This window comes from Protopterus annectens, chromosome 6.part0 (genome assembly GCF_019279795.1).
Source record: "Protopterus annectens isolate FY-2018-M chromosome 6.part0, PAN1.0, whole genome shotgun sequence".
Classification (NCBI taxonomy): Eukaryota; Metazoa; Chordata; order Ceratodontiformes; family Protopteridae; genus Protopterus; species Protopterus annectens.
In genome coordinates this window covers 1,796,442,776-1,796,514,864 of record NC_056737.1, presented here as the reverse complement: position 1 = coordinate 1,796,514,864, position 72,089 = coordinate 1,796,442,776, and positions in this window count along the sequence as shown.

Sequence of the window (72,089 nt, the reverse complement as noted above, 5' to 3'; positions counted from 1 at the left end):
AAGAATCGTATCAGGGAACACTTATATGAAATAAGCAGATGTGACAGTAGGAATGCTTTATATAAGCATATTTGTAACACTGGTATTGAACACTCTTTTAAGTTTTTAGTTTTGGCATTATTGAATGTAGGAGCCAGAGGAAGTGATATTAAAACAAAAACAGAATCCTTAGAGGTTAAATGGATGTTAATTTTACAATCTGACAAAGGGAAAGGATTAAATGAGCATATACCTTTAAAACCCTTGCTGAGGTCACGTGGCTTGACCAGGTGACTTTGAAATTTCCTGACGGTATTTAAGCACTGTTTGTTAGTTTGTTTTTAGATCTGATGATGCACCATTGGTGTGAAAGCACTCATCTGTTATGTACTTTTTACTGTTTGTATTTTTTGGATTAAATAAATGTTTTATACAGTTCTGTGTTAGCTGGTTCTTTTGTTTTACTTGCTGATTTTGAATTTGTTATTGAACCAGCTTTTCCCTCCTCAGTTTGATTCTGTTTCCTGAAATTGAAAATTTACCCCTGCTCTGGTGCTTGTGTTTCTGACTGACAGAGGCAGTAAGTAAATCATGTCATAACCAACAATTACTCCATTTATAAATGTCTAAAATATATAACTGTAGGACACATTTGGGTTGCATGGGTAAGCTTATAAAGGCCCTAGTGCTCATTAGTCTAGTAGACAAATATGAACCTATGAACCTTTGAAAGGTGATTTTAAACGGCATATTTAGGCTTGGGCATGGGTGGTAAAGCATTTGCAGACTGCTTCTGTCTAACAGAGGCATAATTGCCAGAGCAGGATTACATTTTTGATTCTCCATCCACTGGACCAAGTTATACTTATATTGGGTTAGGGAAGAACTCTGCTTCATGTCAATGGGAAGCCTGTTCAAGAGAAAGAGTAGTCTCTGAAATGCATACTTGTCCCTCCAACATGTCCTATTTATGTTGCGGATGAGGCTTAGGTTACCAGATCTGTTAATTCTGGTGCTATTCTTTTTTGCATATGTGCAACAGGTCTATCAGGGTGAGATTAGAGGATGCTTTGTAGACCAGGCATACATTGGCACTCAACAGTTGTAAGGTATTAAGTACAGGGTTGGGACTTTGAGGCAGTCCATGTCGGACTTGTTTATAAACTGTATTCTTTTTGTGAGGAACCTCTGTGGACACTCAAGTTGTTGCAAATATCTTGTTAGGTGAATACTGAACAGGGTGTTGTACTCAAACAGTGGTCTGATGATGGCTGAATACAGCAGAACAATGACATCCTTAGCCCTGGATGCCATACCCTTGCTCATAAGTTCCACAGCATAGAATGATTTCCTTACTACACTCATATGTGTGTTATCATTGCGGTAGTTTCCACAGATAGTTGTCTTCCCAAAGGATATTATTATGCATTTCTTGGCATTCAACTTTAGACTATAGTTCTGGCAACAGTTATTGCTCTGTGACAGGCCTTTTTGGTTGAATTTTGTGTCTTTGAAGATTCTGCGACTGCACCTAATTTCCAGTCATCTGCAGACAAGATCACCAAAGGCCTAGATGTTGGCCTTGACTTCAGAGAACTAGATGTCAAAAAAGAGTGGCCCCAGCAACAAGCCATGAGAAACTTTGCCAGTGTCTGGTCTTCTTGGAGATGTAGATGTAGACTTCCCTATCCTAATTTCTTAGGTCCTATCTTTGAGCCAACTGGCTATCTGATGGGTGACATAGGGTTTATCCTTAATTTAGTGAGCTTGTCTACAATGCCTGAGTGGGAATATTGTGTTGAATGGTTCGACCAGGTCAACGTAGGCAATATGCACCATTTGGTTTTCTTGTTTTGTTTTGTTTTTACTGGGTTTCCTTCTCCTAGCCCTCAACCTTCTATCTCCATGAAATGGAACATTAACTTTCTTAATGTGGAACAAACAGGCAAAATGTGGCACACTTTCTAGCAGTTTGTTTTACAGATTCAAGTAGGAAATATACAGGATATTTAAAATGTGTTAGTTTATATTTATGAGAAATTCTTTTGATGAGCTAATACATTTCAAAATATACTATACAAAAACTCTTAACAGTGAATGTCTGAAAGAGCCTTTCAGTGTAGAGCTGTGAGGAACATAGGTTTTTAAGAGTCAAAATGAGAAACATTCCTCGTTGCAAGGTACACATGAGTGGTTTGTTCTTACTCTTTTTACAGCAGTTTTCCTATGTCATTAACAAAAACATATGAATTACTGTTGTGTAACTCTCCATACATGTGTATATCCATATAAACATATATATAATATATATATATATATATATATAATCTCTGCTCTCTTTCGGCTTTTCCCGGTTAGGAGTTGCCACAGCGGAACTCCGGTCTGCTAATGATTGGCAGTAGATTTTTACGTGCCGAGTTGCCAGCTCTGACGCACAACCTTCAACAAAGGTACGCCCATTCACGCATGTCTCCACACAGAAAACGCTTTAGTTGAGAATCGAACAGGACAACGTCTTACTGTGAGGTGACAACACTACTGCAGCAAGACCACCGCAGTCTTATATATATATATATATATATATATATATATATATATATATATATATATATATATATATGTACACACACACACACACACACACGCACACACACACAAACACACACATAAATATATATATATATATATATATATATATATATATATATATATATATATATATATATATATATATATATGGATTCCCTTTATAATCTTGAAATATTGAAATATCGAATTTAAGTATTTCGAGACTATAAAATCGAAACACCACAAAAATTAAAACAAAAACCACGAAGCCCAAGACCATGACCGTTAAAGCACACACACAAACACAACTACACCTACCTTCGCACAACAACACAAACACACACATACACACACACTTACTATATTCAGGGGAGCGAGCCCCCCTGCACCCCTCACACCCCACTTCTTATATATACTAACTCCGAGGTCACACTAAACACCAACACACACAAAACCCACCAACATTCATTCCACACCCCCTCACACAAACACACATTACACAGATACAAACACTACCACTCTCAACACTGACACACTCACACTCTCACCTACATACCCTAACCCACACCTAACACTCCCCGACACACTCAAAAACACACAAACCCTCCCCAAAACCCTTAAAAACACCACATTTACCTAACACGCCGTCAGCACCGTGGGTTCGACATTTCCGGGTTCGATATTCTGCAGTTTCGTGCATCTGCAGATTCGACCCTTTGGTCTCGAGATACTGAAATTTGACATTTCAGTATTTTGAGATTCCAAAATGTTTCTATAGATATATATATATATATATATATATATATATATATATATATATATATATATATATATATATATATGCATGTATATATATATATATATATATATATATATATATATATATATATATATATATATATATATATATATATATATATATATATATATATATATATATATATATACATACATATATATATATATATATATATATATATATATATGCATATGGGTCTATATGCCTTCATCGAGTATTCTGGAACTCAAATTCATATGGTTGAGACTATATGATCAAGTTTACAAAAACTTAATCAAAATGAGCAACACAAACCTGAAATAATGAACAAACAAATCTAATTTTTGCTGGGGGGTTGTCTCCCTGCACATGCCACACTCTCTGCAAATTAAATATACCAACTCTGAAATCACTGCAGTGGGGAAAAGGGTAAATTCCCTTATCCCCACTATACCGTGATCTACATACAGCTACTTCAAAGGGAGATATACTCTTTTCCCTACTGTAGTGTGATCTTGGAGTTAGTATATATAATTTGCAGGGGTGTGGGGGGTGCAGGGGGGCTTAGCCCCTTGCAAAAACGTACAACATAGAATTCTTTTTTTTAGTTTCTGAAAGCTCATATAGTCTCAACCATATGAATTTCGAGTTTTCAAAAACTCAATGAAGTCATATACACACACACACACACACACACACACACACACACACACACACACACACACACATATATATATATATATATATATATATATATATATATATATATAGTTATATGGGTCTACATGACTTTATCAAAATCACACCATCAAATCTCAGTTCATTGACATTTAAAATATCGAAATCGCACTTAATTGAAGCAACATAACAAGGAACATTTTCCCATAGTAAGTAACCTGTGCAAGACAGTGAACTTTGCTCTTTCCTAACTGTAGTGCAATCTCGGAGTTGGTATTTTTAGTTAGAGGGGTGGGGTGGTGCAGTGGGTTAAGGATGGTATGGTTTAGGTTTTGTTTCATTTTGGGTAACTGGTTACTCACAAAGGTGAGGTAGATTCATATATATATATATATATATATATATATATATATATATCGATAGATAGATATATGTGCACACACTCACACACACATCTCTCTCTCTCTCTCTATATATATATATATATATATATATATATATAGATATATATATAAATATATATATACACACACACACACACACACACACACACACACACACACACACACACACACACAAATACACACCAAAGCAACTCAATCCATGACCAATAAAGCAACAAACAGTGTGAGCGTATAAACTACGAAGATACTGAAAGGATACAGCACCCAAACTGCAATAAACTGTAATATACAAACACAAACCAGGTTTTCCTTTTCAAAACAGGAGCTTTGATATATATATATATATATATATATATATATATATATATATATATATGAATGTGTGTATAGTGGATGAAATGTGTGTGCTGCTGGTTGTTGCTAAAGTAGTAATGTTCAAATCTTGCAAAAGAGTAAAACTCCTATAAGTTAATGATGAACTTACATATTGGAAACAACTTGATGCTGGTAACTGTAATTACTGTGTAAATGCTGAGTTCATGTCTAATTCAGTTCTTGTACATTTGACCATAAAAAAGTTCCTCTGTCATGAGTTGAAAATTAAAGTGTTTCATTTGTAAAGAAAAAATGTGATTAAATGTAAAAAGAAATGTATTAACATCATTGTTTAGTCCTTCCTTTTCCTAGTTTAGTGTTGGCTGGGCCCACACATTTTTGCTTAATTCAGAAGAATGTGTTCCTTTTTTATCTCATTATCTGTTTAAGATATAAGCACTGCTCCTTCCATTTTTTAGATTAGTTTATTAAAGTATATGCAAATATGAAGACCTTTGATTGAATTATATATGCAGATTTTCAGTGCAGTACTCGATAAACATATTACGCTATGCTAATCAACCTCACCTTGGGCTATTAATAAACAACAGCTATTTAATTATTTCTCTTCTCAGATTTTATAACTTTAAAGTGTTTATTACTGAATAAATGCCTCAGGGATTGCTTGATTTATAACTTAGCATTACAAATGTTCCTTTTGTTTCTACTTGCAATCAAAGTATTTGTCAGTGAAGTATTGTAAGATTTTTTTTTTTTTACTATAGGGAGTGTTTTAGTCTTTTCTTGAAACAGAAACAATGATAATTTCTTACTTCTAACCTAGCACACTCAGCTGTAGTTTTGTATTACTATGTTACATTATGTAAAAAATTACTGTAGCATCATTTTAATGACTGTACTTAATCTCTGTTAGCTGGCAATGAGAAGATATTTGTAAAAGGTATAAAGTCCAGAAACCTTATTTTTTTATGGTAACAATGTTTATTTACATTTGGATAGCATATCCATTATGAGGGTCACTTATTAATAGTGAAGATTATTTTGAATGGGATGTTTTTGTTAGTGTGTATGATATATAAGAATGTTGCTGCACATCTAATATCACTGCAGATACCTTACATTGTGTTATTTAAGCAATAACCCACACCTGGGCATGGGTAATGCTGGATTTACCCACGGTTGGTGTGGTTTGGTCATGAGGGTGAAGCCCAAGTGGCCAAACAAAGGCAATTGTGGGTAAATCCAGTATTCCCCACACCCAGAAGAGGGTTATTGCTATTATACAATGACATTATTTAATAAAAAAAATACTTACTTTTCTTAAATAATGGCATTGTATAATGCCTCCGTGCTGCCCTTCAGCAGCTGTCTGGTATTCTGCGGCAGTTCTGATGTACTGCGCATGTGTATGCTTACGCAGTACATCAGAGCTGTGGTAGGAAGCAGCAGAGAAAGCAAGATCTCCATTGCTTTTTACAAAGTGTTTTGTTATGTTAAAGGAGTTTAACATAGCGAGTCAGCTTTAAAAAAAGCAACGGAGAATCTCCATTGCTTTTCTTAAAACTGTCTCGCTATGTTAAACCCATTTAACATAGTGAGACAGCTTTAAAAAAACAACAGAGAAAGGAAGATCTCTGTTACTTTTTTTAAGGCTGTCTTGTTATGTTAAACTCCTTTAACATAGCAAGACAGTTTCTAAAAAGCAATGGAGATCTTGTGTTCTCCGTTGCTGTAAAAAAAAAAAGACTTATACTAATAGAAAAAGTCTGGGCGACTGGACCTTTTTCCATTAGTATAAGTCTGATTTACAACGTGCATGCTGACCAATCAGAATGCATGTTTTGGAATATTAATGGGGGGTCATTGTATAATCTAATATATTCAGTTACTGCAAACCATAGAATGAAATGAATAAATACTGTAATAACATTCTAGTTTAACTCAAGAGAAACACATTTCATATCTGAAATATAGGAGTCTTAAAGGCTGCGAGAAAACAATAACAAAAGATTACTGCACTCCTGAGTGTCATCCTTTGTATGAGATATTAAACCATGGCTTCATCTGCCTGGGTTGATGGTACCTCCAGTGGATCTAAAACATCCCACGACATCTATTGAAGTATAGAGGGGAAGTTCCCCGATGCCTTGGCCAAATTTCCCCTAATAGTATAAATGTTAAATTAGGTATCCTCTGGAAAGAGGCTACTAGCCTAGTTGGAGTAACCTGGTCAACAAAAGATAAGTAAAATAAGTAATAGCTATCAGTGGCCACCACAGATGTATGACAGAAAGCTGTTAAACACTGAACTTGAATTTTTTTTCTTTTTGTGACATAAAGCTTTTAAAGCAGTTGTTGTCTAGGTAGGTAATTGTGTTACCACCTTCAAACTGATAAAGCACTTAGGACTCCTATATTTTGTTCTTAATTTCCTAGTATGTAGGAGCAGGTTAGGCTCCATGCACTACAAAGAATTATGATCAGATCAACCCAGTCATAGCCCTGCTTGTTGTGTGTTCACTCTCAAGATGGATTTCTTGATATCCATGTCTTGAACAGATAACACAGAGGATTATGATTGGATTTTCAATCATAACTGCCTAATTATGTGTTCAAGTCAAGGATGACAATAAATTCACCTTGAGAATGAATCTAGAAAGTTGAATCTAGGCATCGATGTCAAGAACACATAATAAAAGGTTATGTTTGGCAAATCAAGCATAATTCCTTATACATAATGGAGTTTTATCTCCTCTGTGTACTATCCAAGACAGGCAGAATATGCGGTAACATGAAAAGTTTTACTGGCTTTGAAATCTGAAAAAGTACTTAGCGGTATCAAACAGGTAGCAGCTCACCTCCCAACTTCTTTCCCTTAAGAATACAGAACAAATTTAGAAATAATGGTAGGTGAAATTATCAAAATCAAGGACAGTTTTAAACAGTGTTCTTATTCACTTAAGAAGTCAATAGACCAACAGATTATGCTTCAATATGCATTATGTGAATAATAAGATACATGAAAGCTTAATGCCTGTCATTACTGAATGACTGTAATCCTTAGTGATTTCCCAGAAAACAAATAAAAGTATGATAGACAGAACAACAATATGACAGAAATGCAGGGACAATTGAGAGGTATGGACAGCAGGAAGAAACAAAGCTTTTACTTTTTGCCACTACTCCTTGCCAGTTATCACTGTCCATTGTTAGTTCCTAGTACAATACCTTATCATAACAGTACATGGTGAGTGTTTAGCAATTATGAAGCACCCTCTAAGCAATGTTAGGATTTGGCCTTGTGCTAGGGAAGCTGTTAACAAGTTTATTGTTTTCAATATTTCAGAGTGTAATTTCAGCTCTTTGTGCACTTCAAACTTGTTATTTTCAGAGACTTGAACATAATCATGTATATTGTTTGCTAGATGGACTGGTTCATGTACTGTTTTGAACAAGGACCTGAGCTACAGACAAAAAAGAAGAAACACACAGGAATTACTAAGATCTTGAAAGCAGTAAACCAGTATATCACATACATTATCTTAAATGAAGTAGCAATGTTTCCAAAATAACATTAGATTCAGATGCATATAACATAAACTTTAGTGAAACAGCTTTCCTTGATGAGTCTTGGGCCTAAATGCTGAAAAATATCAACGGGGAGTCAACTATGAGGAACCACAGAAAGTTTAAGGCTAGTGAGTCTTGTAACCATTACAGTTTGCCAGTTTTCAGCCTAAGCTGTATTTTCCCTATGAAGGATCGCTGGGATAGTCAAGATACAGATGGATTTATGAATAACTAATCAATTATACAAGTGCTGTTTGAAGGAAAATAATGTATCACATCTTTTTTCTACAAAGGGAGTCTATTCCAGACATGACAGAGACACTGAGTAATGAATCTGTCTCTGTCTTGTTTTATTGATATCCTGAAGCAATTTTAGTCTCTTGTTCTTATATTTTTAGGACTGCTTGCTATGTAAAGGTACACATGACTGTGGAATAATGGGCCCCTGATTGCTCATAATGCAAGGCATAGGTGTCCTCTTGAGCCTATGGTAGCTTTGTGATTTTAACCCTGACATCCTCATTATTAGGAACCCCTGTTTTTTTTTTCTCTTTGACATGTCTAATGAGGGACATTCCAAAAGGATCATTGCATTTAATAATTGGCTTCATCAGTACTGAATACAAAGGGGTCAGTAATGTTTTTAGATCTAGATGACATTCCCTTGGTGGTCAGCTGTGTCAAGTAGGATTTTCTGACATATATTATTATACAGTGAACAAAGGAGAAGAAATTATCAACTCAAGTTCCCAGGCCCATAATAACATTCTTATTTTGAAGTGGTATATTGTCAATACTAGTTGTTAGTTAGGTGATTTATCTGATCAGTCAGTCTGCAGTCATTAACAAACTTGGTTAGCCATGGGTTTGACTTTTAGTATGTAAGTCAGCTAAGTAAATGCCAGAAACAGCAGTCTCAGCAGACTTTTGGAGTGTTAAACAACATGCTGAATTCTTAGCCCTAGCCCTTGACCATACCACCTAACTGTTCAGATTTTTGCAGAATAGAAATTTGTGGTTTTCTGGCAAATCAGTGAGGATTGAACTCGTTAAATAATGACATACAGTTGTCTTTCAGACTTCATTTCCTTCATAAAATGAAAACTAAAACAAATCCTGTCATTCTAGCAAATCTCTAAGTTTAAACTTTGTAAGAGAAATATTTAATACCTGTCATTTGACCCCATTCATTTAGGCTTTGTCCAGATTTCGTGCACTAAGAGGTTGAGAGATATGCTTCCCTGACACTGCTTTAGTGAGAGACAAAGACTTACGTTACTTTTTTCAATGACCTAGAATATACTAGTAATATAAATTTTGAGGGTGTGGGAAGCTTACCTCTACATTAGGGATGAAGGGAAGGCTGGTGCCTGCTCCCTTTGCAGAAAATTCATTTCAGTAAATCTGATCCTTAGGGGTTTAATATTTGGTGAGTAATAGTGGAATGATTTACTATATCCTTATTTTAAGAAATCAAGAATATACATGAAAATTATGCTTGGCTTTGCTGCATTGCTGCCTGCCAAGCAATGTAGCTGCATTGCTTGTTTACTTTCTCTAAATGTCCTCTTCTATAGTTAGTCCATGTATGCACCAGCATTTCACTGACATCAAAATGAAACATTTCTCTCAATGATTCCTACAGTAATTTGCCTGTGACTGCACAAGCACTAAAATCAAACATTTCCCCAGTGATTCCTTCAGTAGTTTGCCCATGTATGCATAAACAACAAAATAAAACATTTCCCCCATGACCCATTGAGCAGTTTGTCCATGAATGCACAAGCACTGAAATGATACCAAAATGAAACATTTCCCCCAATAACCCATTCGGCAGTTTGTCTATTTATGCAGAAGCACTCAAATGACACTAAAATGAATAATTCTCCCCAAAGATCCCTACAGCAGATTTCCCATGGATGTAGAAGTACCAAAATGAATAATTCCTCTCAAATATCCCTACAGCAGATTACCAATTTATGCACAAGCATCAAAATTAATAATTTCTCCTCTAAATATCCTTTTGGCAGTTTTTTCATGTATGTATAAGCACGGGAATGAAACATTTCACTCCAAAGATCCCTTCGGTAGTCATCTTCACGCACATGCATAACAATGGAATGAAACATTTCCCACAATGGCCCCTTCAGCAGTCATTACCAAGTATGCACAGGCACTAGAATGAATGATTTCCCCCAAAGACCCTTTCAGCAGTCCATCCATGTATGCACAACTACCAAAATGAATCATTTACCACAGCAACCCATTCAGTACTCTGTCCATGTATGCACAAGCAAGAAATGACATTAAAAGGAAACATTTCACAAAATGACCTCTTTGGTGCTTTTTTTCTACTTACTTCTGAGACTAGTTTTTTAGTTCTACCATTCATTCTCTCTCTATCACAGCACACTCCAGCACCACCCCTTGTACTTCTGCACCAATCACAAGCCTTTTTAAGGTAGTGTCCAAACAAGAAGACATAGGCAGGAATGGAGGCATGTAGGATGTCCCTGACATCCATTTAAGATGGGTGTTACCATTTCCCTTAAAGGGGAGGAATATTTGATTTAAAGTATTTTTTTTAATTTTATGCCCCCTTACTGTTTGCACCTGGGGCAGACCATACCCTTCACTCCCCATTAATATGCCTCTTGCTCCACAAAGGCATGTTAAGTTCTATTTAAAAAACAGCCTGGTATGACATATGGTTTCATGCAGACTACATACCTGTTATTGCAAGAAATCTGGACAAAACCCAACCAAATGGGGGACAAAGGCCCAAAAATAGGGACATGTTCTAAATATTACTCTTATAAATTTAGAAAGTTGCTAGAGTAACAGGGTTTATTTTAACATACATTTTCTGAAGGATATGAAGTCTGAAACTCAGCTGTATGTCATTATTTAGTGACTTCAGTCCTCAGATCATCCCAGTGATTTGCCAGAAAAACACAAATTTTATGAGGAACAGACCAAAAATATGAGCAAAAAATCTGGACATTCTGTGTAAATCTGGACAGTTGAGAGGTATGTGTAGAAAGTATTCATGGAGAGCATTTTCAGTGCATTTACTTTAGTAATAAAGGAGGGTTTGAGAGACACAGGATCACAAGACTTTGTATAGTCATCTCAAAGATGAAATGTGTACTAAGTTTATTTGCTAGTATTTTGGCTATGTACTCTGGGTCCTGGTAGGTTTTGCTATTTAGTGTGAGTACTGTTCATTTTTGAGTGTTGTTTTTTTAGTTTTTTAATATAACTAAAGAAGGACTTGTAATTATCTTTAGTTTAGATTCCATCATGAGCTCATGGGCTGCCTTAGTTGATAATCTTTTTTTCAGACATTTAGTAAAATGTCTAATATTTTCCTTTACTTTGGATCTCTAGATATGCTGCATACTGTACTTTTTCTTCTTTATTGTAGATTTTATTTATACTGGTAAATCACAAGGGTGGCTTACTTTTAGATTTCCCATTTTATTTTTATCTAGATGGACTTCCAGTTCTGTACACTTACTTATATGGATTTAAAACTTCTTTGCAGACCTATGTGCTTAGGTAATGTCGAAGGTGATGCTGCTATAAGTGAAATTTAAGATTTTATCATAGACTTTACGGAGATGTGTACACTTGAAGTTTTTGAGTTCTGATATATTTGATTCAAGGGGTTCAGATAGTTTGATGGGAAAAGTTACACAGTGGAGTTGTGCTTGATGATGCTATATTCATTAAGCACTAGATCAAAAATATTTTTTCCTCTAATTGCGCTACTAGCAATCTGGTATGCTGAGTTTTTTTTTTTCAAATCAGATCTAACAATTTCTGAGCATATCCTACATTGTAGGTGATGATACTCCAGTACTCCAGTTAAGCAAAGGGTAGTTAAAATTACCCAGAATGTTGGAGTTTGTATTTATGGAGAATTCATCCACAGTGTTTAAGAACCTGCTGTAACTTTCCAGTGTCATGGAAAGTATCCTGTAGCAGGCATAAGCTGAGAGCTAATTTTATTTTGTGTGATTAGAAGTTAAGTTCAACAAGTTCCATTTGTAAGTCTCTGGGAATTTGTCTTCGGAGGATATGGTCTTTGACAAATGTGGGCACACAACTACAGTTGGCATTGTATCTGAAGATTTGGTGGGCACTGAACCCAGGTATGGAGGGAATGGTTTCTACATATTTAAGCTATGCTTCATTGATTACACATATATGGATGCCTTCTAAATGTTGGAGTGTATCAAGGTCAAGTAGAAAGCTTATTAACAGATAAAGCTTAATTATGACTAATCTCAAAAGGGAATTGCACTCGGCTTTCACAACAAAAGAGAACAAATGTACTGATATTACTTTCATAAAAAATGTATAAACATAAAGTGCAAGCATGAGAGAAACAATGACTGGCTCTATTAGCTATTGTGTTTATTCAGTGGCAGACATTGGTGGAAGGTGTATTTTCAACCATTTGTGACAGTAAAAAGACACATAAAAGTCAAAAGAAAGGCTTTGGAAAAGCTGGTTTCCCTTATGGGCTGACAAAATAAAAGCTTTCTAAGGGTTACAAAACCCAGGTCCTATACATCTAGACAGTAATTGTACATATACAGTGAGCTTACTAGCTCAAGTGGAGCAGCAATTTAGATGCAAAGTCTATTTTGGATGAAAATAATAGAGTTGCATTTGCTATAACAGGGAGTCTGTCTGTCTTTTGTAAAAAAATATGAATGTTTCCTTTCATATAAAGGAGAAATTAAATACCAGATTTATGTTGACTGTGGCTTTAATAAGATGGCATTATATAGAGAGCTAATGACCATAAAGTGGAGTGTGTGCTCAAGTTCTGGCATTAGGAATATCCCAGCAATATAGTTTAGGAGTTTAAGGATATTCAAAACAAATGAAGAAAAAGTGCCACAGAACAAACAACTAAAACCAAAACATAACCACAGCACATGCAGGCACTGCTAATGTCTTCAGGAAACAAGTACAGCAAGCCCCAGACATTGGAAGCAAAACTTTAATAAACACAAGTTGAACCCTTTTGTCCATTTATGAAAGTTGCTTTTAATATATGGGGCTTGCTGAGTGTGTTTCCTGAAGACATCAGCAGTGCCTGCAGTTTTGTTTTAGTTGATTATCATACTGTACTTTTTCTCCAGTTGTTTTGGTTCTAGTGTTTTATCTGGAGCATTTTGCTATGTCCTCTCAGGATGTACTTGCCCCTGCTCAGATGGGAACAGGAGAGAACCATGTTTCATTCCTGAATTCTGACTTGGCTGAACTTAATGCACATGCTAGCTCACACAGCTTCTACAACTTTGATACCTGTTCTTAACTTGTGTGGGTTTACAAATGGATCTAACCATTGGTCGACTACTTCTTTAATATATCCTGGTTTGGATAGTTGCCATGGTGGCATACTTCATGAAGTCAACATGTTTCTTGCCCAAACTACTGAGGATTTTCAGTGAGATGCCTCTACTCATGAGCATTTGCCATGAGTTAACCAAACATCTGTTACAGTAGATTTACTGGTGAAACAGTTACTGCCAGAAAATAATTTAATTTCACCACTTGACTCAAGCATTTGCCATTTGAGCAAGGGCTACAGGGAATCTCCATACAGTAAGTGGCACTTTAAATACACAACTCACATTATTTAAAAAAATGTTAAAATTTAAGTCCCTGCAACTGGACAATTGCTACCTGAAATAATGCATTGAACATAACAGGGCCCTGAAATGTCTCAGAGTATGAAAGGTTCCAAACAGCATCTCTGAGACAAGGGAAGTTGTTGATGAACTGACAAGCATTTCTGGTGATTGTGGTTGTAAAGATTTAAGGGTTATTATTTGGGATAATGAGAACAAGATGGACAGATTACTTGAAGAAATTAAAATTACTGACTCTTCCCTCAAAAGTAATCTTTTGTTTGAATTGAAGAGTAACAATTATTTCCAAATATTTCACAGAATTGATCAGTCTATTGACAATATTAAATCTAGGAAATATCATAAACTACTAAGAGATGAGCAGGATTATCTTCAGGGTTTAGCCTATCCTTTCCTTAAAAAGAATAACCCTTATGGTACATCTTCAAGTAATACTGAGCTACTTCCCTTACCTCAGTTTCCACTGTCCAACAATATTTACCATGTTGCTGGCCCAGTGACCTTGCTTGAACAACTGGGTTTGGATTTTTTAGACCACAATCAGTTTCCACCTCTCTGCAGGTTGGAGAGGTTGGCACAAAAAGGAGAGAGAAACATGTCAACAAGTCACAGGAGGGGGAACTACAACTATGGGGAAATTTTACAAGAATTGATCCAGGTGCTACTGAATGGAAATTACAGCTTGTACAGACCATTTAGGGCCATGTTGCTTTTATCATGCATCCCTGTAGTAGTTATTTTGATTATGACCCAACAGGAGGTCAGGTCTCCAATGATTCTGGAGATTCTGGTGTGCATGTTCATAAAGGCTTCCATATATTTAATTTTAGCAATGTTGTGATTGACTCTAGGTTCCTTGAACTTTTTAGTAGAAGTTTTTAGTAGAGGTTTTATTTTTGTTTCATCTGCGAGAATGGATTTGTCAGAGGTTATCATTGAACTTAAGTTGCTTGTAAGAAAATTGTATTTCAAGGTTCTTTTTCAAGACACACCTAATACTACTGAGCTTGTCAGAAAAAGCACATTTACCCCCCCTTGCACCCTACTTTGCTGCTTTTTGAAAAATTGTGCGAAAATGATGTGAGAAAACTTTACAGCAAAGGAAACACTTTATGAGTCCCAACATGACCACCGACAAAAGGCAATTTCTGGGTGAACTTGTCAGTAATTGGCAACTAAGAATCATGAAACCAGAGAAGGGGGTGGGATAGTACTTATGAATTATATTGATTATTCTACCAAAATGCTTACTTTGTTATTTAATGAATCTTATTGCCTACCATAACATTGACATTTTTTTGAAAGATCTATTGGATCAAGGGTTAATTGACTACAAATCTTACAAATTTTTCAAGGCTGACCATGTTATGGTGCCAACTTTCTTTGGTATCCCTGAAATCCATAAAAATTGTTTAGATCCACCATTTCATCCTATTATTGCTGCAGAAGGTTCCAAGACTCACACCTTGACTTTGTTTGTGAACAACAAGCTCTAACAATTTATCAAGAATTGTGATTACATCCTTAAAGTTTCCTGGGACTTTTTCATGAACATTTACAATGAATTGCTCAACCCTGAATGGCTATTGGTTAATGTGGATGTCATTGATTTATTTTCCTGTATTTCCTATACTTTGGGTATGGAGTGGCTTACAGAAGTGTTATTAGCATGTGAATTTTTGACATACAATGAGATTAATCTTATACATGATTTTATGGAAGTTGTTTTATCTAATAATTATGTTTACTTTGAGGAAGAATATTTTAAATAGGTAACGAGCATAGCTATGGGTGCAGCCTGCTCACCCTTGTATGCAAACATTATTTTATGGTTTTGGGAGCAGCATTATGTATTTGATTCTGAGCACATGAAACATATAGCCATATTTTTAAGTTACCTGGATGATATTTTTGTTATTTGAAAAGGAAGTTACAACAAGCTGGACAAATGTATAATTTTCTTAAACTCTGCCACTGATTTTTTAAGGTTTACTTTCTCCCAATCCAAGGAATGTATACATTATCTGGATGTTTCCATTATTAAGAACTTTGTTTACCAAAGATTTGAGTCAAAATTGTACAGAAAAACTAACTTTTTCTAAAAGCTTGCTACACTTTGACAGTAACCACCCATTTAGTCAAAAATTGGGGGTTAGTTAGGGAACAAATGATTAGGGTATCTTGCATTATCTCTGACAATGATGAATTCAACAAAGAATTATTTAGGTTAATAGAGATCTTTAAAATTAGGGGATACCAAGACAAAATGCTACTTGACACTAAGGAAGAATTGTTGAAAAAAGACCAGACTGTTTTCCCCCACTGTTGAGTAGAGAAAGCCAATTTGCCTTAAAAACACAGAAAGACAACTGTATTGATAGGTAGTGAGACCCTGGGGGTAAGGCAACTTATCAAAAACAACTGAAAACTATTTGAGGTGGATCCAAAGCTTTTTCGGTGTCTTGGTCCTAAGCCATGTTTTGTGTACAAAAGACATCAAAACTTAAAATAAAAGTTTGAGGCAACAAGTTCCGTTACCCCACTAGTCGCAAACCACACTAAGGTGAAGGGTTTAAAAAATGTGACATGTGTAAACAATGTAAATATTTACATGAAGGGAAGGAACTAAAACTTAGTACTGTCCCTTATGAGTTCAGATTAAATTATTCCTGTGACTGTAATTCTAAAATAGTGCAACTCTAAAATATCCTTGTAGATAAATGTGTAGAGTTATGCCTTCCTGTGCAGTAGGTCCAGGGTATGAATACATGGAAGGGAAAATATATATTTACAGGCATATCCAACAACTGGAACTTCCACAGAAGTTCCTCACTAAAAGAATGCAGGGCATAAGTAAATGTCCTATGCAGACCGCCTCAAGGACCTATCCCTGTATTCTGTCTCCTACAAGCTTTTGAGGGGAGATCTATGCTTGGCATACAGGGCATTATCAGACCCCACTCTGATGGACCTCCTGCATATCCACAAAACAAACAGTATCAGAGTTACCTGTTCTAAAGACTTAAACCTTGCCTGTGATATAAATAGGACCTGCTGGAGAGATAGGTATGAATCCCAGAGACTACCCCATCTATGGAACAGGCTCGCCATCCATGTGAAGCAGAGTTCCTCCCTAATCCAATTCAAGTGCAGCTTGGACAATTGGATGGGAAACCGGAAATTCATCCCTGGTCTGGCACCTATGTCTCTGATGCAAACAGGTAACCTGTAAATGGTTCATCTCCCAGGCCCATGCTTACACTTATCAAGGGTGTCAGAATTCATCAGAGATTTGGGATGCATGGCTAGGCTTAAAAAGGCCTTTGTGGTCATTAGCCTAGTAAACACCTATGAGCCTATAAAGGGGTGACATAGATAGCATATTGTGGTTTTTGATTTTTGTCCTGCATTCTATGTTGGGAAAATGGAGCGCACTCTCTGTAAACGGATTTATGAACATTAGTATGATATTAAGATGAGGAACATCAACAATGCATTATTTAAACACAAAATGATGTGTACAAAAATCAGTAAGGTTTGTTTCTTTATTTTGGACCAGGTTCCATACAATCCCAGGGCTTGTCAGTGGGAATTTAGAATGGAGCATAAAGAGCTGCTATGGCAGATTAGACGGAGTGCATGGACACCTCCAGGTTTCCTGTTGTTTTGTATTTTTTATTACAATGCTGACATTGATTCAGTTTTATTTCTCTTAACTGTATTTAAACACTACGGTTATGAAACTTGCTTTTAACTGTCTTTACAAAATGTCGTTCTTAACTAGGTTTTAAGATATAACAAAGTTTATTTGTTTTTATTGCTTAATTAACCCTTACTGTGATCGTTTTATTGTATTTTGTATTTCATTGGTCCTATCTGACCACATGTTTTTTGATTGTGTAATTAAACTTGCTTTAATTAACTAACACTAGTTTTTATGAAGTCCTGTTGAATTGGACAAAAGCACTCAATTTGTGTTTACTAAAGTTTTGCTTCTAAAGTATGGGGCTTGCTGTCTGTGTTTCCTGAAGGCATCAGCTGTGCCTGCAGTTTTGTTTTGTTTAGTTTAGGTAGATTATGTCTAAGCCTTAGATTTCTGAGTACACATACCTGCCTAAGATAACTAAAACAGAGGTTTGGATTGCTTCTTACTTCTCAGTGATTCTGTTATTGGGTCTAGGTAATAACAGTATTGTTATGGTGATAATTATAGGCATGGCATTGTTCAACATTCAGGGTGTCCTAACTGTTACAATGACTGTTTTATAGATTGTATAATGTTTATTTCCATAAATACTTAAAATCGATTCCAAAATCCATGTGGACTGTTTGTGAATTTCTGTTTCTTGAAAATGTGATTGGTGTACACTAGGAACCACATTTGTGGGTGATTAAAGGTAAGACTGTTATTCGATAAACTGAATATATGAAGATAAGAATGTTACTGTGTTGAGGGAGAACATAAATGAACCTAAGACATACTCTTGAGACAAACCTATTCTGAAGTGGTTTGTGTTATACTAAATAACTAATAGTAACTATCAATGTAATTCAGTGAACATATTGTTATCCCCATGTTGTGCTGTCTATACCACAGTGACTGGTTATTGGTAATTTTGCTCTGCGGTTGGTGTAATTTATTTTCAGGAATACATAGAGGAAATGTTGCAGACTCTTAAAGGTTATAGGCTATAGATAATGCAGTTTTTAGATTGAATGGTAATTCTGTAAAATAGAACTATGGCATTGTTACTGCTAGATTAAATGGCATCGCTCAGTCTTCATGAGGCAGCAGGCAGGCTGTAGTTCAGTATCTCATGGATTTAGTAATAAACAAGTGATTTATACATTCTCTAATTGATATTATTCATTGCCATAAATTTTCACCCTCTGAAGAATGCCAGGCTAGTAATCACATTTACAAGATGTTTTGGGCAAGTACATAATTTCAGACACATTTCTATAAATTTACATTTTTTTGCAAAGGATAAATACCATTTGGGACATTTAACAAATATAGCATTTACACAATGTGCAACAAAAATAAATAATGATTTTTACAAGAATGTGTAAGGGATCTTCCGCTGATTTAAACTGTGCGAGGAAGTTTGTTATCTTATATTTCCATTCTTGGAGTCTCACAAATAAATTCAATGAACTACTATGCTCTACATATTTTCAACTGTGTGTTTTAATTGTTATTAATGAAGGTATAACTCATTCTTCACAGCCCATCCATTATATTCCTGATAATCAGGGTTTCCATAGTTTTTGAAATCAGCAAGTTTGGGGGGGGGGAGTGCAATTTGCATCACTTTAAAACTTTAGTCATAATTGTTTTTTAAAAGTGAACACATTATGATTGGTGAAGTTACTTTACATCTGGGCAGAAACACATTTATGATAGCAGGTTTTACAGAAGTTTTAATCTAAATCATGATGAGCCCCCCGTATTTACTAATCTTCCTTGCAGGACTAGCTTAGTCCTGCATGGAAGCATCTGTTTAGGAGCAGGACAACAGCATGCCATGCATATTAATGAGGCACGCTGCCAGAGCTCCTAATCTTACATGGAGTGTGTAAGAGTGCAGGGGGCGTGTCTGAGAGCAGAGCACTCAGAATATACATGCCCCCGCAATGCAGAACAGCAGAAAGGCCTAAGAAATGAGCAAGGCTGCTCATAGGTGCCCGTATATCCTCACCAACATGCCCCCTCGAGTACAACAGCAAGTAAATACAAATAAAATGAACAAACACCCTTTTTTATTATTAAAGCACCGATTAAAGCTAACCATAGGGGCATGGGTGTGCCCATCACTTAGCTATGGTTAATGCAGCTTAAATAGCTGAAGAGGATAAGAAGGAAGATATATGCAAATGAAGCTATATAGCAATAGTGTAGTGGGCAGACCACTGGCATTCTCGGTCCGAGTCTCACTGCAGCACATTCCATTTTCCATGTGAAATCAGTTTATGAACATTTTTTTGCTGTATAACCTACAAAATAACATCTAAATATGAACTGGAGTACTGCATTAAATGCACATGTGAGGTGTCAGTGTCATAATGTTGCAAAGTCCCTAGATAAGCACATGTGCCCCATACAGTATATGTACACAGGAATCATGGATACAAATGGAAGGTAAAATGTGTAATGAATGACAACTTCACACAGCTTCCAAATCCCCTACCTTCCCAAGAACCATTAGATATTACTGTCTAAATCAGTGCAATTGTAAGCAGAAGTAAGCACTAGTAAGCAAGTGTAAGACCCAATAAGCAGTAAGTTTATTTAAACACTAGTAAGTGTGTGGGTAAGCAATGTGCACACAGGTTAAGCAATATTGAAGCTAACTCTCTGTAAGCATATTTAACCAGAGGTTAGCATTGCTTACCCTGTGCAACCTGCGCAAACCTGCTTACAACTGTTCAAAAGTGCCTTAATCACTCTGTATCCAAAGGCCCTTGTTCTGCCCAGCAAAGTGCCTTAATCACTCTGTATCCCATGGCCCTTGTTCTGCCCAGCAACAACATAAGCAGCCTTGCAGGTCTTGAACCCAGGACCCTATACACTATAGTCACAGTAGTAAACCACCAAGCCATCACAACAGTACAAAAGAATGAGGTATCACCAAACAAGTCCTCACTATAGTAAAAATCAAACTAAACCTGTGAAAGGAATCAGTATATAGTCATATGTTCCATAACCGACTACATAACATAAATATGTGAACTGGAGTTCAGCAGTAAGCCCAGAAGTGAGGTGTAATTGTAATAGAGCTTTGAAGTCCCCAATAAAACACAAAGACCCAATACAGTTTACGTACTCATGAATCATGGATACCAGGCATACATATAAGATGTAATGAATAAGAATTCAATGCCAAAAGAAAAATATAATGCAAAGTGTAATGTAAGCAATGCTAAGCATTGCACAGGCCAGTTTAGGAGGTATAAGCAATATGTAGACCAGCTAACTCAGTGTGCCCAGTGATATACCCCTTTAAACAATGCCAACCTTAGGTAAGCAGGTTTGCCCACAGCTTAGCCTTTTCAAAACCGGCCAATCACGGAAAAGTGCATGAAATCGGCCCTACTTAAACCCAACAGGTGGGAATACATCTCATAACTGGTTGTAGCTTCCCCTTGCAGGCACCATGTCAGGAAGGGGAGAATGTGTGTGCTTTTGGGTGCAGCGCTGGTGCATCCAGGAGTCCAAAGTCATGGCAGGACTCCTTGTCAAAGACCATGATTGCAGACTTCTGCAGGGCCAGTACCAGGGCGCCCAATATAAGGCAGAGCATGGGACCGTCTCACCCGTGACCTCACTACTGCCACTGGCATAACCCGAACTGGTGACCAGGTCAGGCATCACTATGCCGACCTGAAGCAGTGTAAGAGGGACTGCTTGGAGCAGTGGATCCAAGAGGCTAGAGCGGCAGGGGATGTCTCAGTTGTGTGTATCACACCACTATGTGTGTAATAATTGCTAGCTCATGTATATCATGGATAGGTATGGCTAAATATTCCTCTTATGTCCCCCACAGCTGCAGTGGAGCGGGCCATCAACCAGGAGGCCCACATCAGTCACCTGGCAAGGTTGCGACATGAGGCAGGTCAGTAATATTCATGCATTTACTGTCATAGGAAATAAAAGTAAAAGTATTAGTAAATTAATTAACAGAAAACAGGGAAAAGGCAGACAACAAAACCCAAATAGCACATGCAACTGAGATGTGACCTGTTATACTTTTAGCACACACAGTCTTGGTTTGAATCCTGGTAGTGGGAGTAGTCTGCATACAGAATCATACCTGACAACTGTACTGATATGTCCTGAATGTCTAGTAAAGTGGCCCATATCTGGTGCCTGTCAACCTGTCCCACTGTAAAATCAGTGGGATGATCCCAGACATATAGGCAGCAAACAGGAAATACAACTGATTGACACACATCTATGAGAACAAAACTGGCACACTAGCAACTCTCCAAAATTTTATGAGAGTAAGAAGCCACGTATTCCCCATTTACACCCCCATGTTGTCAAGCTGTGGCCAGTGTGTGAGCATTAACAGAGTGAGATGTATTGCATAATAGTAATGTGTAATCTGGTACTGTGTGTGGCAACATTCAGGTAGTGCTAACAAACATTTCTTCCACAGGTCTGCTGGATACCAACACTCTGCCCAGAAATACAAGAATGTTACCCAGTACTGGTACTGTTTACATTGGTATTGTATGGCACTGTGACTGATGCAGTTGCTCTGAATAACGAGGTATTAGTCATCACTGTTGCCCACTCTGTCCTACAAAATATAACTGTCTAGGAAATCTGTATAAGAGTGTTGAAATATAAGGTCAGAATGCCAAAGCACAGGAGAATTATAAGACAGAATGCAGATAGGAGATATACAGCAATATCTATATAGCACACACAACTCTGATGGACAGTCTTTAAGTTGTAGCAGACACAGCCATGGTCTGAATCCTGGGAAGGGAAGTAGGTTGCATACAGAATCATACCCCACAACTGTACAGATCAGACCAGGATGTCCAGTATATGGGCCCATATCTGCTGTCTGTCCCCCTGTCCCCCTGGAAAGTCTGTGGGATCCCAGATGTTTAGCCAGCAAACAAGAAATACAAGTGATTGTCAAACATCTATGAGAACAAACCTGTCACTGTAGCAACTTCTGAAACTGTAAGGAGAGTAATAAGCCAAGTATATCCTACCTACACCCCCATGTTGTCAAACTGTGACCAGTGTGTGTATAGCAAAAGAGTGAGATATATGTGCATAATACTAATGTGTAATCTGGAACTTTGTGTGGCAACAATCAGGTAGTGCTAACAGTCATTACCCCCACAGGTACGTCAGATACGAACACTGTGCTGACAAATAAAAACCTTTATACCCTGTACTGGTACTGTTTACTCTTGTATTGTAGGGAATACTGAGTGTTGCAGCTTCTCTGAATAAGAAAGTATCACTGATCACCATCACCCACACTGTGCTACATAATATAACTGTGTAGGAAAGCATGCATATGTGTGTGTGTCAAGTCAATAAAAGTTGAAGACGGCAATAGTCTAGAAATGTCCCGGTACACCTGTATGTGGTCAAGACATGGCCAGAGTCTATGCAGAAAGAGTTGGATAGCTATGTGTACATCAACCTGGAATTTGGGAGTATGTGTAGAATCAGTTAGTGTTAACAAACATTTCCTCCACAGGTATAGCAGGTAAGATGTGTACACTGCAGGTAAAACCAGTTCATGTGTAACGATGACAACAGCCATATCACTGTCCAGACTAAGGCTATACGGTAGTATAGTAATACTTTAAGGTACAGATAACAACACTGACTCAGAAAGTAATGTGGACTACAGGAATATACTAGTTGTTAATTGACATCTTTCTCTCCCCCCACCATATCTCCATCAATAAACTACATACCCACCCCAACCGATATGTAATGTCTCCAATGTTCTGATTATGCCATATTGGTTAATATATATATTTACATTTGATTCCATGCATGTGCTATTTTGAATTATTCCAACATTGGTGGCATGGTGCCATCAATGTACCTGTATGCTGTTATTACCACTGTGATCCCATATATGCATGTGTTCTATTTGCTATTGACCTGTTCCATATCTGGTGTCTGGGTTAATGGGAATATCTATGCATGCTGTTATACCTAACCCTGGAATGTGTTGACTATTACTAACCCACATATGATAAAATCTAAACACTATAGCACATTTGGGAAGGCCGGTCCCAGTGGACCCACCTGTCCCACCTCAGCTGGCTGTGGCACTGGGCACCAGCATGTCTGGGACTCAACCCGGGACTTCCTTGTCCATTGGTCCTGTACCACCTTCAGGTGGAACTGCCTCAAGGGATGGGGCTCGACCCCCTGGGAGTGAGTGTGGACAGGTACCTGTCACCCATCGTCAGGTCCAGATCGTGGTGCACCGAGAGCTCGACCAGCAGCTTGGTGATCCTCAATGCCAGTTTGAGGGCCGCATGTTGTAACTAGAGCGTCAGTCTGGCTCTGCAACTCAGCACCCAGCACAGCCACCATCGTGGCTGTGAAGGTGCAGTGGTGAATGCTCATGGGTGGGGACCTCAGTCCCACTGTGTCCACTAGGAGGCTCATGGGCTTCCGATTTCCCAAAACCCTCCCCATCAAGGTGTTTACCCCCCACGTGTCATATACTGCCCCTGTATGTGTCTTGTTTCTCTTGTCTGTTAACCTACTCAACCTACCTTCCCAAATATACCTACTACCCCTCCCCAACATCCCACTCTCACCTTAAAAAAAAAAAAGGGCAATCTGTTCCCAAAAAAAAATCACGCCCCATACATAGCTGTCCATTTCACACGTGTCCACTGGACACATGTAATCAGGTCTAATTGGCATCACAACATATTGTTTTCCTCATCCCTCTCTCTGGGGTTTGAGTGTCCAAATCTACCTCCAAATTCAGTGTCTATGCACAGCTATTACTGTAGAAGAATTGGGCAGCTATGGACCTTCCCTATACCCTTCCTGCACATCCCTAGCTATTTTCCCTACTGTCTTTCCCTCTTTGTGCCCCCTTTTCACAACTTTCTTATCAACTCTTTTTTTTTTCTTTTAAAGACATTAGCGCGGGGTAAGTGGGAGTAAGCACTTCTAAGCAGCAGTAAGCGGGTTTAAGCCTGTTTGCAGGGGGGGGGATAAGCAATGCCTACACAGGCTAAGCATTTTGAAAGCTGAGTATAAGAAACTGTAACTGGAAGTTAGCAGTTCCTACCTCTGCGCAAACCCCCTTATAACTGCTCAAAAGTGCCTTAATCACTCTGTATCCAACTGCCCTTGTTCTGTCCAGCAACAAAATAAACAGCCCTTGCAAGGCTCAAACCCAGGACACTGCACACCATAGACAAAGTGATTTACCACTAAGCCATGTCAGATATACATAACCCTGATGTTTTCACAAACATATCCTCCAGCCCAGTCATACAACAGTACAGGGAATTATTCCAACATGTAGATGTATGTGTGTGTGTGTGTGTGTGTGTGTGTGTGTGTGTGTGTGTGTGTGTGTGTGTGTGTGTGTGTGTGTGTGTGTGTATTAATATCTACATAGATATAACATATCTATATATGTAGATATGGATATAATATAGAAATATCTACTATATATATATATATATATAAATATAAACATATGGACATACAAATGCATACATCTATAGATATATATGTCTACATCTATATGTATATATATATATATATATATATATATATATATATATATATATATATATATATATATGTGTATATACAGCAAGTTATATATATGTAAGTAGATATATATATATATATATATATATATATATATATATATATATATATATATTTGTATAGGTATATATGGAACTACATCTGTAGATAATGGGAACATAACAAACATATATGCCCACATGCACCATTACTGGGGTTGAGAGGCCCTAAACAACATACGTCTTGTACGATTAGGTATGCCCCCCACAGTCAAACACGTCTGCCCTGCAATACATTACCAACTGTTGCAGCCCCGATACCCAGGACCTGACATGACATGGGCAAAAGATGTCAACAGTACTCCATCCCACCTGTATGATGTCAGGCTGGTATCAGCAACATATCATGCAGTACAGTCTGGCTCCCATAGGGAATGTACAATGTGGAAGCAATCAATATCCCTAGGATACATATACACAGACACATATATGCAGATACAGATATATATATATATATATATATATATATATATATATATATATATATATATATATATATATGTGTGTGTGTGTGTGTGTGTGTGTGTGTGTGTGTGTGTGTGTGTGTATACACACGCAGAGATATGTATAGTAAGATACATATGTAGAAGGTACACACATTATGAAACAGCCACTATTCCTACAGTTACCACCTTACCAACTGGAGACTGTATGAGCCACCCATACAAATGGCAATCATTGCCTGCAACATATACCCACAGAGAGGTCAAAGGATATAACACCACACACAGGTTTGCACAGATGGGAAAGCTTTATTTGTGTACTATTACAGTTGTATATGCCATGTCATATAGCTGTTTATATATGATCATCCATATAAACTGAGTAATGCAGCTGTGAAACAGTTATACTAATACAGTAGTCTGGAACAGTTTACAAATGTTGCTGTCCAGGCCAAGGCCATCAAGTAGTACAATAGTAAAGACAGACTGGGCCACAAGATACCAAACAATCAACAGTAAATAATGCAGATGTATAGTTCAGCAGCCTCTATCTACACTCTGTAGACAACCCCTAGAGAGTAAAGACCTCAGTTGACACAATGGGATGTAACTGTTACATAACAAGGCATAACTGACACCATCACAAGCACACTGACAAACAGAACAGTCTGTATGGCAGGTGGCAGTAGGCCTGCTTTTACCCAAGGTGGATTGTTTGGTAATGTACATCTAGATACCTTAGGGCAGCTCACCCCTGATACCCCCACATGTTGTAACAGCCTAGGTTAGTTATGGTGCATCCCCATCCCCAAGACTCAATAATACAGGGCCATATACCACTGTTACATACACTGGCCTCTGGAATGCATAAGAGCACACCTGTATTGTGTAGGGGAAGCCCACACATATATGGCCCAACCCCACTGTATGTGTGGGGGACACAACAACAGTGGACTGATGGCAGGAATGGCAGCATGACATACTCACAGCCCACTACAGAACATCCCCTGACAGCATGTCATATGTGCAAAGCCTGGTATGTAGGTGGAGGACAGAGGCTGGAACACAGGCCCAGATGTGGAAAACTATTGTCATACACTAAGCAAGATGCTGGTGTTACAGGATAGTCTGCAACATACCCTTAGTCAGGAATTTAAAGTTAGAAACAGAAATGGATGTAGCCATGAACTGATAGCACTCAACACACACACTGCCAGTGAAATATCTGACGCAAGACCTGTGTAGTGGACAGACAAAAATATAATAGGCACACCTCTGACCATCAAGAAGATAGGCCCACAGTTGAGAGCTATGCAGACAGACTGCATTCCAAGGTAAACTAGTATGTACACACAAACCTTGTAACACCAGTACTATACAATGCATACAACAACTCTACTCAGACTCTGTCTGTAGTTCTGGAACCTCCTACAAATATCTAGCTGGCCTGAGTGTGCAGGTTCTCCTGTAAGAGGTACTGATACCTGCTGTCTGTAAAACTGATGCCCACACACAGGAAGGATGTCCATCACACAGGAAAGGTAAAGGGACCATGCCCACAATATGTAGGGATTTATAGTAGGTGGTTGCCAAGACAGTGGTAATTGGAAGTACTACACAGCAAGCTGCATGCAGTTAGCAAGTGGAGGACACTGATTGGTGCAGAGGCCATCACCTGATCATGTGCATCAACAACAAAACCATGCTGCAATCTATTCAAAGCTGCTCAATCCATTTACTGGAGAGAGACCGAGAGAGAGATAGAGAGAGAGAGAGAGAAAAAAAAAACATGCCTAAGGCAAAGGCAAAGCAAAAGCCAAAGGAAAAGAACTATAAGTACATCCAGCAAACTATCCAGAACAGACATCATTCCCACAACAGGTATGTAAAGTATATATGCATGTAATTGAATGTAGTACCTGGTCCATAATAATGGGATAGATGATGTGGAATGATTTATATGTGCCATCAGGTATTGTAATGATGTTCAACTGAACAACTGCTATAGACAATAGTGTCTGTCCCTGTGGGTAGTGGGCCATAGCCGTCAGCTGTGCAGATCAGCACTGACTGACAAGATGTAAACCATCATAGTGTTTCTTGTGTAATGGTAAGTATGTATATTATGTAGCCAATAGCTGGTGGTGAACGTAATGCCATTATGATGGACAAGTGGGACCCACAGCCCACCCCTTGCAGGATACTCAGGTTAAGCTGTAATGTAGTATGCCAGAATGCCATAGGTGTGTAATAGGGTTACCTGCAATCAGGTCCTGCATATACCCCCTAATGTCAGGCTGTGTCCATATGTGGCACCTGTCTGCATTGTAGCAAGGCAGAACAGTGCAGCTGTGCAGGACAGTGTTGTGAGATTGTGGACCTGATGTCTGAATGTACCCCACATATAGGTATGCATATGTGTGTATATGTACACATATATAATATATAAAGACACACATATATATATATATATATATATATATATATATATATATATATATATATATATATATATATATCAGCATGTATGTCCACAAATATACAGATACCCATGTGTAGACATATATATGAGCACATATATATACATCACATATATCTACACATACATAGATATAAACCTATATGCACATATCTACATATATACAAACACAAACATATATGTATGTAAATACTTGTCCCCTATATTACTACCAAATTGATGCATGCTATGTGCGAGACAACAGCACGCATAGCAATACACATAGATATCTACAGCTGGCAGTGTCTGCAATATGGACGGGTATGTCACATGTTACTCCCTTGTTGGGACCACATTGCCCTCGTCTGTGAAGTATGCAATGGGAATATGGGGAAGTATGGCAGGTATAGTTGCGGAAGTGGTCAGGGTTGGTTGATATAGAGGACAGTCTACAGGGGTGGTAGGTGACACATGTGTGGGTAAACACCCTGGATGGTGTGTGTGTGGTCTGTGATGTGGATGCCCCATGGGCCCCAATATGGGCACAATAGGAATAAGCCTCCCACCCACTACTACTCACAACAGCAGTCCACGTCCTGAAGGTGCCTGGTCTGGAGGCTGAGCAGGAGGAGCATGTCAGCCCTGTGAATGTGTATTGGGTGCCTCAGAGTGATCTAGCACATCCCATATGTGTCTGTGAAGCCCAGTAAGGAACAGACCCAGGACCTGACCTCAGGGGACAGCAACATGTCAGTGTATGCCCCTTGGGGGGGACAACATCCCCTGGGTTGGTTCCACCTCATGGTATTGCTGGACCAGTACATGAGGAGGCCCCAGGTTAGGACACACATGTGATGTGGCCAGGTAGCATGGGAAGATGGGTTTGGAGAGGTGGTTCTGCTGGCCAATAGTACATATATATGTTATTGTGTCACTACTATAGAACATATGTTGGTAGTAATAGTCTACACATTCCCGGAACATGTCCAACAGCATGCATAGATATCCCCAATAACACAGAATGTCAAATGTGCAGCAATCACAAAGCAGCCTTACCACAGGCATATATGGAACCATAGTGGCCCTGACAATGGCATGCAGGTGAATAGTCTGTAACAGGCCAGCAATGATAGTGTCCACACAGGGAACATGGCTACAGTCACATAGCAGAAAGTGGGGTACAGTACAATATCTGTCCCACTGGTAGGTAAGCTGTAGCCATACCTAATGAGTTCTGTGTACAGTTTGTTGAAGCTGATATGGGGGGGTGACAGAGATATGTATTACAAACTGTGGTAACCTTGCTGTACGAGATGCTCAGACCTGTTTCCATCTTTATGTCTTTCAGCCAAGATGACATATGCACGCTTGCCTACCTATTCAACAGCTGAGAATGAAGTGCTTATCACACACCTGATCCAGCACTACCCAGTGCTGTTTGGCAGGGCTGCCCGTGAACAGCAGGAGTGGACCGCCCTGTGGAATGACCTAGTTCACAGGGTCAATGATGTCGGACTGCACAACCCCAGTTATGAGCACGTCCAGCATCACTGTACTGACCTGCTTTGCAATGCCCATCAGCGTGCAGCTGCAGTATGGGGGATCACCTCACCACAGGGGGGGCATGCCATCCTTCCCCCCTTGACACATGTGGAGGAGCTCTTGGCAAGCCTCGTGGTACCTGCCATCTGGCCAGCCACCAACCGCTGGACACATTTGTGGAGGTGGGTGGCACTCACACACCAGCCGAGGAGAGTGCAGGTAAGGACACAGGGCACATCAGTAGACCACTGTTGCATATACATCCACATTGGTACAGGTAAATCATGCCTATCTAACATGTCATAGACATAATGTGTTGCTGCATAGAATTGATAAACAGATGTCCAGATGTGGTATTATTGTGGAAGTGTACCGTTGATGTATTGTAATACTGCACCCACCCTGTAGCACTGCCACAGGTGTGGCCACTGACACTGCATCTCTCACCCTCTTATGTAGGTCCCTCTGGGATACCACCAAGGCAGCAGCCTGTAGCTGATAAGTATGGTTTATGTAGATGCTTGCCAACACATGGGGCATGTAATGGCGACGGTATATTCCATGCACACATCTAACATACTTACCCTAAATGCATACTGTACATGAGCACGTATTGTTGCTGTGGAAATGCACGGTGTCATAGGGGTTCCCATGTTGGGGTATTGGAAGGGTATGTCAGATACCTGCATGATAACTAACATCTTGGCATTGCAGAATGTGTCCACCGGGAGTAACATAATGCTGGAAGACATGGCCTACCGTAGGGACATGTTCAGAACAGCACCTATATACAGTGCAACACCAGTGTATATACCTGTAGGACAATGGCAACTGTTGCAGAGATACACTATGGCATAAGGCATTACAGTAGTCCACATGATCAACTGGGACTAGGCTGTAACATGTGGTGTTCAGTGCATGGGACACCGCAAATTGACACACATGTGTAGGGCTTACTTGTCATGCATCTGCAAAAAGGCGGAAGGAGGGGGGTATCAGCATGACACACCAGTGCACTGCAGCAGGGAGCCTAAGGATGCTAGGAATGGCTCTATCTGCACATAGTCAGGTTCAGGACCTGTGGCAGCTGTAACCCAAGCCCCACATCAATAGTGACGGCAGTGTGTGAACACCATGGGAACTGCACATGAGTAGACCTTGCAATCATGCAGAATAGGGGGATATGTGTAGGGCAGACTGAACATAGCCAGGGCTAACAGAGGAGAGGGAGGGGGGTGCTCAAACCCAACACTGGATATGAGTAATGTTTTGATGTGTCATGAACATGATTCTAATGCATGTAAAATTATTAAAAATGTGCAAGGTGATTTTAGTATTCACAATCGTAGTCACCTGGTGAATGATGGGGAGTGGGCCGAACTTTTTTCTAAAGGGATTGAATTTTGTACCAGCAAAAAGGTCCATCCTGGTTGAAACTATTGTACAGTTGAAACTGGTTACCAGGAAATTGAATTTGGCCCTTCATTTTTCAGGCAGTGAAAACTCAGCAGTAATGAATTCTCGTTTTATTAGACTTAGTACCTTTATATCCCCTTCCCATCCACTGGTTCACCTATTTGAAACCCTTTGTGAGAAAGAAATCAGGGAACTGAGGTTTGAAGGTATTACTGAAGCCTCTAATTTGGACATCAGGGAGAAAAAACTGCTCAATGGCATATTGGGAAAGAGGGATGTGCGTATCATGAAACCGGGCAAGGGTGGTGGGTTGGTGGTGATGGATGTTTCTGAATACAATAGTAACATTTTTGAATTGTTGTTTAGTGACACTTACACTGAAGTCTCATGAAATGAGATGAACATAGCTTACAGGAATATTGATCTCACCCTGTATGAATTCCTATTGAATGGTCAGCTGGAACTAAGTGAACATGATTTTTTAGATACCAAGGAAACAAGGATCCCAACTATTTTTGGGATCCTGAAGATTCATACGTCAATTAGCAACCCACCCCTGCATCCAATAGTAGATGCCAAAGACTCCAAGACATTTGCCCTAGCAAAATTTTTTGACTGCAAGGTGAAGGGGGTACTTGATGGAAGAGGCACTATTATTAGGGACTCCTGGGATTTTCTCTCCAAAATAAAACCTGAGATATATGACAATGGTCTCATTATGGTGACCATCAACATTAAAGATTTATTCTCAATCATACCACACCATGATGGCTTGGAGTGGTTTTATGAATATTTGTGTTTCACCTCCAGTCTAGCGCATAACACCATCTTGACCATACGTACATGTATGGAGCTTGTGCTCGAAAACAGTTTCATTTGTTTAGAGGCCCAGCTTTTTAAACAAAAGCAAGGAGTAGCGATGTGCACCTGTTGTTCCCCAGTTTTGCCAACATTGTGCTGGCACACTAGGAGGATTTATTTATTTTAAATTTAACTTACAAAGACACTTGGGCACTATACGGGCAGTACCTTGATGACCTGGTCATTTTCTGGAAGGGAAGTGAAGAGGAACTAGATAAGTTCTTCATTTACATTAACCAAACCACCTCCTTCCTTAAATTCACCATGGCCAGAGATAACGACCAACTGAATTTTCTGGATGTAACAGAAATAAAAGATTATGTAAACAAGGCTTTCACTTCTCATTTGAATAGGAAGCCAACATACTCAAACTCATTGTTGCATTTTGACAACTGGTACCCAGTGCACCAAAAAAAGAGCCCTAGTCAAGGACCAGTATGTTAGGTTAGCTAGAATGGTGTCAGGACTGGATGATTTTTTTTAGTGAGTGTGCCAAGTTAAAAAACATGCTGACCAGAAGGGGTTACTCTGGCAATTTTGTTCAGGACATTGCCAATGAGGTGATTAGAAAAAGGGAAATTGGGACATTGTTTTGTCTATTGTCCAATGAGAATGGTCCCACTGGAGGTGATGTATATATGTTTGTCATGATCATGTAATTTTATTCTGATGAAGTCTGAAACTTGACGAAAAGCGCTTAAATAAATTTGGATTTTGTTGGTGGTCTGTTCTGCATGCTTCTTTCATCTATTTGCTGCTTTTGAGATTTCCAGATGTGGTAGTAATCTGGAAGTGTACCGTTGATGTATTGTAATACTGCACCTACCCTGTAGCACTACCACAGGTGTGGCCACTGACATTGCATCTCTCACCCTCTTATGTAGAAAGGCAGCAGCCCATAGCTGGTAAGTATGGTTTATGTAGATTCTTGCCAACACACCGGGTATGTAATGGGGATGGTATATTCCATGCACACATCTAACACACTTACCCTGAATGTATGCTGTACATGTGCACGTATTGTTGCTGTGAAATGCATGGTGTCACAGGGGTGACCATGTTGGGGTATTGGAAGGGTATTGTCAGACACCTGCATGATAACTAACATCTTGTCATTGCGGAATGTGTCCACAGGGAGTAACATAATGCTGGGAGACATGGCCTACAGTAGGGACATGTTCAAAACAGCACCCTTATACAGTGCAACACCAGTGTATATACCTGTAAGACAATGGCAACTGCTGCAGAGATACACTATGGCATAAGGCATTACAGTAGTCCACATGATCAACTGGGACTGGGCTGTAACATATGGTGTTCAGTGCATGGAACACCGCAAAGTGACACACATATGTAGGGCTTACTTTTCATGCATCTGCAAAAAGGCAGAAGGAGGGGGTGTAAGCATGACACACCAGTGGACTGCAGCAGGGATCCTAAGTATGCTAGGAATGGCTCTATCTGCACATAGTCAGATTCAGGACCTGTGGCAGCCATAAACCTACCCCCACAGCAATAGTGATGGCAGTGTGTGAACACCATGGGATCTGCCCATGAGTAGAACTTGCAATCATGCAGAATGGGGGGACATGTGTAGGGCAGACTGAACATACACTGGCAAATGCAGATGGTCCACGCTGGTATACCCCTGCCAGGAGTAGTGACTGCTGTAGTACACACAAAAAGAGGTGCGATAAACCATCATGATAAGGGTGTGCATACATATGCCCACATGGTGTGTATGCATCGTGGTCAGCAGCCGCACACCTAACACAATCTGTAGACACTGCATGTCAAAGTACAGGACATATGTCACATAGCGGGCTCATGTACTGCTAAGATATGTGGTGATGTGGTCCCAAGGCAGATCAAGGATGGGTGCATCAAATCAATAAAGGTGTGTATACCCCCCATAGCCATGGTATGCTCTGATGGTTGTCAGTGTAAGAGTATTGGCATGGTCATACATCGTCCGCTGATGTTGAGAGCTGTGCATCAGACATCAGGCATTTACAAATTACTTCTGTCCACATATCACACCAGGTATGTGTTGCTGGAAAACATAGGGGCTGTGAGCATAAAGCTGACATAACTGACACACTAGTACACATTCAGCAATGGGCCGTACACCATTGAGGTGTGGTGCACAGTACATAGCAGGGTGCAGAACATGTCCACAGAAATATCGTGTTCATGGACACAGTGGTATACAGGGGAAGGGGCTTCACCTAGTGACACAGCACATGCATCACACACATGTATACTGTTGCCAGCATGGATTGACTATAGCTGCACTGCATGCTGTCGGATACCATATATTATGCATCTTGACAGAGGGGTAATCGGAGGAGTGTGTGTACTTTCATTGTGCAACCTCACTTGTATGTATGTGTGGGTCCTGTGGGTAGTCAGTTTGTCTGTAAGTCACTCTGGTGAAGTGGAGGGAGTTTGATGCATGTAGGATGCTTGTGTGCATGTGTGTGTGTGTGTGTGTGTGTGTGTGTGTGTGTGTGTGTGTGTGTGTGTGTGTGTGTGTTTGTGTGGCTGGCCATGTATGCACATGCGTGATTGTGGGGTGTTCATACAGCAGTACCTCCCTCTGGGATCATGCAGTACATGTACATGGACAGCCACATTACACACCAGGAATACCTGTCATGTGTGTAATCACAGGACAGCTGATAGTATAATATGGTCTGAAGCATGGAACAGGCATCCAGAGGGAAGGTAGACACCAGGTACACCCTTAATATTGCATTCAGCAGAGAGGTCACCCACAACCCATGTATGCAGCACTACAGATGCATTGGGAAAGTACTAGTCAAAACCGGGGAGTGTATCCAAATATTACATTTGTCACATGATAGGCTGAAGGAGCAGCATAACTGGCATGTACTGAGCATTACCTACACATGACACACCAGTGTGTGATATTATGGATAGAACATAGTAGCCCACACATATAGGGGCCATGGTCATGATGCCCAGACACACAGAGGGTGCATACCGAATGACAGCAGTGAGGCCATATAAAACCACTACACACAGGTCAGGCAGGTAAAGTAGCAACAAGCCTTGTGCTGTGACCGCCTGTGTAGGCATTTAGAGGACTGATATGTTAATGAGTGGTATCAATGTGTATATGTTAACAAGTGGGATGCAGGATGGGGTACCATATGGACATATGTATGGGACTGTCTGTAAAGCCATGGACAGGTAGGTATTACGGAGGTGTGTTTGTGTGTGTGTACTGTTAAGCAATGCTGTACAGGTTTTAAAGTGTGTTTATTGTTTTCCCCCACAGGTGGGGAGGTCGGTCAGGTTCCCTCCTGCATGCAATCTGATGTCGATGTCCATACAGACACCAAAGATGATGATAGCACTGTTGAGGCACAGGTGGGGTTGTCAGGGGCTGACACTGCACCAACATTTAACATCCCCCTTTTAGCCACCCCAACCCCGCACACAGTTTCAGTGCCTATACACACCCCATCACCAGTGGCCATAGCAGAGGGACAGCTGGCGTTCAGTGGCAATGCACAGGAAAGTGTGGTAACCAGGCCTACTGTGTCCGGTCCCAGCAGGCATAGCCGGATGTCTGGCAAGAGACCACATAAGCAGTTGTCCAAGGGTGCTCATGGTAGGGCCGCTGGACATCATGCCCCCATGAATTACCATATAGGTGGCAGTACACTAAACACAGAAAGTGTGATAAGAGACTTAGGGACACAGGTGGACAGTGGTCTCACCTCTAATATAACCACATCACAACAGTTAGGAGGAAATCCTTCTATGGCACACCTCATCACGGGCTTTTCATCCAGAAAAAAAAAAAAGGAGGTCATTGTCCCACCTCACTCCCCATTATAGACATTATATAATAGAATACGCCCCATTTTGTGTACCTCTCTCTCAAGACATCTGCAACAACTGGAAAGGCCCAGAAATAACTCACTAAAGAATCACATAGCTAAAGCAGATGCCCCTCGCTGACCGCCTTAACAAACTTTAGCTTAACTTGTTTGCAATATGTCTCACTCAGAGGCGATCTCTGCTTAACATACAAGGCCATGTCAAACCCAGAGCTGGACACATGCTACAATAAAAAATCCAATCCCTCAGAGCTACACACCCAGGGATCTAAACCTTGTCATCACAATAAACAAACATGCTGGAGGGATAGGGTTCTGACCTGAGGACTCCCGGACTCTGATAGATTTGCTTATACATGTCAAGCAGAGTGCCTCTTTTTGACTCTTCAAGAGGAACCTTGACAATGAAATTCACCAGGGATCACGTCAGTCAGCCGCCTGCTAGACAGGGTCCAGGAAAGTAAATAATATGGGAAGAGAAATAGCCAGGAATTGTATGGCTAGGCTTGTATAGGCCCTAGGGCTGATAGCCTAGTACCAACCTATGAACCTATGAACCTATGAACCTATGAACCTGGCAGAGGTGACATAGCTGGTACCAGCAGGCGCATGTTTCAGACTGTCATGGCAGCGCAGGCATGTATAGAACATTACCACAGACAGGGCCTGAGGCTGCAGAGGGCTGCTCTCACATCTGCAAATGACAATGCCTGTGAACTGGCTGGTGCCATCCATAAATGAGTTCATGGATAGATGGTTTGGTGAGATGATGGCCCTCATCGACCGTGGTCTGTCCATGCTTTAACATGTTGTGGGAGAGCTGCAATGGCCGCGTGGATGTAGGCCAGAAATGCCAACAGCTGATAGTCAATATGAATGTGCTAGGACACCAAGGGGCTCCCGTAGTGCCAGTACCAGCCTCGGTATTGTGAGGGGGGCGCTGTCCACAACACACCACAGCCAGGCCATGAGTAAGTGGTCCTGGCCAGTCCCAGGAGGGACCTGGTAGCAACAGACATTTTTCATCATCAGGTGAGAGTGGCACATCGAGACCTGTACCTGGACATGCCCATGGAACCCCTGGCAGGCACAGTCCACGTGTCCATGGCCAGAGGCAGTGAACTGCACACCCTGCCAGATATGGTCTGCAGCTGTCCAGAAACACCTGTGTAGGGCAGCCACATGGCAAAACTGTGTGCATGCATACCCACACACTATGCAAACACACATAGGGCAACCCCATATCTACATACACCACATCACCATGCCCAGCTCACCACAGTACATCCCTCACTCACACACATGGTGTCAAATGTATGGCTCACCATTGGCCTCTGGCAAACCAACACCACACCCTGTGCCACATCTCTGTCATCCATACCATCAATGCAAGGACAGGCTGATATAGTTCTGATGCACATGGTGACTGTACTACAGTGTACCACAGTACTGCAGTGTAACATGTTTTAAGGAGTAAAATATAATGCATAAATGGCAGGTAGAGTAGCCGTTGAGCAATGATGCATTATAGCTGTTAGTAACATTAGTTGATTGCAGTCCCTATAATGCTATCCATGTGTGTTGTAGGTATACATGTGTCATCACGAAGATGGTCTGCAGTCATATTTCACAACAGGGTATGTCACTGTGGTGACACCATGGCTGTGACATATCTGGGGTACAGTTGAACACATGGCACAGGTTACTAAAATGGTTATTGCCTTTGCCGCATGGACAGGTGACCCACTGAGGCATGTATACAGAGCAACCTGATGTAGACCCATCCACATACATGTACACTGTTACTTGGCAACACTGGGGCTAGACCCCTACCTAGCTATGTAATGATACTGAAGTGTCTACAGTTATATTCCACATGATAGATCATTACCTAGAAAGGGGTATATACTGTGACACAGCTCACATACCAGGGATACAACCAAGAGGCCTCAGTGTCCAGCTATGCCCGCAGGTGTGCCTGTTCTTAATACTACATTTAACACTCTGCTCTTGTCTGGATTAGCACTCTCAACAGTAGTACTGCCATGATACACTACATGCCAGTGTGACAGCACGTACCCTGGATTACTACCCCTATATGTAACACATTCACATGGATAGCAGTGCTGTACAGGTCTCATATACTTGTGTGTCCCAGACATGACACTCACACCCCCCTTGCTACTGTAATGACAGCACATTGATGCATGTATTGTGCATGGCATTGCATACGCTTATTACAGATGCCATTACCCTACTATGTTATCAGACTGGGTGGTGAGCACTGTTTACCAGGGCTAAGCCATGCTTAGCAAGTATCAACATTGCTGCAATATAACAGCTGAGCTGATTTGCGCACTAGTTAATGAAGCCTAAATTGTGTAAGTGCCCTTATGTTTACCCATAGCTTAGCACTGCTTAGCTTCGAGCAAACCCATGCAAACGCACTTAAAGCTACCCAAAACTTATTTAACCACTCTGTATCTGACAGCCCTTGTTCTGCCCAGCAACAAAATGAACAGCCCTTGAAGGTCTTGAACCCAGGACCCTGTACACTGAAGTCACAGCACTTAACTACGCCATGACCACCATGACAACAGCTGTTGTTGCACCAATATAGCTGTCAATACACATATTGAGTAGTATTGAACAATTGCCTTTAGTTCCTAAATTGTGTAATCCTTGTTAGTAATATGACTGTTGCATCACATATGTTGTTTTATCATAATGTACACATAGCAGATACATACAGTGAGATACATCTGAGAGAGTATACACAACTGTGAGGTTTACTCATGACAGGAATATGGTTGTATGTCTATAATAGGTCTATATATGTCTACATGTACATACACATGTATGCTTATACATATATCTGTATACACATCTGTACAGTGCTACATATACACACATACATATATATATATATATATATATATATATATATATATATATATATATATATATATATATATATATATATATATATATATATATATATATATATATATATATATATATATATATATATATATATATATATATATATATATATAGCAGTGCTACAGAATCTTGAAAGCCCAACATCCAGAAGACCAAACTCCTGAGATCAAACTCCTGAAAATCCACACTCCTGAACAGTCTGACTCTTGGAAACCCAAAACCGTGTAAACACACAGGATACCAACACATACTATATTAGAGCACAAGTAAGTACAGAAACATATTACCCATCAACTATATGCAGGGGTCAAGCCCCCATGCACCCCCCATGTGGGGGGCTGTGCCAGCCACACCCCCTGCTACTCAAATATAACAACGCCAAGATTGCACATTAGTACACTAAGTGCAATCTCAGAGTTGATATATTTACGTAGCAGGGGGTGTGGGGGTGCAGGGAGGCATGTTCCCCTGGTTATACCTGGAGAAGAGTAATATGGATTGTGTTTTATTTGTTTGTATATGTACTTGTGCTGGAATATAATATGTGTTGGTATCCTGTGTGTTTTCAGGATGTTGAATTTTCAGGAGTTTGAGTTGTCAGGATTTTGAACTTTCAGGAGTTTGGTCTCCAGAGTTTGGTCTTCAGGATTATGGGCTTTCAGGATTCTGTAGCACTCCCATATACATATATGTATATATAGCTATATGTATATATAGATATGAGTATATGTATATATAGCTATATATGTATGCACATCCTATGTGTACAGATATGCCTAGTTAAGTTGGTATATATGTAGATATCAATAACTATACGTGGATACCTATCTATTCTGATATACCTACTACTGTCAATATATATGTAGATATCCATATGTATATGTGCATATGGATCTCTATCTGTATATGTGTAGACATATATTGCTCTGTATATGTGTATATATATATATATATATATATATATATATATATATATATATATATATATATATGGGTATTTATATGTACATCTATGTACATATACATATTCATCTATGTATGTTGATATGTATATGTGTATATATCTATATAGATATCTGGATAATTGTATGTATATATATCTTCACCATATGTCTTGAACATGGAGTGTAGCCCTACCTCAGCCCCTATAATCCCAACTTTGTAGTGCAAGGGGATGTCAGGTATGTATAGCAGGTATATTTTTAGACTATTGCTACTGTAATAGGGATTGTCTTCACAGACATGGTGTGTGTAGGAGGTCACATCTGCTATTAACATGTGCGCCATTGGCTACTGACAGACTTCCTAAGGACATCATAGTACAGAACCACTGCTAGCACGTAATGCTCCTGTGGACTACAGCAGAGATAATGGCCAATATATGTGGACAGTCTGACACACTCTGGACAGCCCAGAGGTATACACATAACCCCTTAGTGCAAGATATGTGGACTAATCTTGACAAAGTGGATGTTAGCAGCCATGTAGATGGGTATCACATGTAACTACTGGTATACATGTGCTCCCATAGGTTATGCATTCACATACCACTGTCTGTCCAGCCACATAATAACTGCTGGTACAGGGGTGCCATGGCCACATACTACCCACTAGATATTGACATACATCTGTACAGCATCCCACTGCTCTGACATACATGACTGTTATGGTGGCCCGACAGGCAGTACATCTGGCAAGTGTCTGGACATTACATCTGACTGGGTAAGTACACTAAGCTGCTAGGCATGTAACAAAGCACTGTGCAGGCTACAGGCAGACTGGCTCAACACTGGCCTACATTTCCTATGGGGGAATGCACATGTACCTGCATATATAGCAGGCTCTATAGGCATGCCACAGCACAGAGTAACATACACCTGTGTGAAAGTGCATAACCACAACCAGTGTGAACACAGCCACAGCCACATATGGGATGCTAGCATAATATTACAGTATATGGACTATCTATTCAATACCAACCTCATATGTGCCACTCACACACTAACCCTAAATATAATGGGCAGCTACACAGTGTGGTCCAATTCCTGTCTGTGGTATGGAACATGTGCATATATGGCCTACAAACATGTCAGCAGATACGGTAAATACAGTGGAGCAGCATGTAACATCAGATAGAACAGGACCAAGATGACATCTACCTCAGTCTGTACACAGGCCAATGTACATATTAGCAATACACACACTGCCGACAATCACCATAATTACACAGACCTCAGTACTGTACACACAATCACAGAATGTCCAAGTTATTTCATCAAATATAACCCCATACTATACATAACATGTGTAGCAGTCTGATATCTCACTGGCTTGGTGTACAGCACATATGCACCCTTTACTGCATGACGTACGTACAAAGGTTAACAAGGTTGTGGCCGGAGGCACATACACAGGGCCAATATTGACATGTTACTGTGATAACCTCATACATTTTCTGTTGTAACTGAGTTTGTTGCAACATATGTCCTTTGAGGGATATGAAGTCAGTAACTCTCATGGCTGTCACCAGCTACAGACTGCAATCCTCACATTACTTTCTGCAGTTCATAGATAGGTGCTCTGTCAGTAAAACATGAAACAAAAGGCACCACATACTGCTCAGTCTGCAGATGACCCTACAGATGGGGGTTTCCTCATAAACATAGCACTGACATGGCAGGTATTAAAACATGTAGGCAGCCATATCCACACACACCCTGTTAAACCAACATTACTACAAATGCAGTATAGCAGCACTTAAAGGATGTAGTCAGGTCAGGCACATCCCCCTCCTGTGTGTTGGCCTCTTTCCACAGTGTATGTTGTTAGAGGTAAATCCCCAATCCATCTGAGATGCTGTTTGCCAAACAACAGATTGAGTTCCTGCTCACAGTGAATGAAAGGCCCAACACCAACATGATGTTCCAAGATATTGGAGTGTGTTTCCATGCAATCGGCTATGGGAATGTTACCACAGCTGTTCCACATGTAATCAGCTAGAGGAGGGCTGCAATTCACGCAGAGGCTAGCAGCTGATCATGAGCATCACTTAAAATACACATGTTGCTGCCTAAGCAAAGCAGGTGTAAGTCTCCACAACCACCAGAGAGGGAGTGAGAGAGGCAGACAGAGGCAAAGAAAAGTCAGGGAGGGGTGGGAGAGTAAAGCTTAAGCATGTTTATGCCACACACCTACCAGTACAGGGTATCAATCCCCTGACAACTATGTAGTGCTATCAAATGTCCATGCAGTTATTGGATGTACCACATAGGTTACATGTGGAGGAGCCCTCAGAACGTATATGTGATGGTGAGTGACAACTGCAACAGGGATATGGTAGCTATGTGGTAGGTGTAATACATGCACCTGACCGCATGAACAGGTGTCAGCGTCAACACAGCCACTCTCTCACAGGCATGCACACACACTCACACACTTGGCAGGACCAGGTATACAACTCATCACTAGTGGGATTGCCACAACATAGTGCAGGTATCACATGCACCACAGGGGTCATAGGGAGTTATATGGGCAAAGGGTATGTGGAGGTGTCTGACATCAGACAGTATGCTTCAGTATGCCAATGGGGGTTGTAGTGAGAGTGAGTGTGAATGCAGTAATACGCATCATACAACACACACACAGACACGGGTGCCAGTACTGACATGCATGGGTGCATTGCTTCATGGGTGTGTTGTGGTCGACGGTGCCAGATGGCTATACCAGGCTAGGTGAAGGGTATACCATGGCAACAAACCACATGACTATGGTCTGTATTGTGGCTCAGGGGTGTAGTGTCTGGAGTTGCCAACACAGGTGGGTATTGCATTCACCATCCAGTCACCTTGGTGACTATTGCGTGTTGCCAATGCAGTGCATTGCTTGCCATGCATGTGTTCCTTAGTCCATGGCAAGGACAGTGTCTAGGATGTGCACACCTCCCACATGCATGTACAGTGACATGTGGAACTGTACCTGGGGTGTCTGGCCCATGTTGTGTACACGGATTGTTATCATCAGATGTGGCAGTCCTGGCATCATGTGGCAGGACCTGTTAATGGACAGCAGGTTGACCCTGCAACTACATTGCTAGCATGATACCGGTATACCCTGGTGTCAGTGGCATCTGTCCATACAGGGCTGGTGTTTTAGGCATGGTATGTCCTTTGTGGGTCACATTTGATGGTACTACAGGTGTTGCAGGTGTCCAGTGGAGTACATGTTGGAGGTGCACTGTTGGCATGTACATGCCTATTGGACTGATGGACAGGGTTCCATGCCCGTTGTAGCCTACTGCAATCACACTCTCAGTGGGCAATATGCAGGGTACTACCAACATCGCAGCTGTTGCCTAGGCAAGTGTGTGTGTGTGTGTGTGTGTGTGTGTGTGTGTGTGTGTGTGTGTGTGTGTGTGTTTGTGTATGAGACAGGGGTTGAGAGTGTTACCTGGGTAATACAAGGGTTGCTAACATTGTACAACTGATGTCACATATAGGGGTATGGATTTGCACCCCAGCCTCTCAGCTATTTCAAATCTGTTATCCCTATATGGTGGACATACCTGGGCCACCATATAAGAAGTTTGCAAAACCCACTCCACACTGAGTCTAGTTGTTATACACTCACAACCACCTCCACACAGGATACAAATGACAAACACAGACACACACCTGTCATGTATGGGATTAGAATTTCTACCTTATTAGTATATTACACTATGCAATTATAGGACACGCCATGGAGATTACTGCAGTACTCCTTCCCCAAAGGTGTATTGCACAGTGAATGACATCAGCAGGATTGCCAAAGTAGGGCATTTGAATTGTACTGAGTGTGAGTGTGAGTAGCCTAAAATGCATTGCTTCCTATACAGACAAAAACACACACATAACAACCACAACAATCATGTGTAGGGATAGAACCCATACCAGAGTTCTACAGCACACTACATAATGATGCTGTTATAGGACACACCACAGGGATTGGTGGAGTGCCCCTTCCCCAAAGGTGTATTTCACAGTGAATGACATCAGCAGGATTGCCAAAGTAGGGCATTTGAATTGTACAGAGTGGGAGTAGCCTAAAATGCATAGCTCCCTACACAGACATAGAAACACACAAAAAACATCCCCAACTGCCATGTGTGGGAATAGAACCCCTACCAGAGTTCCAATTAATGCTACAGCATGATGCTGTTATAGAATGCACTACAGGGATTGCTGGAGTGCCCTTCCCCAAAAGTATATTTCACAGTGAATGTCAACAGCAGGATTGCCAAAGTAAGGCATTTGAATTGTATTGAGTGTGAGTAGCCTAAAATGCATTGCTCCCTACACAGACATAGAAACACACACAAAACATCCACAACTGCCATGTTTGGGGATATAATTCCTACCAGAGTTCTATATCACACTACAGCATGATGCTGTTAAAGGACAGACCACGGGGATTGCTTGGGTGCTCCTTCCCCAAAGTTGCATTTTACAGTGAATTACATCAGCAGGATTGCCAAAGTAGGGCATTTGAATTGTACTGGGTGAGACTAGCCTAAAAAGTATTGCTCTCTAAACAGACAGAGACACACACACACACACACACACACACACACACACACACACACACACACACACACACACACACAAACATACACAGTTGCCATGTCTGGGATTAGATCTTCTACCTAACTACTTTATCACACTACATCAGTACGCAGTTATGGGACACGCCACAGAGATTACTGGATACAGCTTTCCAAAAGGTGTATTTCACAGTGGATGACATCACCACCCTTGCCAATGCAGGGCATTGGAATTGTATTGAGTGTTACTAGCATAAAAGCATTGCATTCTACACAGACATAAACACACACAGTTGCCATGTCTGGGATTAGAACTCTTGCCTAACTAGTTTATCACACTACAGCAGAATGCAGTTATAGGACATGCCATGGAGATTACTGGGCTACAGCTTTCTGAAAGGTGTATTTCACAGTGAATGACATCAGCAGCCTTGCCAGTGTAGGGCATTTGAATTGTATTGAGTGGTACTAGCCTAAAAAGCATTGCTCTCTGCACAGAGACACACAAACAAAAACATTTGCCATGTCTGGGATTAGAACTCCTACCTAACTAGTTTATCACACTACACAGTTATAGGAAACACCACAGAGATTACTAGGCTACAGCTTTCTGAAAGGTGTATTTCACAGTGGATGACATCAGCAGCCTTGCCAATGTAGGGCATTCGAATTGTAGTAAGTATGACTATCCTAAAAGACATTGCTCTTTACACAGACAGAGACACACAGCTGCCATGTCTGGGATTAGAACTCCTACCTATTTTATCACACAACAGCAGTGCACAGTTATAGGATGAGCCATGAAGATTACTAGGTTACAACTTTCCCAAAAGTGTATTTCAAGGTGGATGACATCAGCAGCCTTGCCAAAGTAGGGCATTTGAATTGTAGGGAGTGTGGCTAGCCTAAAAAACATTGCTCTTTACATAGACAGTGACAGACACATACACATAGTTGCCAAGTCTGGGATTAGAACTCCTACCTATTTTATCATACTACAGCAGTACGCAGTTATGGGATGCGCTATGAAGATTACTGGGTTACAACCTTACCAAAGGTGTATTTTAAGGTGGATGACATCAGCAGCCCTGCCAAAGTAGGGAATTTGAATTGTAGGAAGTGTGACTAGCCTAAAAAGCATTGCTGTCTACACAGAGATAGACGCACACAGTTGCCATGTCTGGGATTAGAATTCCTCCCTAACTAGTTTATCACACTGCAGCAGTACGCAGTTAGAGGTCACACCACAGAGATTACTGGGCTAGAACTTTCCCAAAGATGTATTTCACAGTGGATGACTTCAGAAGGCTTGTCATAGTAGGGCTATGGGGAGTGCATGGGCCATAACCCATTCATCTAGAGGTTGACACACCACATGCGGACACATGCAGGGTCATATTTCACAGGTACGTGTATACAGCTGTTAGATGTCTACTTCCTTGTACAGTCATGTTGCACAGCTATCACTTGCACCACATAGTCTGTAATGCTGACAGATACCGGTGGCTAGGATCTACAGTGAGTGACATCGGAACCTCGTGTGGTTGTAGCCCTTTGGCTGTGTGCTGGGTGGGACAGACCTGGTTGACTCCTTGTCACTGTCACTTTCTTCCACACATCTATATATGTCTACTTTTGGCTTATTATAGTGTGCTGTCCTTGGATATATGTCTGTATTCCTATCCACTGTGTGTGCAAAGCATGGGAATTGCATACTGAGGACTGTCTGGACTAACATCTGCGACTGCCAGATATGTCTGGTCCACTGTTTTTTGCAGACATGGCCTTCATTTGTTTAAGTGTGTGAGCATGCCCAGTATGCCCGTCTGTATTGAATGTGTGGATCGAGTCCAGATAGTTTGTACTGCAGTGCAGACCTTTGTGTTGTACACCTGCAGATAGCATACTGTTTCTGCAGGGTATCAGTTGATCATTTGGCAATATGAGGACAAACTGTACAGGGGATAGTGTGTACTGTAGGTGATTGTGTCTGTGCTGCTTCAGCTGCATGGTTCTACTGTTAGCATAGATATTCGGACATGTGTACTGTTATACTCACCTCAGGCTTTGTGCCTGCTGAATGGCACACAGCAACGGTTATCCCACTCCACAAGGGGGGAGACACCACGGACCCTGGGAACTACTGCCCCATTAGCCTGATGAGCCTGGTCTGCAAGGCCATGGAACGTATCATCATGGAACTTATAAACAAAGACATTGGTAATCTCCAAACTCTGGATCCCACCCAGTTCGGGTTTGTAAAAGGCAGATCATGTCTCCTAAACCTGATAGACTTCTTTGAAGCAGTCACCAAAGCCGTAGACAAGGGTAAGGTGGTTCACACAGCCTACCTAGATCTTGCCAAGGCTTTCGACACCATCCCCCACTCTGGAATTATAGATCAACTCACTAAACTAGGTATAAATCCCTATGTCACAAGATGGGTTGCCAACTGGCTCACTGACAGAACCCACACTGAGAAAGTAGCAGACTCCAAATCCAACTTCAGACCAGTGACATGTGGAGTACCACAGGGTTCAGTCCTGGGTCCTCTCCTGTTTGTTATCTACTTCTCTGAAGTACAGGCTAACACAGAAGGTATTTGGCTAACGGAATTTGCAGATGACTGCAAACTAGGAGCCATAATCAAAACTCCTAATGACGTGAGCATCCTACAAAAGGGCCTTACTGAGACAGATGCCTGGTGTCAAAGCCATGGCCTCAAGCTCAATGCCAAAAAGTGCATTGTCATCCCCTTTGGTAAAAACTCTGTACACATGAGCTACAACATAGGCGGTAGTATACTTAACACTAAAAGTATGATAAGAGACCTTTGGACACAGGTGGACAGTAGTCTCTCCTTTGATAATCACATCGCCACAGTAGTCAGGAGATCCTTCTATGTGGCACACCTCATCACAAAATGTTTCTCATCCAGAAAAAAAGAGGTCATTGTTCCCCTCTACTCATCACTCATTAGACCCATTATAGAGTACAACGCCCCTTTTGGTATGTACCTAACAAGACATCTACAACAACTGGAAAAGCCACAAAAATACCTCACAAAGAGGATTACCGGCCTCAGACAGATGCCCTACACAGACCGTCTCAAAAAACTCCAGCTTTACTCTGTTGCATATCGCCTACTCAGAGGTGATCTCTGCCTAACATACAAAGCTATGTCAAACCCAGAGCTGTTGGACATGCTCCACTTAAAGAAATCCCAATCCCTCTGAGCTACATGCTCTAGGGACCTAAACCATGTCACCACAATAAACAGAACATGCCGGAGGGATAGATTCCTGTCCCAGAGACTTCCCATACTGTGGAATAAACTACCTATCTATACCAAACAAAGCTCCTCATTAGCACTCCAAGAAAAATCTTGATGATTGGATGGGAAATAGGAAATTCACCCCGGGGATCACCTCTGTGGCTCTGCTTGACAGTGGCACAGGAAAATAATTTTCTTGGGTGGCAAAAGCCAGGGTACCTTTTTGGCTGGGCTTGTATAGGCCCCAGGGCCGATAGCCTAGTACCTACCTATGAACCTATACACAGTGATGTTTTCTGTCCTCATGTACTAGCAGGTGGACATTCTTGCTCACAGTGATGTCTTGGGGACAGGGGTGACTGCAGCTGTGTTCGGTATTGTGGGCAAACATCTATGTATTCATGGTAAGTTATGCCATTCTGGAGGTGGAGCTGCAGACACTTGGTGCTGGGTTTGTGTATCTGGTTCAGCACCTTGGTACAGTGCTGGCAGAGGATCCCATACTTGTACGCCCATCAACATGACAGTATGGGTTTATCTTGCTGTGGCAATGTCTCACAGCTGTACAGATTTGCACAGGTTAACCAGGGGCAGCAGCCATGGGTCAGGACATTTACTTTATTGTGGTGTATGGGCAGGTGTGTAGCCACCCATGTATGTGTTTGCAGCCAGTGATAGTGTGTGTGCACACAGCTTGGTGTTGGACCCTGCACATTCCATGCTGCCCATATTCCCACCCCCACCCCATTATTCTAACCTCTTCCATACATTATGCATACATTTTCTGATACTTTCCCTAAGGGTATCACCCCATCACAGGCGTGTGTTAGTGTTGGTACACAGTTCATGTGGTGGGACATGGTGGACATGTTACTGTGGTTTGTCCACATGGCCTTGCATATGGCTTATGTGGAGTGTGTTATGTTGATATTTGGGTGTCCATGACATAACATGCATTGGCAGTACATGTGAGACACAAGCCTTTGGCAGATGCCTGTGGGGCATTAGGTGTTGCTGCATGCCAGATGTGGCAGGCCATTGCATTCTGTCAGTCCTACAGTCCCAGACTACTGTACAGTATATTTCCCTGAGGTGACAGGGTAGGTCTGATAAGAGTTCATGCCAATACCTTCTAACAGTCTTGCTCAGGTGGTATGGATGCTGGCAGGGTGCTACCTACAGCTAGGGACACACCTGCATGGGACACCTGCACTATATGCTAGAGTCTTCTGCTATTGTCATATACAGGTGGGGTCTTACTGTACCCATTCCCCACAGCAGAGATATGACCAGAGAGGTGCCTGTGGGTAGTGTTTGCATGAGCTGGGTGCATCTGTGCTATGGACACTACTTGCATTTGACACACAGCTTTGCATTGGGCATTCCAGTTATGCTTGCATGTGCAGGTGCATCAGCTGTTTCCCAATACATCTGTCCTATCACCTTTGTGAACTGTGAGTGTTTGGGCAGATGACACCAGTATCTCCTACTACAGGACCAGATAATGTGATGCATACCTGTATGTACTTTTCCAAGGGTGTGTTCATTTCACAGTGACACAATATATACTGTATATCTGGGGTATTTTTCCCTGTGTACTGCTTGTATATCTAGCCCAACAGCCATGCCATGTCAGTCTTTCAGATGGTGAGACATATTACCAGCATACATTTGCAATGGCTTGCTGCTAGCTTGTGTTATACTGATGGGTATTGTGTATGGCACTGCAGTTGTGAGGACTTGTCCCGGTCATCAGCTGTAGTGGGCAGTGGCCACCAGGTCTTACCTCAACATGTATACATACCGACCACACTCACACAGTATGGGACACACACCAACCTAACACACACATACCTGCATATTGTGCAGATACTACAACCTATCCTGCTACCTTGGCCACCTCTGTGCATCTGTGCTCCACTGGTATTATACCTATACATACATGTTCCTACATTTCTACATAGGGTTGTGGGGGGACACACCTCACTGTTACAACATGTGTACATCAGATTGGGGGGGCACACCAGACTGTTACTACATAAATAAGTAGGTTTGCAGGCAGCACACCTGACTGTTTCTACATTCCTACACAGAATTGGGGGGCACTCCTGACTATTTCTACATAGGGTTGTGGGGGGGCACACCTGACTGTTACAACATGTGTACATCAGATTGGGGGGGCACACCAGACTGTTACTACATACATAAGTAGGGTTGCAGGCAGCACACCTGACTATTTCTACATTTCTACACAGGAGTGGGGGCACACCTGACTGTTATTACATTTCTATGTAGGATGGGGGGCACACCTGACACTTGTACACATTTGCTTTGACTGTACTGGTATGTCAGGTACTCTAATTAATTCTCTATTCTAACCTATCATGCTGACTAGAGGCATATCAGTGTACTACAGGTCTTAGCTTTGATTGACCTACATATTAGTTTCTGATTTCCTACCCTTCAGAACTAACGTCCCACTGCCTGACCTGCTGTAGTCTGTCTTCAAAGGCCTGGTGGGGAGGTTACCCATAGGCATCATTCAGAGGCCATAGCACAGCCTTTGTTTGTGTTTGTCTGCACCTGTCCTGCTGGCTGTAACTGTTGTTGAGTATGTGAACCCCCCTGACCGGCATGTGTGAGTCATTTACCTTGTGGGTGCCCCAGTATTGAGGGTGCAAGGCTGCCTATGTCAGATGCACATAGTACACTCCCTACAAATGGTTGAGCACAGGTAGTGTCATGTTTGGCATCCCTTTTACTGTTGTGAGAGTCAGAGAGGTGTTATTCCCTGGATCTTCCTGTGTCAGTGTATGTGCTATGTGTTGCCTCTTTGCCAAGGCCAGGGCATACTAGGCATGCCTCCTTCTGCCTACTGGGGTAGGCTCAGGTTGTTCCTCCTCTGAGTCACTCTGTGCAAGTACAGGCCTTGGCAATGGTGGGGTGCTGTGTGGCCCTGCTCCAGCTGTTCCTGCTGCAGCTGTTTCCACAGGATCATATTGTGTAGCAAGGCACATACGATGACAATTTGGGTACATGTAGCTGGTGAGTACTGCAAGGCTCCACCAGATGTGTCCAGGCACCAGAACCATGACTTCAGCATCCCAAACACATGGTCTACTAAGATTCTGGTCTGTGCGTGTGCCTCATTATGGAGTTCTTGTTCAGGTGTATGTGCATTTCTGATGGGTGTCATCAGCCACAGCTCCAGTGCATATCCAGCATCCCCCACTAGGTGACCGTGAGGGATGTCCCTACTAGCAAATCTCTGGTACACCTGCATCAGATGCCAGCTGTGGGAATAGTGATAGCTTCCAGGGCAGCCAGCACACACATTCATTATTATTCCCTGGGCATCGCACATGACCTGGCAATTGATGGAGGGGAAGCCCTTGCTGTTGATGTAGACCCTTCCCCGCTCACCAGATGGTGCTTTGATGCATATGTGTGTGTAGTCTATAGCACCCACTACCTCAGGGTATTCTGCTATTTGGTGGAACAGTTGCATATTGCTGGCCAACGCCTCATGGGTGTTGGGGAAATTTATGCACTTACTGGCATGTGCTGACATGGTATCCAGAAACTGGTGGAGTACCTTGGATGCTGATGCCTGTGAGATCCCCATCATATCCCCAGTTGGCCTTTGGAAGGTACTTGTAGCTAGTATTCTTAGGCCTACACATACCTTGGTATCCACTGGGATGGGTTCCCCTCTGTTAGTTCTGTGTGTCAGGCGTGGCCGGCACAGCTCAACAATTTGCTGTAGCAGGTCTTTGTCCACCCTATAGTGCTCCACTATCTCCAGCTAATGTAGTCCCTAGTAGGTTACTCTGGGTCTGTACACTCTTCTCCGTCTCCTCACTGTGGGTTGGTCGACAGCATTCACATCCTCACCACCCTCAGCCTCTTCCACAAGTTGTTGCATGATAGCTATTGCAGCCCCTACCATTTTGTTGTTCTGTTTGTTAAAAGTTCCTTGCATGTATACACCGTTGGTGTAGAATGTATGAAAAACCAGAGGGGAAGATGTTTGCATAGTTTATAGTAGTGTTCTGGGCAGGGCTGGTCTGCTGCCTCTGTAATTGGCTGATTCAGATACATTTCACCTGCCAGTTATGCTAGTTCTCCTAGATTACCTTCCTACCACTGTTTTCCCTTCCCATTGCCTTCCTGTTTAAGCACGGGGGAGTACCACACAAACACAGTGCTCAAATGTGCACAGAGCTGCTATTTCCTGGTTTAATTTTTTTTCCTTCAAAATCCGGTGCATGGCGCGCACACCTGCTTAGGTGATGTAAAGAGTGCTAGGCAGCCTCAGACACACCCACTTGCTTAGCTCTGCTAAGCTAAGAGCAATCCTGAGCCACAGGACTCCAATCCGCTTACAGTATGCCTGACACACCCCCTAGAATGTCAGCTAACTCCTAGGCTTGCACCAAGATATTCCTGCTCTTACACTCTTGGGAGCTGACTAGCATGCTGGGAAATCTGGGATTCACTATCATTCCCCTCATTTGCATATGATTGCCTCCTAATTTTATTTATTTATTTTATTTTACATTTGTTAACCGGGAAATTCCGACTGGACCAGGTCCATTTTCAACAGAGGCCCGGGGAGAAAAGCTCCAGCATCAAGTTATACAAATACAGTACATCCAGCATAATACACAGAACAGGTTACATCATGTATGCTTAGCATAGTAATATAACAAGAAATTAATAAAAACACTCCAGGTAAAAGAAGATATAAAACATAGGTAAAAGACAATGTCAGTTATGGTACATCCAGCATAATACACAAACAGGTTTTATCATATATGCTGAGCATAGTAATATAACAAGAAATTAATAAAACACTCCAGGCAAAAGAAGATATAGAACATGGGTAAAAAGACAATGTCAGTTATACATTGGTAAGAGAAGAACATTTATCAAGTAAAATTCTATAGTTAAAAGTACCCTTTCAGATGACCAAGCCTACAGGGGATCAGAGATCCAGCATGTGATCAGAGAGGAGTTTGGGGAGTTAATAGTAGTATGGGTAGGGTTATGTGATACAAGGGCATAACCAGGTACTAAGAAGGTGCGATTTGAGGGAGTTTTTGAATATGGATGTGGAGGGGGCAGTGGACATGGATAGGGGAAGAGAGTTCCAATTTCTGGCAATGTTGAGGGAGTAGAGCGCTTTTCCTGCATTATTGTTAGCCTTGGTGATGGAGAGGACAGATTTTTCACTGGATCTTAGGTACCATTTTGCAGTATAGACAGTAAGTATGTTGGATAATGAAGGGATTTTTTCAGGATATTTGAGAATATTGTAGGCTGTGCCCAGCTGGTGATAGTTAAGTAGCTGTGGTAGCTCAAGCATTTTAGTTCTTTTAGTGCAGCACAGAGATGGGTTCTATAGGTTGAGTTAGTAGCAAACTTGACTATTTTATTGTAGCATGATTCTAGTTTGTCTAGGTCATATTGTCTGATTTGGGTAAAGATTGGTGCTGCGTATAATAAAGTTGAGAGGAGGTGGCTGTATGCAAGAGTGACTCTTGCTTTTTGTGTGAGAAAGGACTTATGCCTGTATAGGGAGCCTAGTTTTTTGTGTACTAGTTTTATGGTATGTGAGATGTGAACATCAAAGTGGAGATTATTATCTATTTCAATGCCCAGAAGTTTGGTGTGGTCAGAAGGGGAGATGGTGGTGCCGTCCTTAGATGTTATGGTAAAAGAGAGGGTTTTTTTATCTATTAGGGGTAAATAGTAGCAGTTTTGTCTTTTTGGGATTTAGAATTAGTTGGATACCTGATATCCATTTTTCTACTGAGTTAAAGGTATCTTGAATGAGTGTATATAGGGTGGTGGAAGATGAGGCAGAGCAGATCAGGGATGAATCATCCGTATATTGTATGAGTGTGGCATGTTGTGTAGAGCTATTGAGGTTATTTGTGAAAATAGAGAACAATAACGTGCCCAGTATAGAGCCCTGTGGGACTCCTATTGTGATTGGAAGTTGTGTAGACAGAGTTCCTTTCCAATGGACTGATTGTTGCCTGTCAGAGAGGTAGCTTCTGAACCAGGCTATAGTAGAGGAGGTGAAGGATAATGATGTTAGTGAGTCTAGTAGAATGGAGTGGGAGACCATATCAAATGCTTCTGAGAGGTCTAGGAAAATGGCTGATACATATTTGTTATCATTCCTGTGAAGGTTTATATAATTAGTGAAGGATAGAAGGGCTGTGGTAGTGCTGTGATGTGGACGGAAACCGTGTTGTGTGTTAGATATTAGAGAGTGTGTGTTAAGAAATGTCATCACTTGCAAGTGGATGCATTTCTCAAGAATTTTGGATAAGGGGCAAAGGATGGCAATAGGTTGGTAGCTGGAGAATTCGTAAGAATTACCTCCTTTATGGAGAGGAATGATGTGAGATACTTTCCAGAGTTTGGGTATGTAGGATTCTAGTATGGAGCGGTTGATAAGGATGGAGATAGGATATGATAGGGATTCACTAGCCATTTTTAGGTATGCAGCAGGTATGTTATCAGCTGCCAGTGTGGTTGGTTTTAGTTTTAGGAGGTTTTTGATAGTTGAGGTGGGCACTGATGATAGGCTAAAAGGGGGGGGGGGGTATGATATAGGTTAGGTTGTGATTGAAGTAGACTGTTTTTGGTTATTTGACTGGACAGGATAAGATGGATTTAGTAAAATGGTTATTAAATTGATAAGCTATGTCTAGGGTATTGTTAGTAGATCTGGGTGCTGGAGTTATGTTTTTGCCTGGCTTTAGTAGGGAGTTAATGGCATGCCAGAATTTTTGTGGATTATTTGAATATTTCCTTTGGGTGCTAAGAAAATAGTTTTGTTTGTTTACTTTGAATTCAGCTTTGGCCTTGTTTCTAAGCTGTTGATAGTATTGCCTGGAGCTAGGAGTTTTGTCAGTTTTCCAGATTTTCCAGGCTTTATCTCTAGCTTTTAGTAAGGCTCTGGTGTTCATATTTAGCCAGGGTGCGTAGTTGGCTTTAACTCTGATCTTTCTGCTGGGAGACAGACTGTTAAGGATGTTAGAGAAGGTAGTATTGAAGTAGTCTACTGCCTGGTCTAACCAAAGTGTCCATAGTGGTTCCCAGTTGCAGTGGCCTAGGACAGTATTTAGGTACTGTGGGGTAAGGTTACGGTCATCTCGTACGAATTTGTAGACTACTGGTTTGGGGTGATTGGAGTGTTTGTGGAGTAGGAAGGTGGGGAGATGATCACTTAGGTCATCTGTGAGACAGCCTACTGTATAGTTTTGTTTGGGATAGTTGGTTAGTGTCCAGTCCAGTATGGATTCTCTCTTTGTTTTCTCATCTATTCTAGTTGGTTCTTCAATTAGTTGAGAGAACCCATATAGATTGATATGTGTTGAGGGGCTGCTGGAATTACAGGCTGCCCAGTCAGTGTTAACGTCTCCTAGTAGGATTGTTTCCTGAGGTAGAATGTCCTTTGTCCAGTGTAGGATGTCTTCAATTATCAGTAAGTTGTTGCCTGGAGGTATGTAGCAGCATATTATATTGACCTTCTTGGTGTTTCTTATGGATAGGACAGAAAATAGGACTTCAGCATTTTGAAAAGTGGGTGGTGTAGTGTGCAGGAGCTGGAGGTTAAGGGTGTTTTTAAAGAGAATGGCTACTCCTCCTCCTTTCCTGTTTGTTCTATCAGATCTAAGTGTATTATACCCCAGGGGGAAGAAATTCTTCATCTTGGATACTGGGTTTAAGCCAGGTCTCTGTAATGGTGAGTATATCAGGGCTGTAGTGGGCTATGAATGCATGTAGGTCTGTTAGCTTGTTGGTAATACTTCTTATGTTGAGATTTAGGATTAGCAGGTCAGATGTTTGTCTGGCAGAGTGGGGACCTGGATTTGGGTGAATGTCACCAGAGGTTAGCAAAGTTTGTAGGAGTGTCAGTATGTGTTTTTTAATATTAATTGTTCGTGAGCTTGGTCTATGAGGGTTTTTCTTAGTGTGGTGAAATGGTGTAATTTTTGTTAGTGAGTAATATGTAGTTGTAAGATTTATGATTGTAGGGCAGATGTAGAAGTGTGAGTAGGTTTGAGATGGTGGGTTAGTGTGGGTAGTGTGATAGGAGTAATTGTGCAGCGGTAGGTCTGTTTGTAAGGAAGTTAGGAAGGTTAGCGATAGTAGAGCTAGTGATAGGGATGTGAGTGTGGGTAACATGATACTACTTTGAGTGAGTAGTACAACTAGGATTCCTGGTTGGTTGTGTGTGAGGGTAGAGGTGTGTTGTCTGGGAATGTGTTGTTGGGAGTGAGATCAGTGTGGGATGTAATTGGATTGGAGGTGGGGGGAGGTAGGATGAGTGGGTTGGGCTAGTTAAGGAATGAGGGGTTGGACTACAGGTCATGTGATTAAAGGTTAGAATAAAAGTAGAAGTAGTGGGGGCAGGTGGGAATAGGGGCAGGGAGGGGAGCGGAGCAAGCCCGAGTGCAGCGAGGGCGAGCAAAGTGGGCTAACAATGACTCCAAGTGTTTTCTTAGGCTTTGGTAAGTATGCAGTGTTAGCTTAAATGGTTATATGTTAAACTGGAAATTTTAACTGTAATTTAAACTGTATGTTTGCACTAAGTTATAGACTATGTTATGGGCACAGAGTATACTTTTCTGACATTCCTAAAAGGATATAGAATTAAAGCTGGGATTAGTTACAGATGAAATAGGAGAGGAAATGAAATGCTATTTTATAGATTTGCGTATTTATCAAAAGAAAATTGACTTTAGTTTGGGGGGGAGACACTAACTGGTGAGCAATATACAGCTGTTTATTCCTGGTGAGATTTAATTAAGGAACTATACAGCAGAAATGTACTAATACACTCACTAACATTTGTTTAAGTTAATGCAGGTAAGGTATTTTACTGTCTAGATACTTGGAAGTTAAGCACCTACATTAGTGTTTAGTCTCTTTAGTTGCAGGACAAGTGTCTGTGGGTGCCCAGTGTTCAAGAGAAACTTTGAAATTTCCACTGCTTGATATGGGAGGCAGAGACCTGTTTGACCTGAAGGATGGTTTGGATTAATTAGTGTTTAGTCTCTTTAGTTGCAGGACAAGTGTCTGTGGGTGCCCAGTGCTCAAGAGAAACTTTGAAATTTCCACTGCTTGATATGGGAGGCAGAGACCTGCTTGACCTGAAGGATGGTTTGGATTAATTAGTGTTTAGTCTCTTTAGTTGCAGGACAAGTGTCTGTGGGTGCCCATTGCTCAAGAGAAACTTTGAAATTTTCACTGCTTGATATGGGAGGCAGAGACCTGCTTGACCTGAAGGATGGTTAGGATTAATTAGTGTTTAGTCTCTTTTTAGTAGCAGGACAAGTGTCTGTGGGTGCCTAGTGCTCAAGAGAAACTTTGAAATTTCCACTGCCTGATATGGGAGGTGGAGACCTGCTTGACCTGAAGGATAGTTTGGATTAATTAGTGTTTAGTCTCTTTAGTTGCAGGACGAGTGTCTGTGGGTGCCCAGTGCTCAAGAGAAACTTTGAAATTTCAACTGCTTGATATGGGGGGCAGAGACCTGCTTGACCTGAAGGATGGTTTGGATTACTTAGTTACATGTCTCACACTGAGCCTTCCCCTCTTAGCAACTACTACTCACTGGCCATGTTGTCTTCTGCCGGCCATTGAGTATAATGGCAGAATAGTGATTTTAGTTAGAATGCTTATTTTAGGTTTATTTTCTTATCCCCCCCCCCCCCCGATCCCATTTGCGTGCTGCTGCCCTACGCTTAAACAGCCGAGATCGGCTAAAAAAAATAAAAGTTGCTTTTTTATTTTTTACACTGTTTTCAATGCCAGTGGCCTTATACTTGGCCATTGGCATGCTTCCTGACTGATATGCACCCTTTATTTGGACCTTTCATGGCTCCGTTTTTGAATTTGCAGAAATGTACTCAGTTACTAACAGAGTACATTTCTGCAGATTACACTAGTCCTGCACGGCTGGTTTCCAGCTTCCTGTTTCGCAAATTCACCTCATTTGCATGGATTTCTCCTGCAAATGGGGTAATTTGCATACAAGGGCTGAGTCCGTGCAAGACTAATACAGGAGCGCTTGTGCACACCCCTGCAGGCTATTCCGGGATCACATGGCAGACATATTGCCTGCTAGAGCTCCTGCACTGATCCTGCATGCCGTGCAAGGCTTGCAGAATCCAGGGGCAGGTTTATTTCTAAATCTTTTGTCAGTTAAGCTGAATGAAATCCATCTAATCTCTGGATAAAAAATAGTAGTCCCCAAATAGACTGGTCACATATTATAGCTCTCAGGTTTTGTGGATACATGCTTCTTGAATTTCTTGATTACACTATTAAGGGTAATTCATAACAAAATGGTAAATTTGCTACAAGAACTCCAATATTTCAGATGATGTTTTAATGCACTCCAAGGCATCAGGTCATGAATGTCATGCAATTTCCTTTTAGGGAATTACAGTCACATCAGGATTCATATTATACGATGACAGGTCATTTACATAAAAAAATGCACACACGGATTGGTCAGCCCAACCAGCATGCCTGTCATAACTCAAGCATATACCAAAAGAAAAAAAAAACGGTCACCTGGGCTTTTTTCTGTTAATATATGCAATGGGGCTTTCTACATTCTTAAGCTAAGATGTTGAGAGGTACATAGAGAAGGCAGGAAAATAAATAAACTTCCCTGATTTTCCTTGTATTTCTGTCCTTTTTTGTACATCTAAACTGTCCATATTTAAAACTGCAAAAAAAAAAAGCAACAGAGATATTCACATCTCCAATGCTTGCTTTCTAAATAACTGATATACTGTGTAAGCCTGAGAACATAAGTCCCATACGCATGCTGCGCAGTACATCAACAAAGCTACGGTATACAGAAACAACATGGAAGAATACCACTGTGCCATTATACAAAGGGATTATTTAAGAAAAGTAAGTACATTTTTTCTTAGATAATGTCACTTTATAATAGCAATAACCAGCTCCTGGGTGTGATATATTGAAGATTTACACATGGTTAACTTTGTTTAATTACTTGGGCTTCACCCTCGTGATTAAACCACAACAGCCTTGGGTAAATCTTCAATATACTGCACCCATTCATTGGTTATTGCTATATTAATATAAGGTTAAGTATCAAGATTAATGATAAAACATAGGAAAGTAAAGCACATTTTGTGGATAATATATTTACCCAGTTCACAGATTAGACTGAAGAGTCTTTTGAGGAAATGGGGACTGGATTCTACAATAGGTTCACATCATCTATAAATACATGTGTTCCTTTAAACAGTAACAATTCTTCCTCTGAGAAAAGTCCTACTGATGCATCTCTGTGATAGCGAAAAAAATATGCAAAGACACAGTCATTATTGAGATGGTTTTGAGTTCTCCCTTCGACAAATGTGAAATTTAGACTCAACAATGGAACTAAATAATTAGCTAAATCTATTTGGAAACTTAGTGACTATATAACTATGCAAATAATTGCAAGTGACTATGAATACAATTTCTCTGTAGCTTAATTACAACAGCATGCCATTCAGTATGCCACTGTGATAACACAGAGCCCTTATACACAGGAGGTAAACACAAGCCCCCAGATTTACTATTCCTCCATGCAGGACTAGCTAAGTCCTGCACAGAGGCAGCCATTTAGGAGCAGGACAGCAGCACGCCATGCATATTAATGAGGCATGCTGCCTGAGCTCCTAATCATACATGGAGTGTGTAAGAGTGCAGGGGGCATGTCTGAGAGCAGAGCTCTCAGAATATACAAGCCTCTGCAATGAAGAACAGCAGAAAAGCCCAAGAAATGAGCAAGACCACTCATCAGTGACCGCATATTCCCCACCAACATTCCCCCTGGTGTACAACAGCAAGTAAACACAAATAAAATGAACAAACCTGTAATTGTTTTTGTTTTTAAAAATCTGATGAAAGCTAACTCTAGGTGCGCGGGTGTGCCCATCGCTTAGCTATGGTTAATGCAGCTTAAATGGCTGAAGAGGATAACAAGAAAGATATATACAAATGAAGCAGCATAGCAATAGTGTAGTGTGCAGAGCATTCGTCTTACGAGCAACCATTCCCGGTTCGAGTCCCACTGCAGCACATTCCATTTTCCATGGCAAAGCACGTTATGACCAATATTTTTGTTGCATAACCCACTAAATAACATATATTTATGAACTGGTGTACTGCAGTAAATGTACATGTGAGGTTTCAGTGTCATAATGAATAAAGCACTAGTAAGTTTAAGCATCAATAAGCAATAGTAAGCATATTTAAGCACTAGTAAGCGGGTTTAAGCCCTTTTGCATTTGGGTAAGCAATGCGCACACAGGTTAAGCAATTCTAAAGCTAACTCTGTGTAACCATATGCAACCAGAGGTTAGCATTGCTTACCCTCACGCAAACCTGCGCAAACCCGCTTACAAATGCTCAAAAGTGCCTTTATCACTCTGTATCCAAAGGCCCATGTTCTGCCCATCAACAGAATAAACAGCCATGAAGGTCTCAAACCCCAGACCCTATATACCATAGTTACAGCAGTTAACAACCAAGCCATCACAGAAGTACAGAAGAATGAGGTATCAGCAAACAAGTCTTCACCATAGTAAAACCAAACTGAACCTGTGAAAGGAATCAGTATACAGACATATGTGCCTTAACTCACTACATAACATAAATATGTGACCAGAGTACAGCAGTAAGGCCAGAAGTCAGGTGTAATTGTAATAGAGTGCTGAAGTCCCCAATAAAACACAAGGACCCCATACAGTGTATGTACACATGAATCATGGATACCAAGCATACATATAAGGTGTAATGAATAATAACTCCATGCCAAAAAGGAATTATAATGCAAAGTCAAATGTAAGCAACGCTAAGCATTGCACAGGCCAGCTTAGGAGGTGTAAGCAATGTGTAGGCCAGCTAACCCAATGTGCCCAGTGTTATACCCCTTTAAATAATGCCAACCTTATGTAAGCAGGTTTGCCCATAGCTTAGCCTTTTCAAAACCGGCCAAACACAGAAAAGTACAGGAAATCAGCCCTACTTAAACCCAAGAGGTGGGAATACATCTCATAACTGGTTGTAGCTTCCCCTTGCAGGCACAATGGCAGTAAGAGGACAAGGTGTGCACTTTCAGGCACAGTGCTGGTGCATCCAGAAGACCATGGTCATGGCAGGACTCCTTGTCAAAGACCATAATCAGAGACTGTTGCAGGGCCAGTACCAGGGCTCCCAATATAAGGCGTAGGCCTGGGAAAATCTCGCCTGTGACATCACCAGAGCCATTGGCATACCCCGAACTGGTGAGCAGGTCAGGCACCACTATGCCGACCTGAAGCAGCGTAAGGGCGACCTCTTGAAGGAGTGGCTCCAAGAGGCTACAGCGGCAGTGGATGTTACAGACGTGTGCAAGTATCACCCCACTATGTGTGTAATAATTGCCAGCTCGGGTATATCATGGATAGGTAAGGCTATATATTCCTCTTATGTCCCCCACAGCTGCAATGGATTTGGCCACAAACCAGGAGGCCCATGTCAGTCGCCTGGTGAGGTTGCAATGCGAGGCAGGTCAGTAATACCCAAGCATTTACTCCATAGGAAATAAAACTAAAAGTAATAGTAAATGAATTGTCTGTATAAAACCTGTATTGTTCAAGCAAGTACTGCATATACTAGAGAATATGGCAGGAAGAGTCTCATATCGTTTGTATGTCAATAAAAGTGTAATAGTCTGACAATAAAGGTCAAACTGCTGGACTGCATGTGTATACTCTGGTATCATATGGTAATGTAGATTAGCAATCTTGTAATAGTACTGTGGTATTAAGCACTGTTACCCACACTGTGCACCATAAATTGAATGTGTATGAATGTCTGTATATGACAGGTGTAATCCCCAGAGGCTATTTAGTACAACTGAGAGACACATAGACAGAACACAGGGAAAATGCAGACAACAAAACCCAAATAGCACATGCAACTGAGATGTGACCTGTTGATTTTTTTAGCACACACACCCATGGTTCAAATCCTGCCAGTGGTAGAACTCTGCATACAGAATCATACCCCACAACTGTACAGATATGTACAGAATGTCCAGTAAAGTTGCCCATAAACCTGTCCCCCTGGGAAATCAGTGGGATGATCCTAGACATATAGGCAGCAAACAGGAAATACAACTGAATGACACACATCTATGAGAACAAAGCTAGCACACTAGCAACTCCCCAATACCTAATGAGACTAAGAAGCCACGTATGTCCCATTTACACCCCAACTTGTCAAGCTGTAGTCAGAGTGTGTACAGTAACAGAGTGAGATGTACGTGCGTAATAGTAATGTGGAATCTGGTACTGTGTGTGGGAACATTCAGGTAGTGCTAATAAACATTTCTCCCACAGGTCTGTCAAATACCAACACTGTGCCCAGGAATACAAGAATGATACCCAGTACTGGTAATGTTTACATTGGTATTGTATGGCAGTGGGACTGATGCAGTTGCTCTGAATAATGAGGTATTACACATCACTGTCGCCCACACTGTCCTACAACATATAACTGTCTACCAAATCTGTATGAGTGTTATAATACTAGGTCAGAATGCAAAAGCACAGGGGATTAATAAGACAGAAAGCAGATAGGAGATATACAGCAATATCTCTATATAGCAGACAAAACTGTGATGGACAGTGTTTAAGTTGTAGCAGACACAGCCATGGCCTATATCCTGGGAGTGGATAAAGGCTGCATACAGAATCATACCCCATAACTTTACAGATGAGGCCAGAATGTCCAGTATATGGGCCCATATCTTCTGCCTGTCCCCCTGGTAAGTCTGGGATGATCCCAGATGTTTAGCCAGTGGAATACAAGTGATTGTCAATCACCTATGAGAACAAACCTGTCACTGAAGCAGCCCCCAAAACTGTTTAGAGAGTAATATCCCAAGTATGTCCTATCTACACTCCCATGTTGTCAAGCTGTGACCAGAGTGTGTACAGTAACAGAGTGAGATGTATGTGCATAATACTAATGTGTAATCTGGAAGTTTGTGTTGCAGCAGTCAGGTTGTGCTAACAAACATTTCTCCCACAGGTACATCAGATACGAACACTGTGCAGAGAAATACAGACCATTATAACCTGTACTGGAACTGTTCACTCTGGTATTGTAGGGAATTCTGAGTATTGAAGCTTCTCTGAATAATAAAGTATCACTGATCACTGTCACCCACACTGTACTACATAATATAACTGTGTAGGAAAGCATGTATATGTGTGTGTCAGGTCACAAAAGGTGGAAGAGGGCAATATTCTAGATATGTCCTGTCACACCAGCATGTGGTGAACACATGGCTATAGTCTGGGCAGAAAGAGTTGAATAGCTATGTGCACAACATCAACTCGGAATAAGGGAGTATGTGTAGAAATAGTTAATTAGTGTTAACAAACATTCCCTCCACAGGTATACCAGGTAAGAGGTGTATACTGCAGGCAAAACCAGTTCCAGGTGTAATGATGATGACAGCCATATCACAGTCCAAACTAAGGCTATACGGTAGTGTAGTAAGACTTGCAAGGTACAGATAGCAGCACTGATTAGAAAAGTAATGTGGACTACAGGAATATACTAGTTATTAAATGACATCTTTCTCTCCCCCCACCATATCTCCAACAATAATCAACATACCCACCCCAACTGGTATGTAATGACACCTATGTTCTGATACTGTCCAATTGTTTGATAAATATTATAATGGTTCCCATGCATGTGCTATATTGAATTATTCCAACATTGGTAGCATGGTGCCATCAATGTACCTGCATGCTGTTCTTATTACCACTGTGGTCTCATATATGCATGTGTGCATGTGTTCTGTTTGCTATGCAACTGTTCTGTATCTGGTGTCTGGGTTAATGGGAATATCTATGCATGCTGTTATACTTAACCCTGGAATGTGTTGACTATTACTAACCCAAATATGATGATGAAATCAAAACACTATAGCACACTTGGGAAGGCCGGTCCCAGTGGACCCACCTATCTCACCTCAGCTGGTCATGGCACCAGACACCAGCATGTCTGTGGCCCAACCTGGGACCTCCCGGTCCATTGGTCCTGCACCACCTTCAGATGGAACCGCCCTAGGGGATGGGGCTTGCCCCCGGGAGTGGTCGTGAACAGGCACCTGTCACCAGGTCGGGGTTGTGGTGCATAGAGAGATCAACCAGCAGTTTGGTTATCTTCTATGCCAGTTCAACAGCTGTGTTTTATGATTAGAGAGTCAGCATGGATCTGCAACTCAGCCCCCAGCACAGCCACCTTCGGGGCTGTGAAGGTGCAGTGGTGACTGCCCATGGGTGGGGACCTCAGTCCCACTGTTTCAACTAGGGGACTCATGGGCTTCCGATTTTCCAACACCCCTGCCCAGAAAGGTGTTTACCCCCACATGTGTCGCATACCACCCCTATATGTGTCCTGTTTGTCTTGTCTGTTAACCTACCCGACCTACCTACCCAAAGATACTTACTACCTCTCCCCAACATCCCACTCTCACCTGAAAAAAAGGACAATCTCTTCCCACAAAAAATCTCGCCTCATACATAGCTGTCCATTTTGCACGTGTCCACTGGACAGATGTAATCTGGTCTAATTGGCATCACAACTTATTTTTGTTGTCCTCATCCCCTCCCAGGGGTGTGAGTGTCCAAATCAACCTCCAAATATAGTGTATATGCACAGCTGTTGCTGTAGAAGAAATGGGCAGCTATGGACCTTCCCTACACCCTTCCTGCACATCCCTGGCTATTTTCCCTGCTGTCTTTCCCTCTTTGTGCCCCTTTTTTCACCACTTTCCTATCAACCCCTTTTTCTATTCTTTTAAAGAAATTAGCATGGGGTAAGCAGGTGTACACACTTTTAAGCAACAGTAAGCTGGTTTAAGCCTGTTTGAGTGGGGGTAAGCAATGCCTACATAAGTTAAGCAATTTAGAAGCTAACTGGGTATAAGAAACTGTAACCGGAAGTTAGCAGTGCTTACGTCTGCGCAAACCCATGCAAACTCTCTTACAACTGCTCAAAAGTGCCTTAGTCACTCTGTATCCAATGGCCCTTGCTCTGTCAAGCAACAAAATAAACAGCCTGTACAAGGCTCTAACCCAGGACCCTGTACACCACAGACAAAGTGATTTTCCACTAAGCCATGTCAGATGTATATAACCCTGATGTATTCACAAACATATCATCCAGGTTAGTCATTCAACAGTAGAGAGAATGTATTCCAACATTTAGATGTATGTGTGTGTGTAATTATATTAACATCTAAACCGATACAACATATCTATATATGTATATATATATATATATATATATATATATATATATATATATATATATATATAAATATAGCAAGCATACATCTATAGATATATATGTCTACATCTATATGTCTAAATATATACAGCAAGTTACATATATTTAAGTGGATAAATATATCTATGTAGGTATATACAGACAGTTATATATATGTAAGAAGATATAAATGTCAGGCTGGTATTGGTAACATATCATGCAGCACAGTCTGGCTCCCATAGCAAATTTACAATGTGGAAGCTATCAACATCCCCAGGATACATATACACAGACACATATATGCAGATACAGATATATATATATATATATATATATATATATATATATATATATATATATATATATATATATATATATATATATATATATATATATATATATACACATACACATACACATACATATATATATATATATATATATATGGGTTTAGGATATGTGGCCGAAAATCAATTTGGCCAAAACTTTCTGACATAGGATCCAAATCATTGAAAATCCATTTGGCTGAAAACACTAATGACAGTGTATATGTCCTGTTCCCCACTGTAGTGCGATCTCAGAGTGAGAATATTAAAGTGGGGGAGTGTGGATGGCAAAGTCCCCCACCTAATTAGGTTTAGAACTACTTCCTGATAGTATGAATAGCAATTAGACAATATTAAATAATGGCAGACATTACTAAACTGAACTGGGTGTGGGGCTACGTCCCCTACTTTAATATTGTCACTCCGAGATCGCACTACAGTGGGGAACAGGGCATATACACTGTCATTAATGTTTTTGGCCAAATGGATTTTTGAACAAATGGATTTTTGGTGATTTGGAACTTATGTAACAAATTTTCGGCCAAATGGATTTTCGGCCATATATCCCAGACCCATGTATAGATATATATGTGACTACACATACACATGCAGAGATATGTACAGTAAGATACATATCTAGAAGGTGCACACAATATGGAACAGCCACTATGCCTATAGTTAACACCTTAACAACTGGACACTGTATGAGCCACCCATACAAATGAAAATCATTGCCTGCAACATATACCCACAGAGAGGTCATAGGATATAACACTACACACAAGTTTGCATAAATGGAAAACCTTTATTTGTGTACTATTACAGTTCCATATGCCATGTCATATAGCTGTTCAGACACTGACATCCATATAAACAGAGTAATGCAGCTGTGAAACAGTTATACTAATACAGTAGTCTGGAAAGGTTCACAACTGTTACTGTCCAGGCCAAGCCCTTCAAATAGTACAATAGTAAAGACAGATTGGGCCACAGGATACCAAACAATCAATCGTAAGTAATGCAGGTGTGTAGTTCCACAGCCTCTATCTACACTCTGTACACAATCACCAGGTGGTAAAGACTTCAGTTGACATAATGGGATGTAACTGTTACATAACAAGGCATAACCTGCGTCATCACAAGCAGACTGACAAACAGAGCAATCTGTATGGCAGGAGGCAGTAGGCCTGCATTAACTCAATTTATGTAACTAGTGTTAATATAGGTGAATTGTATGGTACTGTACATCCAGATACCTTAAGGCAGCTCATCCCTGATACCCCCACATTTTGTAACAGCCTAGGTTATTTATGGTGCACCCCCCCGACTCAATAATACAGGGCCATATACCACTGTTATAAATACTGGCCTCTGGAGTGCATAAGGGCACACATGTATTGTGTAGGTGAATCCCACACATATATGGCCCCAGCCCCACTGTATGTGTGGGGGATACAACAGCAGTGGACTGATGGCAGGAATGGCAGTGCGATATACTCACAGCACACTACAGAACAACCCCTGTGCAAAGCTTGGTATGTAGGTGGAGGACAGAGGCTGGAACACAGGCCCATATGTGGAAAACTGTTACCATACACTAAGCAAGTCGCTGGTGTTACAGGATAGTCTGTAACATACCCTTGGTCAGGGATTTGAGGTTAGAAACATAAACGGATGAAGACATGTATTGATAGCGCTCAACACACACACACTGCCAGTGAAATATCTGACACAGGACCTGTGTGGTGGGCAGACAAAACATGATAGGCACACCCCTAGCCATCAAAGGGGATAGGCCCACAGCTGAGAGCTATAAAGGCAGACTACATTCCAAGGTAAACTAGTATGTACACACAATCCCTGTAACACCAGTACTATATAAAGCATAACACAACTCTACTCACACTCTGTCTGTAGTTCTGGAACCTCCTACAAATATGTAGCTGGCCTGAGTGTGCCAGTTCCCCTGTACAAGGTATTGCTACCTGCTGACTGTAACACTGATGCCCACACACAGGAAGTATGTCCATCACACAGGAAAGATAAAGGGCCATGCACACATGATGTAGGGATTTATAGCAGGTGGTTGCCATGACAGTGGTAATTGGAAGTACTACACAGCAAGCTGCATCTAGTTAACAAGTGGAGGACACTGACTGGTGCAGAGGCCATCACCTACTAAAGCCATGCTGCAATCTATTCAAAGCAGCTCAATCAATGAGAGAGAGAGAGCGAGAGAGAGACTGAGAGAGCAAGAGAGAGACTGAGAGAGAGAGACATTTAGCCAACATTCATCAAGACATCATTCCCACAACAGGTATATATGCATTTAATAGAATGTAGTACCTGGTCCATAATAATGGGATGGATGATGTGGAATGATTTATATGTGCCATCAGGTGTTGTTGTGATGATGTTCAACTGAATACTGCCATGGACAATAGTGTCTGCCCCTGTGGGTAGTGACCCACAACCATCAACTGTGCAGGTCAGCACTGACTGACAAGATGTAAGCCATCATGGTGTGTGTTGTGTAATGGGAAGTATGTATATTTTGTGGCTAATAGCTGGTGGTGGAATCAATGCCATTATGATGGACACGTGGGACACACAGCCCACCACTGGCAGGATACTTAGGTTAATCTGTAATGTAGCATGCCAGAATGCCATAGGTGTGTAATAGAGATACCTGCAATCGGGTCCTACATATACCCCCCTAATGTCAGGCTGTGTCCATATGTGGCACCTGTCTGTGTTGTAGCAATTCAGAAGAGTGCAGCAAGGTGTTGTGTGATTGTGGAGCTGATGTCTGAATGTACCCCACACATACCTCTCAACCTGGAAACATCAAAAATCTGGACAAGATCCATGAAAAATAGGTACAAATCTGTACGCTGATTAACATCTAATTTGCATACATACGTATGTAACCCCACCCACTCTAATGGAATTGTGGGATACCAACTTTCGAATGCAAACTGAAGTACAGACAACCAAAACATGGCACCAGAGTCCCCCTGCAGCCATTCCAATGTCCTGTTACCTGGCTATTTCACCCCATTTACCATAAACACTAACGTATGCATACTGCTTTACTTCTACAATGATTTGGATTTTATTTTTACATTTTACAGCACAACAATGCAGAAACACTAAAAGACATCATCTGGTAAATAAAGCAATACTGTCTCACAATGAAAATAGGCTTGGCATTAAAACTTCTTTGCCCTTGAAACTCACATTCATTGAAACAGCATTGAAACCCACACCACATCCAAAGAAAATGCATCTGGCCAGTGGTGGATAAAGATTACATTTGGGCTGTTTTCAAATCACTGGCCCATTGCACACAAAACAAGAAACATACATGTGTTCTTTTCTTTATACACCTTCCTGACTTTATTAAATTATATTCCTTGTATAATACAACACACATGTTAGAGCGCATTTTAAATTTATTGTTTGAACATTTTACCAGTAATCTGTACTGTAGGGAATGAAACAAAACACGAGCCAATAATGACAAAACTGCCCAATTCAGAACTTTTCCATCATAAAAGTCTGCTTCCACACCCACACTATAAATAGAATGACAGTAGTGTAAGCCATAGGCATCTTGCACAGCGTCTTGCTCTTATTTTCAATTTCATTTTTTTTGGGGCGGAGGGGGACAAAAGGTCAAAAACCAGGGACACATTTTAAACATTGCTTGTATAATTTTGTAAAGTTGCTAGAAAATGATGTGTTACCATCATGCATTCCACTGGCAGGTTCTGAACCCATGACTCTATACACTACAGTCAGAACAACATACCACTATGCCAAATCAGCAGCTGCTTGAAAAATAGGAAGACTGAAACTTAATAGCCATGATTTAGTGAATTAATTTCTCACTTATCAACATAGCTGTTAACATCAACACAAAAAACATGGACAAACAACAAAGCCAATAATGAGGGAATACAAATTCAGTTCTCACTTCTCACTCACCATATCCCTGAACTGTTAGCACAAAAACAATAATGGGGGAATACAAATTGTGTGCTCACTTCTTATCATAGCTCTAAACTCTTAGCACAAAAAAAATGTTCTTACTTTTCATCATAGCTCTCCCAACTCTTAGTACAAAAAAATCTCGACAAAGCTCAGAGCATAACTTTCAACTGTTAGCAGAAAAAAAAATGTTCTCACTTCTCATCATAGCTCTCAACTCACTCAGAAATGGTGGTGGCTAGGGATAGTAGGCTCTTTTTACACTGTACCAGAGGTACAGGGTTTGAGCCTGAATATCTCTAGCCACCAAGTGTATTATATGGGGGCATTTTCACACACACACACACACACCTCTTACCCTGAATAACGAGTGGTTCCTGAGAAGTTCACATTCCTCTGTCGTTGCTGCCATTAATCCCTGCTCGCAAACTCTGCCCGGCTCGGCGAACTGCTGTTTCAGCTTCCTGGCCTGCACACAAGTTCCTCTGCTGTTCCCCATTCCCACCAGCTTGCAATTCAGCCAGATGGAAATGATGATGTTTGCTCCTTGAGCTCAATTCCAACTGGCTGGTAGCCTGATGGAGCTGATGTCATTCCGACAGCGCAAAAATTTTAAAAAAGCAAAAAAAAATCAGAAATGAAGGGGTCCCACTTGGGAATCATGGCACCCCTTCATTTGGACCCCAAAACTCGGTAAAAAATGAATAATTCGGAATGATTGGGAGGGCTGACCCCACATATAGGTATGCATATGTGTACATATGTCACATATATAATATATAAAGCTATATATGTATATCAGCATGTATGTCCACAAATATACAGATACCCATGTGTAGAGATATATATAAATATATATATATATATATATATATATATATATATATATATATATATATATATATATATATATATATATGTACACATATATACAACATCACATACATCTACACATATATAGACATATACCTATATGCACATGTCTACATATATGCAAACACACACACAAACATATATGTATGTAAAGATATGTCCCCTATATTACTACCACAGTGATGAGTGCTATGTGCGAGGCACCAGCACACATAGCAATACACGCAGATATCTACAGCTAGCAGTGTGTGCAACATGGACGGTTATGTCACATGTTAGTCCCTTGTTGGGTCCACATTGCCCTCATCTGTGAAGTATGCAATGGGAATATGGGGAAGTATGGCAGGTACACTTGTGGAGGTGGTCAGAACTGGTAGATATAGAGGACAGTCTACAGGGGGTTTATGTGATACGTGGTGGCTAAACACCCTGGATGGTGTGTGTGGTCTGTGATGTGGATGCTCCATGGGCCCCAATATGAGCACAATGGGAACAAGCCTCCCACCCACTGCTACTCACAACAGCAGTCCATGTCCTGAAGGTGCCTGGTCTGGAGGCTGAGCAGGAGGAGCATGTTGGCCCTGTAAATGTGTGCTGGGTGCCTCAGACTGATGTAGCACATCCCACATGTGTCATTGGAGCCCGGTATGGAACAGACCCTAGACCTGACCTCAGGGGAGAGGAACATGTCTGTGTGTGCCCCGAGAGGGGGGACAACATCCCCTGGGTGGTTCCACATGATGGTATTGCTGGACCAATACATGCAAAGGCCCCAGGTTGGGACACACATGTGATGTGGCCAGGTATCATGGGCAGATGGGTTTGGAGTGGTGGATCTGCTGGCCAGTAGAACATATACATGTTATTGTGTCACTGTTATAGAACATATGTTGGTAGTACTAGTCTACACAATCCCGGTACATGTCCAACAGCATGCATAGATATTCCCAGTAACACAGAATGTCAGATGTGCAGCAATCTCAAAGCAGCCATAACACTGGCATGAGTGGAACCATAGTGGCCCTGACAATGGCATGCAGGTGAATAGTCTATAACAGGCCAGCAATGATAGTGTCCACATAGGGGACATGGCTACAATCACTTAGCCGAAAGTGTGATACAATACAATATCTGTCCCACTGGTAGGTAAGCTGTAGCCATACCTAATGAGTTGTGTGTACAGTTTATTGAAGCTGATATGGTGAGGGGGTGACAGAGATGTGTATTACAAACTGTGGTAACCTTGCTGTATGAGTTGCTCAGACCTGTCTCCATCTTTATGTCTTTCAGCCAAGAGGTCACATGCACGGTTGCACACCTATTCCCAAGTGGAGAATGATGTGGTGATATCACACTTGATCCACACTATCCAGTGCTGTTTGGCAGGGCCACACATGAGCATCAGGAGCAGACCACTCTGTGTAATGACCTATTCCACAGGGTCAATGATGTCAGACTGCACAACCACAGTTATGAGCAGGTCCAGCATCATTGTACTGACCTGCTTCTCAATGCCCGTTGGCATGCTGCTGCTGTCTGGGGGGGTCACCTTGCCACAGGGGGGCCATGCCATCCATCCCGCCCTGACACATGTGGAGGAGCTCTTGGCCAGCCTCGCGGCACCTGCCCGTCCAGACAGCCATCAACCACTGGACTCCTTCATGGAGGTGGGTGTCACCCACACACTGGCCAAGGAGCGTGCAGGTAAGGACACAGTGCACATCAGTAGACCACTGTTGTGTATACATCTGCACTGGTACAGATAGCTCATGCATTTCTGACATGTCATAGAAATAT